This window comes from Emys orbicularis, chromosome 2, assembly GCF_028017835.1.
Source record: "Emys orbicularis isolate rEmyOrb1 chromosome 2, rEmyOrb1.hap1, whole genome shotgun sequence".
Taxonomy (NCBI): Eukaryota; Metazoa; Chordata; order Testudines; family Emydidae; genus Emys; species Emys orbicularis.
Genome location: NC_088684.1, coordinates 9,149,726 through 9,221,436, shown reverse-complemented (window position 1 = coordinate 9,221,436; position 71,711 = coordinate 9,149,726). Strand labels below are relative to the sequence as shown.

Here is a 71,711-nt window from a genome sequence, read left to right as displayed (position 1 = left end):
GAACAACCCCCGCCCTCCGCCGCGCTGCCGAAACCCGCCCCCCCTGCGGAGTGCCGCCAAGCGCCGTGCTACCGAACCCCTCCCCGCGGAGCACCGCACCACCGGAACCCACCCCCGCTGAGCGCCACGCCGCGCTGCCCTCCGCCACCCCAAGATTGGCCGCCCCTTACCAGGTGCCGCCCCAAGCACGTGCTTGGTTGGCTGGTGCCTGGAGCCGGCCCTGTAGCCTATCATCTAGTTTGGATCTGAGGAGACAAGAGGAGCCAGTCTAGAAGGAACCCTCCGGAAGCCTCTGTACCAGGTTTCCATAGCTGGTATGGGCATTTCAAATATCTGGTCATGCCTTTCAGCCTGTGCAACACCCTGGCAACCTTTCAGCACTTCATTAGTGATCTCTTCCAAAGCATGTCGGACCAACTTGTGGTCGTTTACCTTGATGAGATCTTCATTTTTTTCTGATGATCACGATCTTTGTGACCAACTTGGCACCGCATTTTAGAAAGACTCCGGCAAAAACACCTGTATGTGAAACTTGACAAACGCGAGTTCCACTGGGTCATGGTTGAATTCCTAGGATACATGGCCTCTCTGAAGGGATTAACTAGGGACCTGCGCAAGGTGGTGGGCATACTTGGCTGGAGGGCTCCAAAAGACATATGAGGGCTTCACCCATTTCTACCAGCATTTCATCAATGGATTTTTCTAGCCTGATCACCCCTCTGATGGAGTTCCAGTGAAAAGGAGCATGGTTTGTCTGGTCCTTGGATGCTCACAGTCTGCCTTTGATCAACTGAAGCAGGCATTCACCACAGTGCCCATCCTTATCTGCCCAGATCTCGCCAGACCACTTACAGTGGAAGCCAACGCATCAAACTTTGCCATATGTGTGGTGTTGTCCCCGATGGTCGGCTCCCGTAATCAGCTTTAACTCCCACTAAACTGACCCCTGGAAGAAAAGAATTATAACATCTGGGACAAGGAGTTATTAGCAATCAAAGCAGTGCTTGATAAGGTTACAATCCTGTCACCTCCTGGTGGGATCTCAGTTCCTAGTCTAGGTTCCCAGAGACCATAAAAACCTAAAGTAGCTCAGGAAGGCCAGGCACCTCAATCAACACTACTAGATCCACTAGTCTCTCTTTTATTCCCGATTTGACTTTGTTGTAACCCCTCAACTGGGGGCTAGAAATGGGAAAGTGGATGCCCTGTCCAGCAAAAAGGAGCACCTTGAACCTGATGAGGAACTTCCCTCCACAGTGCTTAAGGCGTCCAACTTTGTCAATGGGTCAAGTTGACAGCCATCTAATGTTGTCCATCATGCTGCCTCATGATTCCTTCAAGACCCAGATCTGCCAGACCCTGGAAAACACGGATGCTCCATCCAGTTCCAAATTCAGGCTGCAGGATGGCTTCATCTATCACAAGGATCTTATTTATGTTCCAGAGGGCCAGCCTAGACTCCCGGTTCTCCTCTGGGTTCTTTCCATTTTCCCCACATCTTTCTTAAAATGTGACACCCAGAATTGGACACAGCTGAGGTATCACCAGTGCTGGGTGGGACAATTACCTCCCGTGTCTTACATGGAAGAATTAGATAAGTTCATGGAGGACAGGTCCATCAATGGGTATTAACCAAGATAGTCACAGATGCAACACCATGCTCTAGGTGTCCCTGAAACTGACTACTGGGAGCTGGGACTGGATGACAGAGGATGGATCATTCGATAATTGCCCTGTTCTGTTCATTCCTTCTGAAGTATATGGCATTGGCCACTGTCAGAGACAGGATATTGGACTAGATGGACCATTGGTCTGATCCAGTATGGCCGTTCTGATGTTATTTGATTTTCCTTCCCAAGTGTAGTACCATCAATAACTACTCTGAGTACATTTTTTTCAACTAATTGTGCACCCATCTTACAGCAATTTCCTCTAGACCACACTTCCTTTTGTTTGCGTATGAGAATGCCACGTGGGACTGTGTCAAAGGGCTTACTAAAAATCAAGCTAGATCAACATGTGCCCTGCAATGGGTCTCCAGGTGTACTTTCTCCACTCCACAGTTCTGGAGGCATGTCTGTACTCCTTCCTTCTCATCCACGTTCCTTGGAGGGTGAGAGTGAGGGTGGGGTGGGAGGGGAAGACTGCCCGTATGGACATCCCTTAGTTTCTTCTCATCGGGCCTTACAGCAAGTTTCAGGAAGATTCCAACATGCAGACAATAACTTAACAGTTCTTTGCTGTCTGCCACCGAGACAAAGGACATAGAAAGGCAGGCTCGATCACCATAAAGGAGGGCTCAGTGGTAAAAAATGAGAGAGATGGAGGTGGGGTGGGGCCTTCTAGGCCAGGCCAAAAAGCACTGAACTGGGAGACCTGGATTCGATTCCTGCTTCTGCTACTGACCTGCAGTGTGATCTGGGCAAGTCGCTTCTCCTCTCTGGGCCTCTTTGTCCCTCCTCCCTTGTCTATTTGGGGTAGGGACTAATTTTTAATAAGTGTTTCTCCAGCACCTAGTAGGATGGGGCCCTGATCTCACCTGGGGCTCCTAAGGGTATGTCTACACAATGAGAAGTAGCGAATCTCAGAGCCCGAGTCAACAGACTTGGGTTACTGTGCTATGTAGACCTGGGTTACTGTGCTGTGTAGACCTGGGTTTCTGTGCTATGTAGACCTGGGTTACTGTGCTATGTAGACCTGGGTTACTGTGCTATGTAGACCTACATTCCCTCTAAGCTGTGCGGCCACACAGCTGCGCAGCAGCCTATTAAGCACAGCGTCGGCGCTCAGGGCTGTGGCGGGGAGAGGTACCCCTCCCGTGGTCCCAACCCAGCCCCGGCTCAGACCTGCCGCGGCCAGGGGAGAGGTGCCTCTCCTGTGGCCCCAACCCCGGAGCTGCCGTGGTAGGGAGAGGCGCCTCTCCCCACCCAGGCCAGGTGCTACTGCCGGGAGAGCGAGCTGAGGAGTCCTCTCTCCCCCGCCATAGCCCTGGGGCAGCCTGCATCCCAACCCCTCATCCCTGGCCCCACCCCAGAGCCCACACCCCCCACCCCTGTCCCCCAACCCCGTCCCAGCCCTGAGCCCCCTTCCCACACTCCAAACCCTTCAGCCCCACCCCCACCACATGCATTTTGTTGTGCGCACTAATATGGAGGTGATGTGTCACATATCACCTCCATATTGGTGCACATAACAAAATTCATTCCACACATGCATGGGACAAATGAGAGGGAACACTGATTTAGACTTCAGGCTCTGAAGCTCACCCTCTCCCTAGGCTTCAGAGCCAAAGCTCCAGCCCGAGGCAGGACTACCCAGCGATTTTTAAGGCAGTAGCCTGAGCCCTGTGAGCCTGAGTCCGTCGAGCCGGGTTCTGAGACTTGCTGCCGCGTAGACGTCCCCTAAGCACTCCCCCGCCCCAACACAAGCCGTGCCTAACGTAACGCAGAGCACGTGATCTGCAAAAGCACTACAGTGAACACTGAAGAAAAGTCCCACAACACAATGTACAAAACAGTGAACCCTTTATTTTTATTTTGCTGTTGTTGCCGGAGGCAAAACCCCCTTAATCCACTTTAGGAATTTCATAAAACTCAAAAAAGTGATTACTAAAAGGCATACGATTTTACACAAGACATAAGTAAACAGACTTTTCTTTTAAAAAAGGTTATAAAGTGTCAAGATCCTATACCTCATCTGCATATCCCAAGTGATGCTGTCTGGTATAAAAGCACTGGATATAATAATTTAGCTATGGCTCAGACCAAAAAAGTCGTTGGGCTTAATCTACATACTACTAAGATTGCCCACGGAGATTAAAAGGAAAACTATATGCATTTTTTTGTTGCAGAGAAAGAAACAGCCGGGAAATCAAGAGTTCTTTTGGGAGAATATTATCTAAAGTAAAGCAGAACACTTAAAAAAACCCCTAAGAATGTTGGTTATATGCTTGAAAATGTGATGCCCACTGTCCCATGGCCCCACACTGAGCAAAGACACCAGGCAAATTCTTGCCTCACCAGACAGTATCCATAACAAGACCAAAAGCTGAAGCTGCCTATGTAGCCAAGTGGTTAGAAGCAAATGGGATAGAAGAACTTGTAAACTGCAGTTTAAAAAAGGATCTTCCTTTTGCTTCCCTGTGTCAGTTTTGAAAAATAAAGCAACTTAACCCTCATTTTGTTTGGACAGACGAGACTCTGCCTCTTCCCAAATTGGCGAATGGTAATGACCCTGTTGCTGAAAGCTCCTTCAGCCCAAGTATGGTGGTGGTGGCTTTATCTCAAAACCCGTAATATAATTTACCAATAACACAATCTTTAAATAGGTAGAAATAAACCTCAGTTAAAAAGATGGCCATTTACACAGGTATTTCACACTCCTCACCATTGTCACCTTTCAGCATTTTCTATTTTTTTTTAAATCACAAAGCATTGAGAACAGAAGGGAAAACATGATCATTTTAAGCCAAAACATTGTAACACACACACAGGAAATGCCCTCCCCCCCATTAATATTTCCCACCCCCACTCAAGCTCAGTTAGACAATTCCTCTCCTTCATGAATTGCACAAAGGTTCTTCAGATGCTGGTCAGAGAGTGTCTGTTTATAGCGATCACGCCGAATGTCTGAAATACATGCTAGGGTTTGGCGCAGTGTCAGTGCGAGGAATTTAAATATTTACGAGAATTCATTTTAAAGGGAGGGGAAGAAGGATATTGTCTATGGTGCCTACAGCTCAGTTTGTGCCTTTTTTTTGGCTTCCTTATGATAGACAAAGGAGACATGAAATGTTTATTTCTCTTGCGGTTTGTTTTTTATTTGAAACATCCGGAATGTCAATCAGGTTTTGCCCTAGTTTTGCTGGGATGATCCAGAGAAGTGGATCAGGGATGGTCTTGATGCCCTGGCCACTTCAATTAAGGACAATTCTTTAACTAAGAGTTCTCTTCTTCCAAGCGTTTGTTGGGCGTTTGATATAAACAAGGGTTAGCAAAACCAAACATGAATACAAATCACTTCCACCATCCAGCAAGCCTCATTTCGTGGTGACGATGCCTCCAATATCTGAAACCTGCTTGCTTTCCGATTGTCTGGGAACCTCCCAGGAAGAAAGGGTGGACAAAGCAGGAAAAATCCCAACACCTCAGGCCTTTTCTATTGCCTTTTAAAATACTTTGTGGCCAAGCTGTTCAGAAATGGGTATCTCACGTCAGGCTCCTATGTCCAGAGTGAAAGCCCTCAGCACCCAGCGGCTCCCACTCAACACAGCGAGAGGATGGCTGCCCTGCCCTTCTGAAAAACCAGGCCCCTTTCATTTTAGCTGCCTAAAAATGGGCTTAGAAGCCTCACTTTAGACACCCACATTTGGAAATCTTGGACCACGAAGCACAAAAAGGCACAAAGCTGTTTTTTCCCCGTGCGCCTGCCGACATGCCGCATGCGCAAGAGGCAAGGCAACAACAGTCCAGCTTTGACTCAAGCCACTGAAATGATAAAGCAATGTCATGGGTGAGGAGAAATGGCAGGGGTGTGTGTGTGTGTGTGTGTATGTGTGTGTGTGTCTGTCTGTCTGTCTGTCTCTGGTTGGCTGTCATAAACTGCTAGCCAGAAATGGTGGCAAGTGTTAGAGATAAACAGGAAAATCTGAGCACTTTTTCTGCTTTATTTTGTTAGCTCCATCAAGACAATCCTAACCACAGCCTTTAAAACTGCATCTTTAAGCCTCCATCCCTTTTCTGTACACATATTCCCCGCCCCGCCCCCCCTCCCACCCCCAGCTCTGCTCCACTCAATCCTTTTACTTGCAAGTAACAACTGTGCAGGCGCAAAGATTTCCTCAGAGAGCTTCTGTTGGACTGACACTTCTTAACCAGCTGTGAGCCCGAGACACAAGAACCCTCCCCGCTCCCTGACCAAAACCATCGGTGTCTCGTACACAGAACTACACACTTAGCAAAAGGAGGTAACAAGTTCCGCCACAGGAGAGAGGTGTCCATCAAAAACCAATAACAGCAGCTAAGGGGGGCATGGTTTTGCAGTGACCTGGAAAACTGGACACCATTTTAACACACAGAGGCCTTCAGAGGGAGTTCACAATACCAATCTTCAAAGCAAAGCGGAGACAGCGGTCTCCTGTCCCCTCAGTTCTACATGCTCCATGACTTCAATGGAATTGATTCGGATTTATCCTGCGACTTGTCCCCATCCAAAGGAAGAGAACGCCCCCCGAGTTCAGATCACACCCACCGCGACAGACAAGAGCCACTTGTTTCAATCTCTGAACTCTTCGTGGGGGTGGTGGCGCAAAGGGGCTCTGAACCAGGCTGAGCTCTCACACTCCCCCCAAGGAACGTAGCAGATCTGAACCCGTGCCGCCAATCCACACTGAATGCCCTAAGCACTCATGACGATGCACATCCCTGCTCACCCTGGGCTGCAATGCCTTTATCCTGAGGATTAGGGTCAGGAGGGGAGGGCGAGAAAGGGACCTCACGGCAGCAGGGTGTCGATATAGAAACATTTCCACAAGTGCAAAGGAGCGCGAAGCATTGGCAGCACCCTCAATCCATCGTTGATCAGCCCTGGGCCTGGCCCCCATTTGGGAGGCTGAAAGCTCTGGGGGGCGGTATTCTCACAGGCCCGTCACGTGATGGAAAAGAGGATTTATCAGCAGGGTACACGGATTGTACTAGAGCAGCAACATGGCGGCAGCCCGCTGTGATCTGGGGGTGTATTGGGTCACTCCAGGCATTTTGGCCAAGAGGAACCGGGGCCATCAGCGTGGCTGGGCCGAGCACCCTCCCTCCGCTGTTGGACCAAAGCGGTGCTGATGCGGGTTACAGCAGCTGAACTCTGCAGCCCTCATGATACATCCACGATGATCTCTGTTCCTGTCCCAACCCTGCCAAGGGCTCCATGGGTAGGGCACGATCCTGCTGCCACTGACTGCAACAGCAGTTTGTGATTGACACCCTTCTCCTCCAGTCCCGTCCCCTCCAGTCCCCTATCTTGCTGTCTTCTTGCCCAGGTGAAACGTGCTAGTGAAGTGGACTGGAGGAGAAACGCAAAGGGAGTTCATGAGAGCTGGGTGGGCGTCCCACAGAGAGCAGGGGAAGGGCTGGATGGAGACGCATATACTCCTAGGACATGGTGCAGAAGTTAGGAGAACCTACAATCACTGTGCAAATCCACAAAAGATGCTGTCGCCACTGGGAATGCCTGCAAATAAACGCTACAGGAGTAAACCAGAGAGAAACGGAGCATCCAATCTGGATCAGTTAAACACCAAACTTAATCCCCTCCGGGCTACTGCTGCAGCAGGTCTGTCCCATCTCTAACCTCTCCGAGACTCAGCAACACACTACTCCCTCCTAGCCCGGGCGGATTTGTAGAGCACCTGCTAATGTCAGGTTAAACCAAGATGGGGATTTCTGTGCCTTGGACTCTGAAATCTTGGGAGAACCACCACGGATGTCGCCATGCGAATTTAAGGAGCTCCTTTGTGTGGAGACTGTATCCCCTAGCATGAAGGATACTGGCAGCAAATCAAAGACAGGGCTGGTGAGAGAGCTCCTTCTCTATGCTATCTAGACAGACAGTACCTCAGTGTCATCTCACTTCCATCTAAAGGCAGTGACCTTGTGGGAGATGCCTGCCAAGATCCGGAGGCGGATAAGAGACGAGCTGCTGGCACAGAAACACAGCGCTGCTCTGGGGCACTGCTCAGTGTGGTGCACACCTGACGTCATCATGGTCTCCCAGCAGTGCACAGTACCAGGAATAACGCTACTAACCAACCCCCTGGGCTTGGCCTCAGCGTGAGCATTCTGTGTTTGGGGTAGATGAGAGGCAGCACTAGAGACGGTTTCCGAATAAGTCACGCAGCATGGAGTCATTACACCTACACTGGTTCCTTTGCAGATGCCTGAAGAATCTATACAGCCTTCTTTACGAGATCAGAGGTGAAGCTGCAGGGCACAGATTTGCAGGAGTGGCTGGTGACTGTCTATTTTTAGGGGCCCAGAATTTGAGACTGGAAAGTCAAGGCCCCTTTAAGGCAGCTCAGGTTGGGCATCCCAAAAATGGAGGCACTCAAAATCAGCAGGCATTGTTGATCATCTGGGCCCATCCACGCAAATAGGTTCTGTCCTATGTCTCTGTTATTGACAAGGAGCAGATGAAATCAGCATTTGTAATTCCCATTCATGATCCCCATGGGATATTAACGGAAGATGCTACAACGACGAGTTACAATCACAAATGATGCCGAGGGGCCGAGTCCTTTCCATTCATGGCTTTGTGCTTGACCAGCACGGCGGGTGAGCAGGCTACATTTCCAATTCGGGATGCAATAAGCATGAACAACTTGGGTTGACTTCCCCGGAAGGAAGGTTTTGCACTGGGGTGTGGATCATCTCTCATCATTTCCGTGTGTTCTGCTCAGGAGGAGGGAAATTTATATTCTTCTTTCCCTTGGCGGGGACTTCCAGCCCCTGTTCCTCGACAGATGAGCTGCAGTGCCCTGCGGTGCTTGGAAATGGAGCGGATGAGAGAAGAAAGGCCGGAGGATTCGTGGAAGGCAAATATATTCCATTTTTCATCTGTTAATTCCTGCCCTTGCAAGAAGAAAACACATTTTTAAAAAGCATATTGTGGTGGGTGTTTAAATACGTCAGTTCTGCCACTGGACAGCCGCCCCATAAGCATGCCCAGCGGTGTTTATGATGTAATTGTCGCCATGTGTTTACACACACCCATGCTCCAGCCTGCCTGCATTAAGGATTTCACTTGGGGGAGGGTGTGTGCAGGGTCGATGGGTTGCTCTGGCGTGGAGCACGTCAAGGCAGACTCCAAAGCCGAAGCCAGGCCCTGACTCCGCCCAGGGCACGCGTGACCTTGCAGGCTGTTTTGCTTGGAGTTCTTCTGGCATCAGTGTCTCTTTCTAGACTGGAGGGCGCCATCTTTACTGCTGGCTGCAGTAGAGGTAGTGGGCTGGGCTGGGGAAGATGAATTGCTGAGCCCACCCACGCTTCGAATGCCCGACAAGGAGGCGCCTGCTTGCAGAGATCCTGAGCTGGGACCCAGCCGAGGTCAAAGCTGATAGCGCTGACAAACTGGGAAGCATACAGCAGTGCACAGGGCGGGGGCAGGGCAGTTCATCCATTTACCCCCAAGCCTGCCCCCAACATTAGAGGGGCCAGTGGAAGAGGCAGGACCTCTCCTCTCAGACGGACCCATGCAGAAGGGTGGAGCTGGCGCAGCACCGCTGAAGCCGCGCTCACACCGGGCCAGCACGTTCCATTCTCCACCGCACAGCGGGGAGGGCGGAAATCGGCCATCTTCCATGTCACATGGCCTTAAACAACAGGGAGCATCCGCGGGCAGTGCAAAGTATCCTTGGCAGTGCTTGGGCATGCTCAGATAGCGACTCAGGACAGCTGCGGGGTGGAGAACTCCCCATCGCTAGGTTCACTGGAGCCCCACAAGAGAGCGGGTGCAGCAGCGAGCCAGCGATCCTGTGGATGGTGTTCCTGCATCTCCCTCCCCCACAAATACTCCTTGCACTGCAGATTCATCTGCCACAAGGGAAGGTGGCTGCTCCCCCTCCGCCCCCCATTTTAAACAATCGCCAGTTCCTGGATATTGGGGGGCTGGCCGGCTCATGGCAGAACCTGGAACAGCCAGGGGACTGGGAAGGAGGGAAAACCCCTTCCATGGGGCTGCCTCTCTGAGAAGTGTCACTGAAATCCCTTTAGAGACCCCGCTCCCCAATCGACTGGGGGATAGGGAAGAGCAAGCCGGCAGTGGGCGATTTCTGAGTCTGGCTCCTTTCTGGGCTCGGAGAAATGCACAGCCACAGGGAGGAGCAATGGCATGGGTCGGCGAAGCAATGCGGGGCCCTATTCTCCCCGATACAGAAGGGAGCCATATAGAGAAAGGAAGATTCCCGGGGGTTTCCAAGCTGGTCTCCCTCCCCATGCCCACAGGGGAGCACTGCACTCCCCGAGCCCAGGGGCAGAAGCAAGTGGCATCTGTTTGGATGCGTCCATCTCGCCTGCCCCTTCCAAACAGAGCAGGCTGCCCAAATGGAATCTCCCCTTTCTTCAGGAGCAAGCTCCCCTCTGCACACGGGGTAGCAGAGCCCTTAGAAATGGACGCAGGATTTGGAGGAAGAGTTTCTTAATCCTTCCCCGCTACAGGACCTGCATGCAAGAGACTGGCCCTTCCTAGCCCCTCTCCAAACCTAGAACCCTGGTGGCTTTCACACAGATTAGCAGGGGAAGCTTCCTGGAGGACACCCCCATGTAGCCCTCCGCTAACACTCGATGGCCGCTCGGCGCTTTGCATCCATCCTCCCAGCCCCTCTCATCTCCTCTTTCGGGACACGGGGACACACACACACAAGTGATGTGATGTGCACAAGCCACAGGGGAAGTGTATGATGGAGCTGGGATTGTGGGCACTTGCCGTGTGCTCTGCCCGCCAGCCCTCGGCGGCAGCATCCGAGCAAAAAGCTGCCCTCGGCAGCACCCATTCTCATCATCAGACAAGCAACACATTAAACGTCGTCTTCCCATTTTGTAAAGCTTGTGCATTTAATAAAGAGGTCAGAGGTGACAGGACACACGTGGGCAGTGCTCTAGGGAAAGGACACATGGCTGACACCTGAAGTCCAAGAGGAGACCTGCCATTCGTTCTCTCCTCGATTCCTTAGAAAGGAGGAAGGGGTAAGACAGAATAGTAGCGCCCAATCCCCGGTCCCCCTACAAAGTTGGGCATCTCTGCCTAAGCAGAGTTCTCCTGGAGTCACCGCTTCGCCGGACTGTCCTCCTCCTGTAACCGAGGTGCTCCCCTCTCCTGGGTACTGCACTTATCCAGGCCATGTGTACCAAGGGAGAAGATCTCAGCCCTTTCCCCAACACACCAGGGGAGCCCAGGGTTACAGCTGCAGCCATCTGGAGAGAACCCAACATCAATGATATTTCCCCGAGGGCAGTGGTATCTAGCCCCAGCCACGGGTCATGGCCAAAGGTGGATGTCACTGCAGAGCACCGCGGAGGGCTGGCTACCTGAACGGGAAGCTGCTGCAGCAGACGCTGTGCCACGGGGAACATCAGACCCAGTCAGAAGGGAAAAGATGACAAATTTCAAGAGAAATATCACCACCCGCCCCCTGGTGCTCCCCCAGGGTTCACTTGGTGTAGGAAGCTGCTCAGTCTTCCAGCCAGCCAGCGGCTTTCAAGGTGAAACAAGCAGATCCTGGCTAGTTACACTAACACTGAGCCAGACAGGAAACTCCTATGATCCAAGAATGAGACTGAAACGTCACAAACTCCCAATTCCCTCGCACGCTTCGCCTCTGTGACAGCAAATTGTCTGGCTGCCCCTTCTCCCTCCGTCAGCCCCAGCACCAACCCAGTCCCGGAGTCTCTATTTGGAGGTTGTGAATATGCTCTGGGATGCATCTATCTAACACCTGGCTAGCGTCCACACGTAAGCCCCTTTCCTCCCAGCTAGAAGACCCTTTACTGGCCCTAGCAACGCGCTCCCCTTCCATTCCCACCCCCCCTCGCCCCAGTGTACAACCCACTCCCCCAAAAGAAGACCATTTGATTTCAGAAGGAGAAAAGGAACTCTAGGGCCAGGTTCTTTTCAGGCAAAGGAGAGAGGTAGCTGGGAGGGGGAAGAAAGCCCTTGAAATCTGAATGAACCGAGTTCTCTGTTGGAGAGTGACGTTCCCGCGGGACACACGGGGGATGTTCGGTGCAGGGCTGGAATTCAGTCAGGGAGCAGTGTATGTACAGCGCCGTCTCCTCTCTCAACAACACCCTGCCCCGAGTGACTGACTGGAGCCAACTCTACTGAAGCCCTTTAGGGAACTAAAACAAGCCCCTTGCCCTTGATCCTATGTGCCCCACTGGGACATGTAACATTGCTGCCCTAATGAAGAGCAGCACAGAGAGAAGGGAGGGGGAAGAATGTCCGTGACCAGTGGGGAAACCCAACCTCAGAGCACATCCTAACCCCCAATCCAGCGCAAACAGTGGAAGGGACTGCCCCAACACGTATTTGATACAGCGCCAGACTGTGGCTGTCACACGCCAGGCAGCAGGCAAATTCTCTGCAGCTTCCCCTCCCACAACCCATCCCCGGGGCAGCGCAGCCTGGACAGATCTCTTCCTGCAGTTGAGTTCAGTGCAAAGAATTCAGATCAACTCAAGCTCCGCCTGCAGCTGGGGAAAGGGTGAGGAGGGGGAAGGGAGATTTTGTGGGGTGGGAGGAATGAGGGGCTAATTCTTTGTCCATTAAAACCAGGAGTGAGATGCCTAACCATCTTCTCTCCTCGACCTTAGCTGGCCAGGGGTGCAGCGATTATTTAACGATAGAGTGCCCCATTTACAAGGAAAGGTCAGTGCCACTTTGTCCAAGCTCCCCGCAACTCCACCGTCCGCCCCTGCGCGCCCCTGTGTGTGTGTCTGTGCGTGTGTTTTGGCAAGAGGTTGCTGAGGTTACATGATGCAGCATTTGTTCTTGTGGTTGTGAGGGTCCTTGAATCGGAGTCTCTGCTTTGGCCGGTATTTTTCCAGGTACATTAGCTGCTTGCTGTTGATGGCTCCTCTGCGCTTCCTGGAACACAAAGAGAAAGCCATGAGTGCTCCCGGGCCGGGGAGCGTCCCAGAACCAGCCCTGCACCCCGGCACTCATCTCTCAGGGTCCACGCAGCAGAACCCCGGAAGACTAACAGGGCCCATGGCCAGCAAGTGGCTGTAGAGGCTCTGGGGGAAATATCAGGCACCTCACAGGCTGGGAGTTCAAAGCCAGAGAGGTCGCTGCTCAATTAGTGAAGCCAGAGGGCTAGTTCCTACAAGCTGCATTTCTCCCCTGTCCTCCCTCTCGCACTCAGCCATGCAGCAAATCCAGCTTTGACAGCAGGAGGCCTGTGTGTCTAACCCTGTTACCTGGGGAGTCAAGAAATACGGGATGGTGCAAACTCCTGCAGACTGATGTTAAGCAGAGGGAAATGTAGGCTGAACAGTGCCCTAGCATGGAGATCTATTAGGCTCTGGATTAGACTCTCCCAGGGAAATGGTGGGAACCTCTTGGCTCTGGGGCATTTAAAACTGGACTAATATCGATAACAGACTCTGGAGAACGTGCGGCTGGGCTGGCTCCGCTAACTGACTCTTCTATTCCTAGTCCCCGATTTACTCCTCCCATTTTGAATTGCTCTGTTTGTTCTACACACACAACGAAACCTTTCCAATGAAAATGGAGTGCGCCCGAAGGAGGAGCCTGAGCAGAAATAGCGGAGTGGGACTCATCATCTGGGGCAGGAACTGGGGATCAGACCATAGACAGAGATTGATGTACTTGGTATTCACGGAAAACCCTCCTGCAGTCATAGCTGGTGTCAGAAAAAGGGGAAAGAGAATAATCCCCATATTTGCAGTCCTAAATGGGAGCTGCAGGGCATGGCGCAGAATATATTATGAAGACTAGATTGGGATTGTAGAAGAATATAGAAACGGTGGCTAACAGCAAGTATCAGCTATGAGAAAGGATGTCTATTATAGCCTAGGCTGACTTATGACCAACAGAATGGTCAAGAGTTCTTCCAGTGGCGTTCCCAGCATCCAAGAACGCCAGAGATCTGTACAGCCCTCCCCACTGCCCCTTCCCCAGAACTGCAAACTGGCAAAATAGAAACCTCTGTCATAAAAAAAACCAACCAATCAACCAGTCACAGCACGTGCGAGTTTGGTCAACTTCTTACACACACACCGTGCATGTCACTCGCTGCTTTCTGCGCCTGCCTTCTGATTAAGATGATTGTTGGTCTAGAAATCAACTTTTCCACTCGTCTCCATCCTTCCTTCCTTCTTTTTAGCATTTAGTTATTTCACGGCCCAAGACCTCTGCAATCTTTGTTTCATTTCCCGAGTAGCTGTCAATGCAGCAGAGCTGAAGGCTCAGCTCTTTGCCTGGGGGATCCTAGCTCTGCTAATGAACTGCTCAGGACTCCAGAATGAAGTCGGCATTAATAGGTCACTAGGAGTTTAGCAGACTAATTATTCCCTGATTCCTCTGGCCCACAACCACCAACATAGCTGGGGAAACAGCAACTGATGATAAGCAGCAAAAAAAGTGGGCTGGGTCTGCTCAGCTCTGGCTACCGATTTACACACACCGACTCCCGACAGACAGCTAGACCCATGGAGCACAGGGCAGCCAGGGGGGAAAGCAAACAACCCTCTCTCTGGGCAGCCAACAGGTGCATGAGACTCGTTTTCTCCATCTCCTGTCAGTTCGGGGGAGGATAAAGCACGTATCTGAAGGTTATTTCACCCTGCTTCCACCCAACCGCCCAGAGGAGTTCACAAGTTCATGCTGTCCCGGCCCGGCTCTGAAACAGGACTTGCCCCTCTCGTAAGCACCAGCGATTTATTCCCGGGGCGCGCCAGCCCAGAGCAGTGAGAGCACCGTGTCACTCGGGATATTTTACGCTGTCCATTTGCTGCTTGGCACACGGTGGAGGGGTTTATTACAGGCCACTTACTGTCTGATGAATTGAATGGCGTCTTCATACTTCATCCCGCTCTCAATGAGAGCCAGGGCTACGAGAACAGGAGCTCTGGAAAGTGATGGAGAGAGGAGTCACTTCCTGCTTGAATTAAAGAAATGCCAGCAGCGATAAGAGCCTTTAACAAAAAAAAAACGCCCCCAAACTCATGGACTCTTTCCAAACCTACTGTAATCACATCAACAATCCCCCCACGCTAAACCCACAGCACCACGAACGCACACACAAAATCAACAGCGGCTCAGGTTATACAGCACACAGAGATCACACAGAAACAGACACTCTTGCATCCAGCTTCTCCTACAATAGGTTCCCAGAGCAAGCCCCAGCAGCACTGTTATAATGGCGTGTTCACTGCCATTTCCCACCATATAAACTCTGGTTTTCAGGCCTTGTCATTTGGCCAAAAAATTAACTCGAGATTGGAGGTCTGAGGCGCAGCGTAACCAAGGCTATAGAAACGATGCTCCTTTTAAAGCGAGGAGGATAAAATAAAGAGAGGACAGAGCTTACGGCTGTCTACTGCTCTCCCTATAAAACACAGCTTTGATTTCAGAGGAATTTGGCAAATGATTTGCAAGTAGATTAATAAAGGAAAAAAACAAACAAAAACCAAACCAGACCGAAGTGGACTAGATACTAAGTGTCTGAAAAGTGGCTTCTAGTTTTAACGGGGGGAGATTTTACAAGCCACATTTACATGACAGACCTTAATACAACCTACGTCGTTGTGACACTCCAGTATGTGAAGGATAGAGGATTCCAAGAGCATATTAAAAGCTGTTGCAGAGGACTGTGTGAGAACCTGCATTTGGATTCCTGCTTTGTTTCGGGGGGGGGGGGGGGGGGGGGGAGTTAAACCAAAAGAGAGATTAGTTCCCAGGCAGGACCAGGATCGAGAAGCCTTGCAAGGGAATGATAGATCACACCTCTAAATACAGGGAAGAGGTATAAAGTCACCACTCTTTTAGCTTGCCCAGGTCGCTGATTTATGTAGTGCCTGCCTTTCCTTCCCCAGGTACCTTAAAGGGCTTTAATAAGCAACAGAGTGAGCAAAAAGAACAGCTGTTATGCACTCTACCCGGTCAGACCATGGGGTGTTGGGCTGTGATCTTCAAAGCCACCTCACGGATTCAAATGCCCAATTCCCGTTAAAGCCAAGTGGGTGACATCTGGGAGCTGCCACCGTTGTATTTATTTAGCCACCCAAACTGAGAAGCCAGGCAGAGCCCATGGGTATGGTCAAGTCCCGCTGAGGGGAAGCCAAGCTCAAAGAGCCCAGCAGCAATGAGCGATCTCTCATCATGGTGATTCGTAGGCGAGCTCAGAAGAGTCCCACCCCTTTCCCCCATCTCCACTATCCAGTCTGCCCTCCCCCCCCCGTGCTTCAGCACAAGTTTAAATCCCACGGACTTCAATGGGATGTACCTCAGTGGTTTGCTGAATCAGGATCCCAATCTGCTTCAGCTAAGGACTGCTCATTAACACCCACACCCACCCTGCTCGGCCTGGCCACAGCTGCTTTAGGTAACTTGCTCCCTAGGGACGCTCTCTGGATCACACCTCCCCCCTTAAAGAGAGAGGCTGTCGAGTTGAAATCCAGGGTGTTTAAAAAAACGCTAAGGAATTAAGATCTCTTCCATTGTTGCGTGCAGTGTTGTAGCCGTGTTGGTCCCAGGATATTAGTGAGACAGGATGGGGGAGGTCAGATCTTTTATTGGCTCAACTTCTGTTGGGGAAAGAGACAAACTTTCAAGCTTGAGTCGTTCGAAGGTTCGTCTCTTTCCCCAACAGAAGTTGGTCCAATAAAAGATTTGACCTCCCCCATCTCGTCTCTCTAACCTGGCCTGGCTTCTCCTACCAGCGTCAGAACTTTTACAATCCCATTTTCTTGTTAAAAGATTCCCCCCCCCCCTTCCTGTGTGGCTGCATGGAAGACCCTTCCCCAAACAAGAAGGGGCCCCGACAATACAGAGGCCAAGGTGAGTCCCACTCTAAGCACAGCCTGACGACAGGAACAGCCCTGCCAACCGCACAAAGGAAGAGCTGGAAAGAGGGAGCATTTACCTTCCCTGCAGCTCAGAAGCTCCAGGGGACTTAGTAGTTACTTGCAACAGGAGACGTCTCCCTTTAACAAGATATTTAAATCTAGCTGTCCTTCCTCTGAGACCTACCTCCAGGGCAGCTCCTAGCTCCTTTCGAGCCCTCACTTACCGGCCCAGGCCAGCCACACAATGAACAGCCACACAGCAGCCAGGGTCTTCGCAGAATTTTGTTTTCAGCAAGTTGAGCCAGTCTTCCACTATTTTGCTAGGAGGAGGAGCGCCGTCATCAAAGGGCCAGTCCTAATGGAAGGGCAGGTGGGGGAAGGGGAGGGAGAGCGGTTAGCGATAGATACATAAAGTCAGAAGCTTACAAACCGACACTGGGAGAGGAAGGCACTTGAAGCTTCCCCCAATCTCCAATCTCCCCAGGGCTGTATTTCTAAAGCACAGCATCCTCTGTACAACAGAAGGAGCCCCATGATCTGGAGAACTGGGCTGTTCCCATCGGAGATGCTTCACCTCTCTCTGAGACTCGGTTTGCTCAGCTGTACGACGGACACATTGCTATGGATTACTACTAGACAGTGTGACCTAGTGGACAGAGCACAGGACTGGGACTCAGACGAATTGGGTTCTATTCCTAGCTCTGCCCCTGACCTGCTGGGTGACTTTGGGAGAGTCACCTCCGTGACTCAGTTTCCCCGTCTGTAAAACGGGGATAATGATACTGAGCTCCTTTGTAAAGTGCCTGGAGATCTACTCCAGAGAAGGGCTGGGTCAGAGCTAGCTATGATTATTTCTAGCCTCGCAGGGGTGGGACTGTGCGGCTCGTATTCACATGCTCGGAGATCCTTGGGTAAGCTGCTGTAAATGTTTAGCAGTAAAAGCCACACACAGCTAACAAGGAGGATCCCGAGTTTCTTAGTAAGTTAAGCCGTAAGGGAGCCTTCCCCGCCGGGGTAACTTTACAGCACTGACCGAAGAAGGTAACAGACGTTGCTTTCAAAGGTTCATTTCTAGGGTACGGCTCCATCTCCAAGTCTTATTGCTTTAGCTAGAGAGAGCGGCCAAGCTCCTGCCTCCATAAACTCGAAACATATGCGGGGTTTGGCAGATGTTGCAGTTCACATGTTTGAGCTCAGTGTGGGTGGGAACAGTAACTGCTGGCTCGGATGCTGCCAGCTACAGCCCCAGGGAATAGGAACTCGGAGGAAAACAGACTTCCTTCCCGAGCCAGAAAGTTACAACTTCCGAAAGGCCCCCCCCCAGCCCGACCACCGAAAGAGAGCCTACGAGCTGGCCTGTGTCCCGGAGACTGACACCCATCAAAGCGCAATTAAGCCACCAGTGAAAGGCCAGCCCTGCCCTCTTTGGGAAAAGGGTGTGTAAGGTAAAAAGGACAGTAAAGCTAAGAGGCTTCTAACCACAAGGGAGATGGATACAGATAGCGAAACCGCAATATTGCCTTGTTTGACTTGAAACAAGCACTCCCTGTCCCTACCCCCCACTGCCCGTTCCTGGCTAAACAAAGGAGTTGGCAGAGGGAATCTGCTTTGCAGGACTCCGTGGTGCAGATGCGCCGGGTTCTAGAATTAGCGTGGGCTTAAACATCCGGCGCGGACGCTGAAATAAAGAAGCCCAGTAGACAACACACAGGCCGCGAAGCAGAGGAGCAACGAAGCCACAGCCTCCCCATTCCACCACGCCCCAAGCAGCCACTAAGTGTAGCTGACAAGTAATTTACCGACACGTCAATAGACGGTGGACTTTGGGAGGTCAGGTTACAGTCAGGGGCCAAATGGCTACTGATTCCAGACATTCCAGACACTGATTTTGAGAGCCGAGAGCTCAACCCTCCCCGGAAGACAGGCCCCTCTAAGATGCCTAAAGTTTGGCCCTGAACATTGAGGCCAGCCAAAATCACGACTCCCCTTTGGAAATCTCATTCACGGGACATGGAATGGGCTGTCTATGTTGCCCAATAAGGCATCAGACTAGACGTAAGGTGTACACTGCTAACGGTGATGCCATCCATCATAGGAACAGCTTACCTAGGGACGTGATCTCAGTCTCTTGAAGTCTTTCTAAGGCCATGTCTACACGACCACTTTTGTAGGTATAACTTACGTCACTCAGGGGTGTGAAAAAAAAACACCCGAGTGACACACGTTACACCGACAGAGGCACCGGTGTGTGCACAGTGCTGTGTCGGTGGGAGAACTCTCTCCCTTCGGCACGGAGCAGCTACACGAGCGAGCTTACAGCGGTGCAGCTGCATCAGTACAACTGTGCCGCTGTAAGCTCTCTAGTGTAGACATGGCCTAAAAGAGCTGCTCTAGCTCAACCACAAGTTGTGGGCGTGGTGCAGGATGCACCGGGGTGGAGCGCTCCGGCCTTGCTTATGCCAGAGGTCAGACTCGGTCATCACAACGCTCCCTTCCTGGCTTTACCCTCTAGGAATCTATAAACAGACTCTGGCCCTGGGCACGTGCCTGCAACAGGCAGGATCTGGCGAGAGCCAAGACCAAGGGCTCACACCGCGCAGTTCAGGGGGACTGTGAGTCAGGTGACGCGCTGGAGAGGGGGACAGGGCAGACACGTGCCAGGGATGACCCTGACCCATATGAGGGTGGCCATGGTGTGTCGGGAAGGTAGGTGTGAATCACAGAATCATAGAATATCAGGGTTGGAAGGGACCTCAGGAGGTCATCTAGTCCAACCCCCTGCTCAAAGCAGGACCAATTCCCAACTAAATCATCCCAGCCAGGGCTTTGTCAAGCCGGGCCTTAAAAACCTCCAAGGAAGGAGATTCCACCACCTCCCTAGGTAATACATTCCAGTGCTTCACCACCCTCCAAGTGAAATAGATTTTCCTAATATCCAACCTAGACCTCCCCCACTGCAACTTGAGACCATTGCTCCTTGTTCTGTCATCTGCCACCACTGAGAACAGCCGAGCTCCATCCTCTTTGGAACCCCCCCTCAGGTAGTTGAAAGCAGCTATCAAATCCCCCCTCATTCTTCTCTTCTGGAGACTAAACAATCCCAGTTCCCTCAGCCTCTCCTCCTGGGCTGCACGTGAAAAAACCTTTGTGTTACACTCAAGCTAACCTGCTGCCTTCCCCACGCTGACCTCGACCCCATAAGGGCCAGACACACAGATTACGCCCGCCCCCCCCCGCAAGCGTTTGTATCACCCACAGCACTTACAGATACAGAGAAATGAGTTGGCTACAAGCAAACTATGCTACAACATCCTCCCATCCTGCCTCACCCGTCCCCAGCCTCAGCTGCCTGTTCTCTTGCAGCTCCCCTCCCACAACTGACATTGCATGGGTGAACTGTTAGAGTCGGCAGTGCTCCGCATGGACACAGCCGCACAGGATCAGAACTCTGGACCACAAGCTCTTTGGGCAGTGCCCACGCCTGGCTCAGGCCTCTATAGCCAATACCAGCAATAAGGCAAAGTACGGCCCAGGTTTTCCCTTTCATTCCTGGGTTTAAGGCATAATAATTAGCAAGCTACAGAGGTGAGAATTAGCATTACAGTTATTTGCCCAGCTTTAGCCTCTCAGGACACGCGCCGTTAAGCAGGGAGCCAAGAGCGGCAAAGCAGCGTGTTGGGCAGCAACGTAAGCTTATCATGCAATACGCCCAGGATCTGTATCCAATGGGTTCTGGGGAGAGCGCTTAGACAAACAGCTACTTATTAGACATACGTGGCATGGGAACGGGCTAATTTCCACTCTGAGTGGGCATCGTGGAAAGGGACCTGCTGTGCCAGGAAGTAGGGGGAGTTCCCGGCTGCCAAAAGGTGAGACCCACTTTTCCCACCTCACCCCTGGTGGGGTCCCCCCAAGAATCCTGACATGAGCTGCTAGGGTCCAGCTGGCCCAGGCAATAGCACAGAATGAGCAGTGCAGCGGGAGGAGGGATCGGAGGCCACAGGGCTGCGCTTTGGGGAAGGGAGTTGTGGAGCTGTAAGAGTGGGCTCTTCTGGTGACGGAGAAAGGCCTCCCTCCTTGGGGGTGGGCGGGAAGGGTCTGATGATTGACGGGACTCAGTGCGTTCTAAGCATTAACAGATCAAACTGCAACGTGCAGCCCCCACCCCGCCACCACATCCACACCCCTCTAACTATCCCCATCTGCACAGCACTCTCAACCCAGGCTCCTCCCGTCCGTCTTTACAATAGGGAATCACACACCTTGTCGCTGCTGTCAGCGAAGCTCACTGAACCTGGGGCTCCTTGCCTCCCTCCATCCTCCCTCACGAGCTCCCTGTGTGCCTCCCTCCCATCCCTCCCTATTTCAGGGCCTCCCTCCAACCCCCCCTTCCCATACCAGGACTCTGAGTGCCCCCCCCCATTCTCCCCACATCAGGGGCTCCTTTCAGTTCTTTCATATTCACCCAGATCAATAGGGTTCTGCCACTGGTGCCCACAACCTTCCCTGACATTTTGGAATTGACCAGTTGAAAGGTTATCGCATTGCAGGGGGACGGAGAGAGAAACGCTCTCCGCTTGTGAGCCAGGCGCCCTCAGTGCAGAATTACCTACCACGCTCAGTGATGGCTATTTCATCTCAAAGCAGATTAGGGAGATAATCCCAGCTGCTTCAGACGCCCCCCCCTTCCATGGCAGGAGCCCTTCTGCTCTGTTGCGTGGGCGGCGGCAGAACACAGAGCTAGACACTGGTCTGTATGCTTCCCTGTTAAAGCCTGCCAGGTCCTTCGCATTGACCCAAAATGCCCCTCACCCCACTGCTATGTGCATCCCACCCACTGGACCATGGATCCGAGGCTGCAGGCAACACTGTATGTAAAATACACAACCCCTGGGTCCTTGCCAGCTTTCCTCTCCTCCGCTGCTCGCTCGCTCGGCCTCAATTTCAGAGCATGGCAAGTCCTCCTGTATTCATCTGGATGGAATAAAGGCTCTGACTGGTCTGAGTCACACGAGCAGGGTTGATGCCCTGTGTGTGTGTGTATGTGTGTGTAAACTGCTCACCACATCATTTACAACTCCCCCTCCCCCCACTGTGGCAGACCATTTTCACCGCACACCCAAGTGTAACTGAATTAAAGCTTTAGGGGAGTCTAAACCCCACCATCAGCAGGAAGGATTAGAAGCACACCTCCCAAGAGATTTACAGAGCAGTTCTACTCTCCAAAGAGACGGGGTGGCTGAGAATCGCAGAAATGACTAGTGATTTTGGGGTGCCCAACTTCAGGCAACTTAAAGGGTTCATAAAGTGCCAACCCTCTGGCGATCAGGCCCCAATGAAGCATCTCAAGTCACGCACCCAAAACAAGCAGCCACTTTTGAAAAGGAGGATGGCCCAGGTTTCAACAAGGACAAAAGAGAAGGACGGTGGGGGTGCAGAGACGTGACTGTTGGCCTGTAGAACCTTGACTCCTGGATATGCACAGAGAAGAGAATCCAGTTTGATTTAGCAGTTGTGTAAACACAAGTTTGCATTGGTTTGATTGTATGAGTGCAAACCTACGTGGATGCTTCTTTCTGGTTCAGAGCAGCTTATTTTGGTCTAGCTGAAATCTGTTTCTAACTGACAAGCTAAAGTGAAATAAACCTAGTTTATCCCAAAGTCAGAGTGTCCACACAACCCTTTGCACTGATTTAAGTTTAGTAGGTTTAAAAGGGATCATACCTTTAGTTGAACTGATGAAACCCTGGCTATAGACAAGCCCTCAGAGTCCTGAATATGTTTGCAAGGCTGCTAGGTGTTTTGCTTGTAAATTATTCCCACACAATAAGTGGAGAAACTCCAGAATGTTGTTTTGCCGAGCCGTATTTCAAAGCAGAGTGGCGCTGAATCCATCAGGCCAAAAGCACAACAGGCTGGGGCATTTTATGAACCCAGCACTGTGTGTTCAAATAAAGCAATGTATGGCAGATTTCCTTAAACCATTTTGACTCTTAAAAGGAGCCTCTCTTTTAATTGAATGGGCCTCCAATAGTTAAAAACCCAGGCGGTGCTTCCAAACAAAAACTTGCCCACAAATGTTCAGACAGACTTTGTGACAGATTTTACTGCAGCCCAAACATTGGCGGAAGTCTGTTCTGCAGCGAACTTGACTCACAAAAGCCCTGACCTGAAAAGACTTACAGCCATGCATAGAACTTTGAACTCAATCAGCTGCTCACATGTTTAACTTAAAAGCACGTGCACTGATGGAGTTTAGCCCAGCTTTGTTCACTCTGCTATTTGCCACATACCCTTTGTCATTTTCTCCCCCCCTTTCTGAAGTATTTATTTCCTTCGCTCTTTTACCAACTCGTTTCACTCGTACTAAACTATTTTACATACTATCCACAGCTTGACATTTCTCTTTTCATTTGTTCATTCTATTTTGCTTTCATACCACTGCTTATTTTTTTCCTTTAGTCTTTTTCTTCATATTCAGTTGTATTCCTTCAATCTGATGGGTTCCCCCCCCCCCTTTACTAAAAGTTTCTAAATAAACTTTTCTTAAATTGTTGGGTTGGTTTTTGTTGGAGGCTGGGAGAACCCACACACACCAACAATTTTTCATGATAAGTTCTGTTTTCAACAACAGGCCAAGTTTCTTCAATATGTTCTAATCAGATCTTTCACTAGAGAGCTCCAGTATAAAGTCAAAGCCTATGGGAAGATGATGTGTTGACCTATATAAAATGAAATATACATGCCTCAGAGGGTCTATGTATAGTGTAAGAACTTCATCCTGGTGGACTGATCTACACGGAGGGGGATTGGTGACAAGTCTAGAGAGGCAACATGGTCCAGTGGTCAGTAAAATGGGCTGGAGTCAGGAGATTTGGAGTCTATTCCCAGCTCTACCAGTGACTTGCTGCATGACCCCAGGCAAGTCACTTCACCTCTTTCCCCTCCAGCCCTTGTCTACTGAGCCTGAAAGCTCTTTGGGGAAGGGACTGTATCTTGCACAATGGGGCTTTGATGTCGGGTGGGACCTCTAGGCGCTAGTGTAATACAAATAGAATGTAATATAGTGACTTCTGGGGTAATGGGGCACTAAGGGCTGTAATGTACAAAGAGCAGAGTACAGAAACATCACTCTGTGTGATGCAACATTGCAAATGCAAACGACATATGGTGCCGCGCAGAAAGAATGTACGTGGGCACTAACGCCCTGTGCTGAAGTCATCACTGGTATAAGATGATAAAAAACCCTTGAGGCTTTTTTGTTTGTTTAAATTAATGATGCAATTTCAACTACCCACTGGGCATTGCTGGAGAATTGGTGCTCTGTGCATTAGGGAATCCTGCTGCCTGAGTCATCCCATCTTTTGTGGAGGGTTGCTGTGCACTTTGAAAGCACTTTGCCTCCTCACCATGCCGAGGAAGCTGAAGTTCAGGGATGGATAGTGACCATGGTGCATAACTTATCAGGCTGTTAAGCCTAGAGTGATTTGGGGTTAGAACTAGTAAGTGTCAATCATACTCATTAGGCTTTAAAAAATTGGGAATAGTGGACTGAAAAGCACTTAGCCTCTTGCAGGAATTCTGTACATGTCCTCAATCTGTACAGCACATGGGAGCGTCCCATACCCCTGGGAATCATAGAATATCAGGGCTGGAAGAGACCTCAGGAGGTCATCTAGTCCAACCCCCTGCTCAAAGCAGGACCAATCCCCAACTATGATTCTAAGATTATTATTAACCCCGTGATGTGATTAGAACGTTGTGTGCGGCGCTCACAGGGGGCCCAAAAAGGCCTGAGATGTACTGGCACCTTCTATCTCGCTGGGGAAAGGTTCCCAACATTCCCTGCCACGTCTCTCCTCCAAAAGAGAATCAAAAGCAGCCTAAACTCCTCCTGCATGCATGTCGTGCAGAGCGTCACACGCGGGCGAGCTAGCAGAACAAAGATTTCTGCTCTTTCAGAGAGAAACCCAGCAATCTCAACACACGAAGAGGTTTGCATTGTGCAGCGCAGGGACTGGGTCTGACCAGCGCATTAGCCTCATTGCAGGGCCTAGTAATCACTGCATCCGAATCCTACCCAGAACCAAACCACACTGCAATTAAGCCGCTACAGATCAAGTCCATTAGTACTTACTGCAGTCACATCGCTTTCATCAGTTTTCTGAGACCGCTAAGACCACGGGACGCCCTCAGGCTCTACAGATTCAAACATGGGGCAATTCCATCTCCGTTTGAATGGCCAGTACCAATGCAACTCTCAGCCGAGCCACAACTGGACACGCTTGTTCAGTGACGTTAACATTTACATATTGCTCCAAGCAGTGACTGCATATGGAGGTGCTCAAAAGAGAAGAGGTTCACTTAACAGTGTGTGCGCACAAGGCCTGTGTGCACTGTGGTATGTGCATGTACACTCAACAAGCCCCATCCTTTGAGCACCCCCACCCAGAGGCACTGGGAGAGCACTCAGAAGCAGAACCCAGACAGGGGTGCCCAAGGGTCATTATGTGCCTATAACTCAGAAGCATGCAGATTGTGCACCCTAAAATAAAATAAATAAATAAATATAAATATATATATATATATGAGGCAAGTTACATTCAACACTGTCCTCTGCATTGTATAGGTCAGCTCTGCCTTCCACACCAGGGATGGTGGAATCTCTCTGTGGTGCAGACCAGTAACAGACAGGCTATAGCGGAGCAGAAATGGACTAAGTTAGAATGTATACGGTGGGGAACAGGGACCGAACGCTGTACAACATCCTCACTTAACACAGTTTGGATGGGGAAAAAGATCACCGCCAGTCCCAATGAAAGCGGGCAGCTGCCTCTTTCCCTAAGCCAGGCAGGTTGGGAGAGATGCCTGTGATAGCTGCTCAAGTGTTTAAAAGGGAAAGCTGCTGGGGGTACTGAAACCAAGAGGGTTTCATTGCCATTTAAAAGGATCCAATGCCCTTCCACTCACGCTCCCATGCTATTTATGCTGCCTTTTTATAGGCTGCTGATGGTGGCGTCAGCTTCCCATCCTGACCAGCTGGTTCTGCTCCCAGCTCCGTTGTAGGAATGCTCCCCAGGCAGTGCACGGGAGCATTGCTGAGTTCAGCCAGCCTATTATACATAGGTTAATGTGTAAAACACACAATTAAAAAAGCTGCTGCTGTTGTGAACTTTGTCTGCTATACCAGTGGGACCCAAGGAAGCCCAGGGTACGGGATTTATGATTTGGGGAATATATATATATATATATATATATATATACACACACACACACATATACACACCTCTACCCCGATATAACGCGACCCGATATAACACGAATTTGGATATAACGCGGTAAAGCAGCGCTCCAGGGGGGCGGGGCCGCGCACTCCGGTGGATCAAAGCAAGTTCAATATAACGCGGTTTCACCTATAACACGGTTTGATTTTTTGGCGCCCGAGGACAGCGTTATATCGGAGTAGAGGTGTATTTAAAAAGTGATAAATGATACCCAAAGATACCCCTTTCTCAGTCTCCCCAGCTCCTCCTGGTTTTACTTCTAAACCCCTCTTTTCCCCTCATTGGCCAGCCCTCAATTCTGGTTTAGAAGCTGACTGAGTGGCTGCTTCCACGCTCCGAGTAATACAGCTCACTGCTTATCGCCTCTGGACAACACACCGTACTCCTGAGATACACACTACCCCTGTCCTGGTCTCCACAGGCCAGCCAACAGGTCACCCACGGAGTTCTCATGCAGCCGTGATCCCCTCAGATACGCAAGTGCAACCTGTGAGGATCAGGAGTCCTGGCATGAGACACTCCAGTCACCTTGGATGAAGATGGAGTAGGACACGCCAAGACCTGTCATCTCGCCAGTCACATCTGTGTGCTACCAATAATGGCTCCTTGCCATCTGCTTTGTTTTAAATAAGCCAGGCATGCAGCCTTCACACTAGCCGCTAATACGGCTCTTGGATGTCAGTGTCACAGGTGGGGAACAACGTTCCCTCTCATTTTTTCCATTCACGTGCGGAATGAATTTTGTTATGTGCACCATATCGAGGTAATGTGCGGGATGTGCGCCACCAGTAGAAACAAAAAACCTAGATAGCATATATATTTTTAAAAAGTTACCATAGGGATGATTACTTCAGCCAGGACAGGTTAGGCATTTTAGAACTCACTACTCCAAGAATTAAATTTAAGCGTAGGAGAGAAATAAAAATTATGAAAGAATAAAATTACAGAGAATATAGGTGCATTGTAAGAAGTACCAAGATGTAACAACAACAATAATAATACAAGTATGTGTTGGGAGGTGAGTGTGAAAGACAGAGACAGTGAGAGAGTGTGTGTGAGAGAGAGAGACACACACACACGTGCTGCCCCTTTAGGCAGATCGGCTCTCACCAGTCTGAAGCCTGCTTGTTCAGACACAGCAGCAGGCGCCAGCAAGTTCCCTCTGTCCTGAGCCCTATCATGTCCCCTGCACCCTGCTCTGTGGAGATGGAGTACGGGGTGAGGGGGACACCCTGACATCAGCGCCACCCCTCCCCGCTCTGCACAGCAAGCAGGAGGTTCCCGGGAGCAGCATGGCAGTGGGGGGAGGGGCATCTGAAGCGCACCACTTGATAGACTACTGGGTGGCAGCGTAGTTTTGGGGGAACTTAGGTGAAGGACAGAACCCTTTGCATGTGCGCTCTCTCTCTTTTACACACTCTCTCTCTCTCTCTCTCTCTCTCACACACACACACACACACTCACTCTCTCTCTCTTTCTGCACCCAATGTGCATACATAACTCAGTGAGAGCTACCATTTGTTCTGGAGAGAGTACATCCTATTGCTCTTATTGTTTCAAGCACTCTACTGAGAAAGAGAATTTAATAGATGACCTGGCAAAGAGACCTGTAAGAACTCTGGCGTGTTACTCTCATGCCTGACCTCATCTTCAATTATTTATGATTAAAGACACAGCCTAGGCATTTAGAAGATCTATGGATGTTTTTTGCTGACTGACTGTCTTGAGTACTCTCTAGCCGCATCATGCAACTGCTGAGACAGCAAAAAAATAAAAGCACAATTTTCATACCCTCTGGATGAGATAATACTAGCGGGTAACATGAGCAGCTTAGCTTGTGTCACGCCCTGAGGAATGGAACCTTTAAAACCCTGGATGCTTTATGGCTCCCAGTGGAGGCCATATTAATACCATCCCCACTCAACTTGATTCTGCCTTCTTCCCTTTCCCAATTTTAAGTATGGGGATCCCTGGCAGCAATCTGCAGTCTGAATTGCGTTTATTTCAGTAGGACATTGGGCGTTCCCAATGGTGAGCTACAGGAGAGGCCAGATCTGCCAGGCATATCATCAATTCACAGTACAGAGGTGAACATCCGCATTTTAAGAAGTGGCCTCTACAACTGGGTACTCAGTTTCTGAGTGCTCAACGTGAGACACCTGTGGCTTGGATTCTCAGAGTGGCTGTTGATTGCTAAGGCCAAATGAAACCAATTGAAGTAGTGGGCGCTCAGCACCTTTAACCAAACCTACTTGCCAGTTTTCTCAGTCGGATTCCAAAACTGCCAGGACTGAGCCTGGCCGACTCTCAATCCCTTTGGGAATCCTCGCACACCGTCTGTGGGCATTGGGCCTGCCGTGAAGGCCCCTGGATCTAAGCAGGTACCAAACTGGATAGCTTGAACCATAATGACCTCAACTAGAAAAACAGGCTTGTAATACGAACCACGGATGGGGTTGATCCAAGCTCCCACCACCCTGCATAACAAGGCTGTTTCCCAAAATCCCGGATCTGAACACCCACAACATTTGGGGACTAAAAAGGACATGCAAACTTTGCATCTCAAATCCATATCTGGAGGGAAAAATAAATAAATAAAGCCACTATTTCATATGGCAGCCTTCGAATGCTGCATCCGAGACAAGCCCCAGAAAGTCAATAGGTCCCGAAGCCTCCCCTTTTACAGGGTTTTTCTTTTCCCTGTAATTAAGAGCAGTTAGATTTGCTTCCAAGAAAAATTCAAGGCTTTGTTTTTTCTGGAATTGTCCTCTTGTTAAAAACACCCCTTCTTCTCGGGCTGGTTTGGAAGCTTTAGTTACAACGCTCTCACTAAGGAGATGGAATTTTAGCTTTATTGGGTGAGAAAGGCTCAGCTGCCATTCCCACAGCTCAGACAGCTGCCAAAGCCGCACAACCGGGACATTACAGCTAAATTAAAAGCCGGGCTGGCTTTAAATGGCTCCACGATGCCCTAAAAAAAGAGCTAAATACACAAAGCCTAAATAAACTGTCCTCACTGTTACCTTGCTCACTTTGCTCATACAGAATGCACACATCCTCAAGGACGTCTTTTAAAGGGGGAGCTTGCTGATCCTTAAAGCGGTCTATGATCAGTGCCTGGTGAGGTCTGGATACAAAGCAGCAGTGCTCAGCTGCTCAAGAATCACACCTCGCTTCCATGCAGCTGGAGACAGGGACATTAAAAGTCTCTCTCCACATTCTAGCACATTCACTCCTTCTAGCAGGTTCCAGGGAGAGAGGGAGCGAAGTGCCTGGCTTTAGAAAGACGCAACAGGCGTCAGGATCTCAAGGTGGTTCTTTGACACTGAAAGAGAGGAGCTGAGGTTGATGCGAAGCAAGTTAGAGCTCACAGGGAAATCCAGGCTGCCTGACATTAGCACGCACCATCTGTGCAGCCTGTCTGCACAAGTCCCCCTCTCTGAGGGTTAAAGCCAGGGACGTTACAAATGGATAAGTGCACAAACAGCCCCTGAAGGCTTCCAGAGCTTCAGTTTCCTTCTCTTTGCACCTAGCATTAGACAGCCGAGAGAAAAGGCCTGCACTAGCGTCTCCCCCCGTTACACAGATTTCAGAATGGGACTGCACAGCCCAAAGGAAACAGAGGAAGCTGCCACAAGTTCTAGTTCTGATCGCTCCTGCTTTGGTTACTTCAATTAAACCTTTAGGGCTTGAAATCTCTCTAGAAATTGTACATTTCGTGGTCACAAGGAAAGTGGACTCTGGAGGTTCATAGCAGCATCTATACAGGGATTCAACTATTACAAAGGAACGTACATTTACTGGCATGCCAAGTGTATAAAATCCTGGAACCTAGCGCTGGTAAAGACTTGGGCAGTCTCCCTGTCAGGGCAGGATTGGTCCCTACTGCATCTCACATACCTTTGGGCCAGTCTAGTTTTCAATGTGCATTCCAAAGAATACATGAGGTTAGAAATCTAACCAGAGCGCTACACTCACGCATGCAGAGTTAAGCATTCAAGCAAGCTGGGGTCAGGCAATCTGAGCTCTCTTCCCCGCTCCAAGTACTGGCAGGGAGCTGTATTCCTCATTTCCCTCTGATGCATTGCGAGAGGATCACAGAGCCAGGTTCTACTGCATCAGTTTTGTGCAACTGATGAGAGGGAGCCTCGGGCAGAGATGAACTTTGGTCCCTCCTGTCTCCTGTGTTACTATGACTAAGGCCTGGTCGACACACAGAACTTGCACTGCTAAACAGGCACATATTTGTGTTTAGACAAGCACTGAGCACGAATAGGGGATTATCTGAGTGGAGCCTGGCATAATTAGCACCGAATCCGATGTAGTACTTTTCAACTTCAAAAAGCGTTAGGACCGCTTAACTAATTAATCCTCAGAACACCCACCCCTGGGAAGTAGAGAAGTATCCCGTGTTACAGATGGGAACACACACACAGAGACAAAGTGTCTTGCCTGAAGCCATCGAAAGCATCAAGAGTCTGGGAACTCAGAGGACCAATTCTGCACAAACAAACCTGTGTGAAAGTGGACTAACAGCATCAGAGTCTAGAAGGTTACTCCATAAGAACGGCCATACTGGGTCAGAGCAGTGGTCCATCTAGCCCAGTATCCTGTCTTCTGACAGTGGCCAGTGCCAGATGCTTCAGAAGGAATGAAGAGAACAGGGCAATTTAATGAGTGATCCATCCCCCGTCGTCCAGTCCCAGCTTTTGACACTCAGAGGTTTAGGGACACCCAGAGCATAGGATTGCGTCCCTGACCATCTTGAGTAATAGTAATTGATGGACCTATCCTCCATGAATTTAACTAATTCTCTTTTGAACCTAGTTATACTTTTGGCCTGCACAACATCCCCTGGCAATGAGTTCCACAGGTTAACTGTGCTTTGTGTAAAGAAGTACTTCCTTATGCTTGTTTTAAACCTCCTTCCCATTAATTTCATTAGTCTATCCCTGGTTTTTGTGTTATGTGAAAGGATAAATAACACTTTAGCATTCATGATTTTATAGACCTCTATGACATGCCCCCCGATTAGTTGTCTCTTTTTTAAGCTGAACAGTGCCAGTCTTTTTTAATCTCTCATATGGAAGCTGTTCCATACTCCTAATAATTTTTGTTCCCCTTCTCTGTAATTTTTTTTCAATTCCAATTATATCTTTTTTGAGATGGGGCGACCAGAACTGCACACGGTATTCAAAGTGTGGGTTTACCATGGATTTAAATAGTGGCATGATGAATTTTCTGTCTTTTATTATCTATCCCTTTCCTAATGGTTCCTAAAATTCTGTTAGCTTCTTTGACTGTTTGTTGTCCAGTCACCTAGTGTTGTGAGATCCCTTCGTAACTATTCACTGTCTGCTTTGGACTTAACTATCTTGAGTAGTTTTGTATTGTCTGCAAACTTTGCCACTTCACTGGATTACCCCTTTTTCCAGATCATTTATGAATATGCTGAACAACACTGGGCCCAGTACAGATCCTTGGGGGACCCTGCTATTTATCACTATCCATTCTGAAAATGGATCATTTATTCCTACCCATTATTTCCTATCTTTTAATCCGTCACTGATCCACGAGAGGACCTTCTCTCTTATCCAATGAGTACCTACTTTGCTTACAAGATTTTGGTGAGGGACTTTGTCAAAGGCTTTCTGAAGGTCCAAGTACACTATAGCCACTGGACCACCTTGTCCACATATTTGCTGACCCCCTCCAAGAATTCTAATAGATTAGTTAGACGTGATTTCCCTTTACAAAAGCCATGTTGACTTTCCCCAACCTATCGTGTTCATCGATGTATGATAATTCTGTTCTTTACTATAGTTTCAACCAACTTGCCTGGTAATGAAGTAAGGCTTCCCGGCCTGTAAGTGGAGCCTTTTTAAAAAATCTGCATTATATTTGCTATCCACTAATCATCTGGTACAGAGTCTGTTTTAAGCGATACGTTACGTACGACAGTTGTTAGTTCTGCAATTTCATATCTGAGTTCCTTCAGAACTCTTGGGTAAATACCATCTGGTCCTGGTGACTTATTTATCAATTTGTTCCAAAACCTCCTCTATTGTCACCTCAATCTGGGACAGTTCCTCAGATTTGTCACCTAAAAAGAACGGCTCAGGTGTGAGAATCAACCTCACATCCTCTGCAACAAAGACAGCTGCAAAGAATTCATTTAGCTTCTCCGCAGTGGCCTTGTGTTCCTTGAGTGCACCTTTAGCACCTCGATTGTCCAGTGGCCCCACTGATTGTTTGGCAGGCTTCTGCCTTCTGATGCGCTAATTTGCTGTTAGTTTTTGTGTCTTTTGCTAGTTACTCTTCAAATTATTTTTTGGCCTGCCTAATTATACTTTCATTTGACTGGCCAGAGTCTATGCTCCTTTCTATTTTCCTCAGTAGGATATGGCTTCCAATTTTTAAAAGATGTCTTTTTGTCTCCAACTGCCTCTTTGCTATGTTAAAAACATAAGAACGGCCGTACTGGGTCAGATCAATGGTCCATCTAGCCCAGGTTTCAGAGTAGCAGCCGTGTTAGTCTGTATCAGCAAAAAGAACAGGAGTACTTGTGGCACCTTAGAAACTAACAAATTTATTAGAGCATAAGCTTTCGTGGGCTACAACCCACTTCTTCGGATGCATATAGAGTGAAACATATATTGAGGAGATATATATACACACATACAGAGAGCATGAACAGGTGGGAGTTGTCTTACCAACTCTGAGAGGCCAATTAAGTAAGAGAAAAAAAAAACTTTTGAAGTGATAATCAAGATAGCTCAGTACAGACAGTTTGATAAGAAGCAAGTGTGAAAATACTTACAAGGGGAGATAGATTCAATGTTTGTAATGGCTCAGCCATTCCCAGTCTTTATTTAATCCTGAGTTGATTGTGTCTAGCCCAGTATGCTATCTTCCGACAGCGGCCAATGCCAGGTGCCCCAGAGGGAATGAACAGAACAGGGCAATTATCAAGTGATCCATCCCCTGTTGCCCTCTGAGCTTCTGGCAATGTTGTTTAGCCACGGTGGCATTTTTTGATCCTCTTACTGTTTTTTTTCTCTCTCTCTAATTTGGAGTATACATGGAGTTTGAGCCTCTATTATTGTGTTTTTCAGAAGTTCCTATGCAGCTTGCAGGGATTTCACTCTCGGGACTGTTCCTTTTAATTTCTGTTTAACCAGACTCTTCATTTTTGTGTGGTTCCCCTTTTTGAAGTGAAGTGCTACTGTGGTAGGTTTCTTTGCTATTTTCCCCCACACGAGGATGTTAAATTTAATTACATTATGGTCACTATTACCGAGCAGTTCAGCTATATTCACCTCTGGGCCAGGCTCCGTTAGCCACTTAGGACTAAATCAAGAATTGCCTCTCCGCTTGTGGGTTTTAGGACTAGCAGCCTCAAGCAGCAGTCATTAATGGTGTCTCGAAATTTTCTCTGCATCCCGTCCTGAAGTGACCTGTACCCAGTCAATATGGGATAGTTGAAATCACCCATTATTACCGAGTTTTCTGTTTTTGTAGCTCCTCTAATTTCCCTTAGTGTTTCACAATTACAGTCACCATCCTGGTGAAGTGGTCGTTAGTGTATTCCTACTGCTATACTCTTATTATCCAAGCGTGGAATTTCTATCCATAGAGAATCGATGGTTCTGTTTGATTCATTTAAGACTTTTACTGTATTTGACTCTATGCTTTCTTTCACATATAGTGCTACTCCCCCTCCCTCCAGCACAACCTACCTTGTAATTTCTATGTATTTTGTACACTGGTATTACCGTGTACCATTGATTATCCTCATTCTACCAAGTTTCTGTGATGCCTATTATATCACTATCCTCATTTAATACCAGGCATTAATCAGTGCGAGGGGATATCATGACATCATCTGGAAGGAGAATCATTTCCCTCCGCTCCAGCTTCATGTTCCTCCTCAAGACTTCCATCCTCCTCAACAACACAGAGGCTGTCAGACTGAGGATAGGACTGCTCTACTATGTCCTGGAAAGTCTCCTCTATGTACCTCCCGGTCTCCCTTACTTCCTCCAGTTCAGCCACTTTGGTCTCAAGAGCCCGTACTCAGTCTCCGAGGGCCATGAGCTGCTTGCACTGAATGCACACATACCCCACCTGCGCACAAGGCAGGTAACTGTACATGCTGCATTAATGCAATCAATTGGATAGCCCCCACTCTGCTGCTGGACTTCTGCCTGCATTATTTTTACCCTTGCAGGGATGTGCGTGTGCGTGCATTTTGGATCTATACTACCATAACAGGGGAGAGATTTCGGCCCCAGAGTTCCTGGCTTCCAGTCCTGTGCTCACTTCATCCATCTCTCAGAAGTGGTAACAACGTATCTATTACAGTGGTATGTACACACGCGCACATTAGGAGATACCAGGCAGCAGCTGATGATGAGACACTGGGTTTATTCCAGGAATAGTCAATAGGTGGACTGCAGGCCAAATCTGGACCGCCAGATGCTTTTGAACTGACCGTGATCTTTTTATTTACTTATCATCACTATTGTTGTTATTTTTGTATTATTTTCTCTGGAGTCTGGACCTTGACTATACCTTGACCAAGAAATTTGGACCTTGACAAAAAATAATTGGTTACCCCTGGTTTATTCCTTTCCCCTTTAAAGCAATCAGTATCTTTATAGCCTTTAGTCACAAAGCAACTGAATGCTCCTATCATTTTACCACTTCAAGGAAGCTATAATAGCCGCCGAACGGAAGCGTGAGCTCCAAAGGCAACTGCTGGTTGAGAAGTTATTGGAAGGGTCTGTGATGGCAACAAAGCAAATATTTACAAAATGAACATATGGGAGAGACGGGGACCAACAGGTACTGCCTAAGCTTGGGCATCAATGCCTTGGGTAGAGAAAGGGCTCCCAGCGAAGGGATCTGATCCAATCATTCCCATCACAGGGTACATACGTTAGCACTATTACTTCAGGCTGTGACTAGCCGTCTGGGCCCAATGCCTGGGTGTGGCCTGCCTCTTTCGGCCCCAAGTGGAAGCTGGGCTGCTCTGAACCCCAGCAGGGTTTGGCGTGGCCTTGGCTCTGCTGTGGTTTGTCGTTGGAAAGGGAGGATGTGGGCACTGTCTGGTAAAGCGGAGGTGGCGCTCGAGGAGACAGGGTGTACGGTTACTCCAGAGAAGTAAGGAGAACCGATCTAGCCCATCTCCCCTGCACTGTAAAAGGCTGGCTTCCGGAGGGCTGGCTGTGCCCAGATTCAAAAGCCTCCCGCAGCAGCTGGTGCTCACCCCCGAACTCTGGGAGAGAGACCGAAAGGGGCTACTAGAACGGGGACACTCTGGTCAGGATCAACAGCCCTGAAGAGGCTACGTACCATTACTGTGATGCCATCCTTCTCCAGGGGAGTCTTGTCGTAGGTCACTTCGCAGACCCGCACTACCGTTGTCGCGCCGTACTTCTTCAGATCCTGGGAAGGGAAGGGGAGACCCTTTACTTACAGACACATCTTCTCTATAGCAATTCTACCAGAGGGCAGACAGGCACATGGCCTCTGTTCTCACCCGTGCTATTTGTGTGGCTCTCCTTCCAGATATAGACTCAGCCCGGCACTGAAACCTGTGCCAGCACAAATCACATGCTGAGCGAGCTGGGCACATGCTTCAGTGCCTTGCTGAGTCAGGACCAGGAGGTGCATGGTGGCATGCGCTGGGAGAGGTTCAGGGCTGCAAGAAGTTCTTTTACCCTCTCCTTTCTCCACATTTACATTCATGATCCCCTTAATCCTCCCACCAGCCCCTCCAACATGGCTTCCCCTGACCCCTTTCCAGTGTTAGCCCTGAAAACAAAATCCTCCAACACATACAATTGCACCCGTTATGGCATAGCTTGAATGTGGTCGGAGCACAAGCCCATAAAGCAAAACGCCCCAGCAATTCTGGCAGAAACCAACTCACTGGGACCTTGGGCAAGTCAGCACCTCTGTGATGCTTTGGGGGTGCACTCAGACCAGTAAGGGGGTCTGTTAACACCTGCCCGGTAACCTCAGGTGCCCATACGCTGTTACTGAGCCCTGACACCAGCACCATGTCCACAGCATAAAGGTCTCCCCCGGCACTTTCATCACCCAGTTACTCCTCTGCAGGGTGACCCCAAAAGCCCTTCCAATTCTGAGTCTCCCCAAAGCTGTCTCCCTGCAGCATCCGGTCCCTCTTGCTGAACACTGTCAGAGGTAACACCAACTTCGATGCCTCCAAAGAGCCAGTCCATACAACAGCTTGATAGCTCAGCTGGGGTTAGACACGGCCCTTTAATACCCAGCACTGAGCTGGTTTGTGGTAAAATTTAAGTTTATTAACAAAGAACAGAGATTTGAGTGATTTCAAGCTCGCGTGAAAGAGATTCGAAAGGGCTACAACCAAAACCAAACCAGCACGCTTTCTAACGTCTACTCCTTAACTCTAGCCAGATATAGCTTCTTACTCACACCGAGTTGTTAGCATTCTCCAGCACGACTGGCTGTTCCAGCCAGGATCCACCCTCCCCTGCTATGAAATGGGGATCGTGCCACATGTCTGGCAGAGGTGTCGTGAAGATTCATTCACATTTGTACAATGAGGCGGAAGAGCTACGGAGGGGCTGTGTACTGGGATGGCAAAGCCTCCTTTTCCCTACGCAGGAAAATCTCTTTCTGAACATCGCTCCAGCAGGAACTTGGCAATGCGCGACCTTCCCGCGACTTCACTAGACGCTACGTTTCTCCACATAAAGATGCGTGTCGGCAATTGAAATGTTTGTCAGCTCTGCCAACAATTAGTCTAGCGTGGATTCAGCTCAGCTGATTAAGCTTTTTGTGGCAGGGCGGATTGTTCTGTTCTGTGTTTATACAGCACCGAGCAGAGTGGGGCTTTGGCATACTTGGGGTGACTGTAATGAGTGGCCGGGTAGTTCAGTGGTTAGAGCAGTGGACTGGGATTCAGGAAGCCTGGGTTCTATTTCCCACTCTGCTACTGACCTGTCTCATGACCCTGAGCAAGTTACTTCACTGCTCCGTGCCCATTTCAGCTCTTCTGGGCAGGGAGCATCCTTCGCTCTGCGTTTGTACAGCACCTAGCCCAATGGGGCCCTGATCTTACTGGGGATCTTTAGGCATTGCCGTAATAAAATTAATAATAGTTACTGGCATCTAACCCTGCTCAGAGCAAGGCTACATGACACTGTGGTCAAAGGGCCTGAGTCTCGCCTAAAGAGACTTGGACAAAAACCTTCATGTAAACAAGGTTTAAGAGGCAGACAAATGTTAAATCACAGGGCGTGAAGACAGAAAATCCGGTTGTAGGCAAGTGTGGGATTTTTTTTTAAGCTACAGCAAAAAAGGCTGGACACTTTCACTGCTCCTTCAAGTAGTAAACACAAGCAAGGACATTTATTTTGAATCCAAGGAGGTATCCAAAAGCCCATCTTGTTGCCCACGAAACCAATCAACATCCACGGACAACATAACCAATTCTAGGAAAATGAACGGCTCAAAACAGCACGTTGGCTACGGTCCCAAGTGCTCAACAGAGCAATACCAGAGAGAGAATTTTTAGCTCCACGCACAGATAAAGTGAGCGCTCTCTCATCTGTCCTCGGCTACAGTGTGTTTCCGTCTGGCTCTGCGTGACACATGGCTTTGCCCCAAGTGATTCCGGTATGACTGCGCACTGCAAACGCTTCACCAGTTTCCCCCCGGGAATGTTTGCAGCAGACAGGAGACAACTGGTCCAATTAACAGGGCCCTGGATAGGAAGTCGGACCCGGAATCTAATCTTGGCTCTGCCACTGACCTGCTGAGTGACCTTGGGCAAGTCCCTGTTTCCTCTCGCACTCTCTGTCTTGTCTATTTCGATGACAAACTCTCTGAAGCAAGGAATGTCTCTTGCTCTAAGTTTGTACAGTGCTAGCAAATTGGGGCCCTAATCTCAGGGTGGGGCACTAGGTGTATTATAGCAGCGTCTCGTTAACAATAATATAGTGAAGTATAAAATCTTGCAAGTTCCCTCCTTCCCCAATAAAACGCTCGCGGTGCATAAGAGCCGGGATCCAGACACACTGTAGAGGGGAGAGATGGAAGAGAAGAGCTACAGTACTAACTGGAGTGCAGACATGGGATTAACTGTCCCGCTGCACTTGGTTCTAGTGTGGCTTCAGCTGGAGTGCTGTGTCCAGTTCTGGGCACCACACTTGAGGAAAGATGTGGACAAACTGGAGAGAGTCCAGAAGCTAACAACAAAAATGATCAAAGGTTTAGAAACCTGACCTATGAGAAAAGGTTACAAAATTGGGCATGATTAGTCTAGCGAAAAGCCGACTGAGGGGGGCCCCGATAACAGTCTTCAGATACATTAAGGGCTGTTACAAAGAGGACGGTGATCAATTGCTCTTCATGTTCACTGAAGGTAGCCCCAGAAATAACGGGCTTAATCTGCAACAAGGGAGCTTTAGATTAGATAGTAGGAAAAACTTTCTAACTCTAAGGGTAGTTCAGCTCTGGAAGAGGCTTCCAAGGGAGATTGTGGAATCCCCATCATTGGAGGTTTCTAAGCACAGGCTGGACAAACGCCTGTCAGGGATGGTCTAGGTTTATTTGGTGCTGCCTCAGCGCAGGGGCCTGGACTTGATGACTTTGAGATCTCTTCCAGCCCTGTATTCTATGATTCGATGATCCATCCTGTCTTCTGCCAGTGCAGTTATTGCCTGTAGTATATTCCTCCAGTGCTCTGTCCAGTCCAATGTTTTAGTTGCTCCAGCAGTGGGGCTTCCACTGCATCCCTTGAGAAACATGCAGAAATATTTTGGTATAGATCGATGTATCATTGGGGGCGGGGGGAAAAAAAATCAGCCTCACTAGCATCTCAGAACACAAAAATGACCATCTAATAAGCACTATCCAGTGTGTTCGGCTTACTATCTATTATGCTTCTATGGTCTCCGTCACCCCAGGATCTGAGCATCTCGCAATTGTGAATGTATTTATCCTCACAGCATCCTTGTGAGGTAGGGCAGTGCTCTTATCTCCATTTGACAGGAACAGAGAGACTAAGTGACTTTCCCATGGTTACAGAGGATGTCTGTGGCAGAGCAGAGAAGTGAATCCAGGTGTCCCATGTCCTAGGCTTCCTTCCTAACCATTGGACCAAGCTTTGTCCCTTGCGCTGGAAAACTGTGTGACCACACTGTGAACATGCAATTACCCAATGTTAGGTGCTCAGAGGTCTGAGCAATTTTCTTCCCCGAATGGGGGCCAAAGTCAATGGTATTGTTTCTGTTTATATCAGGGCTGACTTTAGCCGTTAATGCTTTGCAGGTTCCTTACGATTATCACGAACAGTTTCACATCATCACTGTGTTTTCTAACACGCGCAGGTGACATCTCCGGTCATGTTTTATTGCACACCCTGAACAGGTGTTTAAAAAAAAATAAACCTGACAAACAAAGCTAGTCGCAGCTCAAGAGAGATGACAGCTGCATCAGATTTCAGTACAGTAAGCAGTTAGCCAGTACGCGCTCACACACTTTAAGGACACGTACAAATCCAATGGTGCCAGATGTGAAGCCACTGATTCTTATGAACGTCAGTGCAATACACTTTTTAAACCACTGCCAGCTTGAAATTAATTTTTTTAACCTACTCTTGGTGCAAGTAACACTGAAGATGACTATAAATAATGATTTCTTTATCCTTTGTGCGTCTGACAGCATTTTGTGTAGTTAGTTTTACTGCTTTCCTTATATTTCCAGTCAGCGGGTCTATTTCCTGTGCTGTTTGATGCTTGTCTTTCACACAGCAAGAGAGGAGAGAAAACCCTTTTAATGAAATAGAAAAAGTTAATTGTAAAACCGCAAAATCTGGGAGGGGGACTCTGCGTGCGAGTAAAATTTGAAGCTACTTTAAACTCTTTTTTGAAATGGACCTGATTTTAAAAGTTGACTGTGTCCCTTTAAGCCACACATGCATAACAGGAGCACTCGGTATTGTAAAAGTGGCTATTAATACTCAACTGTAGGCATCAGAGCCTATGCCGAACACAGTAATAAAAAAGAAAAGAGACTTGATCACAGTCTAAGTGTCTACATGGGGAACAAATATTTGATAATGGGCTCTTCAATCTAGCAATCAAAGGGATAACACGATCCCTGGAAGTTGAAGCCAAACACATTCAGACTGGAAACAAGTCGTACTGTTTTTTTGTTTTTTTTTTAAAACGGTGAGGGTATTTAGCCACTGGAATAACAAGTGTCATGGTGGATTCTCCCTCATTGACAATTTTTACATCGAAGTTGGATGTTTTTCTAAAAAACCTGCTCTAGAAATTATTTTGGAGACGGTCTAGGGCCTGTGCTATACAGGAGATCAGACTAGATCTTCACAGTGGTCCCTTCTGGCCTTAGATTCTACAAATCTATGAAAGTTGGGAGCCAGACTGCAAGCAACATGATGTGGAGGCTAAACTGCACACAATCCAACTGAACCCAAAATCGAACTGCATTTCAGTTTGTTGCTCTATGCCTAAAATAAACTGTGTCTAACCAGTAGTGCCCTTCTCATTTATGCAGGTGCAAGTCTTCAAAAGGAAGAATTTAGATTTGCTTTTACAACGCTGTGCAAAAAACCTCACTTCTGATGTGAGAGATTATCCTCTATAGGTTCCGGGTCCACCACTTGTTTCAGTTTCACTCACCAATGCAGTAAGGATTTTGCAAATTACATAGGTCACCTTCTTGACCAACCTGGGAGTACTGTTGCTATATCCCTCAAGCAATTTAGTTGGATGCTACAGGTAGTCAGAGACTTGGTCCACTTCCAGCATGGCTTATCACCTGGAGCTTGGATTGGCCTGGAACTTCGATCTGACAAAACCAGCTAATGTACACTTTATGGAAAATCATCTGAATTGCTTCTTGCCTGAATGTGGCAAATCTACTCTCATACCAGATGCTTCACAAAGTTATGAGCAAACAGCGAACCCTAGGGAAAGGTTTATGGTGCTCTCCCTCCTCCCACCATGTCTAAAATGTTCCTCTTCCTTCTCCCTCCCATACTCACAGTACCCGCCACCCTTCAAAATCTACATGGCTCACACCTGCTTTGGTGGGTCCTTTGCACATGTGAAAAGGAAGTCTCTAGTGTCAGCAGGTTTTTGCTTCTCAGGCTCTGAAGGGATTATTTTTTCTATCTGGGACAGTTTCTTCTTTGGCTTAAATGGGCGCACCAGCCATCTCCTGGGAAGAGCATCCTCAGAGCGTGTCTGTTTCCTAGTGCTTGACATACCAAACGGCAAGCCATTACAGCTGAGCATGCCAGCTCCAACTCATGCCTTTCCCAGGATGGTGCCAAGAAGCCTGAGAGGATGGTGAGAAGAGCGTGTCTAACGAGGTTTATTTTATGCCACAAACATGGCTTGTGATTAGCCTCCTTATTTCCAACCTGTTGCAAACCAGTTGTTCAACGCCCCCTGCTTCAAGTCACCTCTGCACGTGAAGAGTCCTGCGTACATGTCTCTTCACGCTGTGCTGAATTCTCAAAATTCTGTTTGTGCTGCTTCCCAGCTAGCACTGACTTAACACTGAGAGCTCATGCACAGTTGACACTAACTCACATCGAACCAGTAAATAAAATGCTCTGTGGACTGTGCAAAAGAAAGAACAGTAAGCTAGATCTTACACCATGTTTCATCTGCTCTATATGAATGCGCCACAGGTGGGCTGGTTTCGAATGGCAGATGAAGTCGGTTTGCATTTTAAATGCCTTGGGATCTTCTGGAATGGAAGATGCTGTATACATTTAAGGGGGGATATCATGTGTTCAATCAACAGAAGAACATGTGCATGTGAGCGAAATAAACTAGACTAGGCTCAGGTCTCCTTAGGAAAACTTAGCCTTTTGCATTTTGATGACCACAGAACTAAAACTCTCTCCTCGGTGGAAGAACGGGGAAGAACACGTGTGAAGCGGTGGATAATGCCAGACACACCACTTCTAATTTTACCACCCTGCAATTACTTAATTTGCCAGTGGGATCCAGAGCCCAGACAGTGAGCTCATGAAGATTGTTATCTGTGCAGCATCACCAAAGCATCTCTGTCGCCTTTAGTCTGCTAAGCCTAATGAGGAACAGGAGCTGCTGAGCTGTGGCTGTGAGAATGTAATTTATAAAATTCCACAACTGGTGGGGGTGGATGGGAGGGGGGGGGGGTGCGCGTCTGGACAGAGATGGGAGTTTACGCTGAATGCCATGGTGATCAAGTGCTGTAACGAAGCAGTTTCGCACTCTGACTCGAACAGCAATACAGTTTGCGCTCCAGAACGTCTCAGTTCTGCCTCCAATAGAAGGTGAGGTACAAGACCAATGAACAAAGGGAGAACACGGCAGTTGAGATGTGTCTTCAATTCTTCTGAGGGGCCAGGAGGCTAAGCATGAACAGAGTGGCTCACTGCGATCTGGAGATGTTAAACATCATGGATACCCAACTCTGAGATTTTGGCATGACAAGGGTGATTAGAGTTGGGTAACCGACTATCTCCCAACACCTCCCCCTTGTCCTCCTGCAGACACAGCCACAGAAATATTTACAGAACAACGTAGTCAACTAACTGCAGTCACGGAGAATACAAAGAGAAACTTGAAAGTGGGAGCCCGGGTACACTAGACTGAGACAGACTTTCTCTAACGTGATTCTTGGATGTATAAACAGGAGCTGTACTGATGCGACCCCTGCGGGAATACTGTGTCCAGTTCTGGTGCCCACAATTCAAGAATGATGTGGATAAATTGAAGAGGGTTCAAAGAAGAGCCACAAGAATAATGAAAGGACGGAAAACCTGTCTTATAGGACAGAGTCCAGGAGCTCAATCTATTTAGTTTAATGGAGAGAAGGATAAGGGGTGACTTGATCAGTCTGTAAGTCTCTACATGGGGAACATACATTTGATAAGAGAGCTCTTCAATCTAGCAGACAAAGGGATAACCATATTCCGTGGCTAGAAACTGAAGAAAGTCAGACTAGAAATAAGGCACACCTTTTTTTTTTTTTTTTAAACAATAAGGGCAATTAACCATTGGAACAAGATTTGGGATGGTGATGGATTCTCCATCACTGGCAATTTTAAAATCAAGGTTGAATGTCTTTCTAAAGGATCAGCTCTACAGTAAGTATTACAGGGAGGTCCTATGGCCCGTGTTATGCATGAGGTCCAAGTAGATGACCACACTGACCCCTTCTGGCTTTATAATCTATGAATCTGGTCAAAGGCAACCCACTGTATCTATCTGTGGCTAAGGGCCTTTGTCTGGAAAATGGGCCTCAGAGGATCAGAGACTCTCCAAACCGCTGTGAAGACGGTGCTGTGTATTATGCACACTGAGCAACCTAGTGGTGAGTACTCGCAACGGGGAAAGCAGCATCCAATTTCAGATCCAGATATTACGAGCTGTTTTCCTCCTCGGCATGGGTGTTGTGCAAACAAGGAGCTGGGTGACAGGGTGCCCTGCACTCAGAACTGTTCTGTCACTCCAAATGAGTTCCCAGGTACTTGTGGTGAAAGGCTCTGGACTGACACGCCTGCAAAGGAAGAGTGTCATGGCCTGTATTACAGCACCACCGCTAGGCCCCAAATGACCAGGGACCATTTGTGCTGGGAGCTGGACATATACGTAGGGGGAGGCTGGCAGAGATGCTTAGAAGGCTGAATGCCCAATTTCCTTTCATTTTAAATCTCAGTCATAGATCTGAGTTGTAGTATAGAGAGTCCCTGCCCCAAAGACACTACAATCCTAGCAGATAAGGCAGACCAAGGGTAAGAGGAGACGTGGCAGTGTTACTGGCCCCATTTTACAGGTAGGGAGTTAAGGCACAGAGAGATTAAATGACTTGCCCAGGGGCACTTAGGCAGTTTGTTGCGGAGCCAGGAACTGAACCGAGATCTCCTAAGTCCCAGTCAAGCGACAGGCTAGAGTTGAACTGGTATCCCTATGAGTTCAAACCTCTATATTCTATTACCAATTCCCCGAGCCACCCCCTCACCTTTCCTGCATTTCCTTCTTACCTCTATGAAGGTGCTGAGCGTGGCATTGGTAGGGTTGTGGGTAATCAGGAACCGCATGTTTTTGTAGCACACCTCCACAGGCGCAGGCCGATTCATACGGGCCATGGTGAAGTGAGGGTGGCAGGGGGAAATAAAGAAAGAAGGACGAGAAGTAAAAAAACAAACAAAAAAAAAAACCCCTGGAGGTTTTTTTTGGGGCGGGAAGTAATTTAAAAAACCCCCAACACAAATGTTGTGCAAATATTCCCAGCTCTTGGGAGTGTGTTAGATCCCCCAACACACACAAAAAGCCATGTGCTTGAAGCCAAATAATAATAATAAAAAATAATAATCTCCCTTTGTAGTGTCAGTTTCCTTTGGGTGTGCAATCCAGAGCCGCCGCCCTCCCTGCCTTCCGTGCCGTCCGGTTTCCTTGCTCTCTTCTCTAGAAAGGCCTCTGCATCGGGGAACCTCCTCACGTGCCGTTTCGCTCCGTCACGTTACCCCATCTGGATAGGTGGAGTACTTGGGAGCAGCGACGGGGGCCCGAAGCGGATCAGGCTGTGGCAGCAGCCAGCAGAAGTCCCTTGGCTGCAAGAGCCATGCACGGGAGATTTGAATGGTTAAACCCGAGGGCACGGACCCAGGGGCAGGCGAGCCGGCAGAGACCTTTCCTCAGTGGGCACAATGTTGTGCGTGGCAATACTCAAAGCTGCTCCCCGGCACCTCCATAAATCCACAGCCAGTCACCGGCAGAGAGAGCCTGGAAGGGAGAAACATACAGGATGAAATCACTTTGGGGTTGGGATCAAGTAAACAGAAAGCTATACCGGGCCATGTACTGCCAAAATTAGTAGGGGACGCAGCTGCTGCGTCTGAAGCCAAAGCCTTTTTCCACCCCAGCCCCGAGCAAAACACTTCAGGAATTGTCACACTAAGGGCCAGCTAAGGTGGACGTAATGAGATCAGATCAACTAACAGCAAACGCTCGCAATAGAAACCAGGCAGGCAAGTGGCCGGGCAGAGGGCTCCTTGCCAGGATGCCTGGGCTCTATTCCCAGTTCTGCCCTTAGCAGGTAACCTTGGGGAAATCACTCTGTCTATTCTCTGCCTCCGTTTAGCAATAGGCGTGCCATCGGCCCAGGTCTGACGGTGCTTTGAGGCTGAGCGACTGTGACGTGTGTTTGTCGGGTGAAAGGTGTTAGAGGAACACACAAGATGCACTAGTCACCCTGTACATCCTCTGCAAACCCCGCTCTCTCGCAATTGTGCCACGCAGAGAAACTCGTGAATGGCTCGTCTTCTGGGAAGGCCCATTTTCAAATATTGCTAGCCAGCTGCCCGTCCCGGTCATGGGTAGCTGAGCTCTAGCACGGCCCGTTGGGATACCCCACGGGACGGACAAGCACAGACTGAGCATCCACAGCGCTCAGCCAAGTAATTATCTGCTTGGAAAACATTCACCTGCTACTTGACCCACAGGAAGCAGCTCGACAACGAAGACACCCGTCCCTTCAAAGAAAGGCTCCTTCCCCTCCCCGAGCCTGACAGCGCGTGCCTGATGGCAGGTCTGGGAGGAGGGGGCTAAGAGTCCAAGGCCCAGCACTGGAAATGCTCTCCCCCTCCCGCCCAGCACCCAACACATGGATCTGCGAAGCCAGAGCTCAGCTCTCTGAACGGTGCTAGAAGCCCGACCGTGCTCTGGGAAAGGAGCAGGGTGGCGTTCTCCCCATGGTGCACAGGCCCACACAGGTGGGCAACTGCCTCTACACCACCTGGGGCTTCCTTACGACTGGCACACACCTCATTGCCACAACACACTGCAATTGGCTTTCACAGATGCAGATGGAACCACACCGTACCCTGCTGCTAACGGCACGTGGGAATCGAGCAGCAAGCTCTCCTAACCAGTTGGGATCTGGTCCGATGATGATCACAGCAAATCCTTACCCTGGTTGGATTGGCAGGGCGATGAGGGGGAGTGTCCACTGAGAGGGTGGAGCAGGTCACTGGAAAGGGGGCTTGCGTTCATCGGCTTAGAGTACGTCTTCACTACCCGCTGTATCGGCGGGTAGCAATCGATTTATCCGGGATCGATAGATCGCGTCTCGTTAAGACGCGATATATCAATCCCCGAACGCGCTCACCGTCGACTCCGGAACTCCACCAGAGCGAGCGGCGGTCGATCCCGCGCTGTCTGGACCCCAGGTAATTCGATCTAAGATACTTCGACTTCAGCTACGCTATTCGCATAGCTGAAGTTGCGTATCTTAGATCAATCTCCCCCCCCCCCTCCCTCAGTGTAGACCAGGCCTTAGCCTAGGACGGGAAGGGTGGTCAGCAGGTCACAGGTGGAAGTTAAACTGCCCGGCTTAGCTCTGATAAACTCACAGCAAGGCATTTCTAGCTGGCTCCATCTGAATGCAAAGGCTTCCTTAGGAGAGGCACTGGCGTCTGCACTCCAGAGCAAGCCATTTCTATTAAAAAACCCGAGACAGCTGCAGAGAAACCCAGCTGTCTGCTCTGGGGGGGGAAAGAGAGTGGATCCATCCCACGAGCCTTGGAAACGTGCAAGAACAACTTGCTACAACCGAGAAACTGTTACCGCATCCTCGGAGGTGGGAGGGCAGAGGCGGCACTGGGACCTTCGGGAAGGGTTGGGGGGGGTTAAGCCATCGGAGCATGGACTCAGGATTTCTTTAGCAGCTTCGCTCACCCGAACTGTCCCTGAGAAGAGAACAACCTGCTCTGCTGCGTAGCTTCCCCCGGCAGGAGCAGCAGCGCAGGAAGGCAGCGGTTAGGAAAGGTCTCCCTCGCCCTGGGACAATACCATTTCTCATGTGTATGATTTAAAGGGACAGCAACAAGGGTTACACATTTCATCCGCGCTGCTATTTCCCCATTAAATCCCCCTGCCAAATTTGAACACTTCCGTGCTCCAGCTTACCTCTGTCCCCACATGCTGTGCCAGGAGCCCCCTATGTCTGATCCACCCTGCAACAATCCATCCTTTACAGAGTCAATACTGGAGCAGGATTTGAACACGGGCTTGGGTATGCCAGGACAGTATCACATGGGTCCTTTTAAAAAGTTTAGAAGTAACAGCTGCTTAGTTCTTTCCATAGATCCCAAAGCACTTTATGAAGCGGCGTAAGGACTATCTGACAAACACACCAAGGTGCGGAAAGAATTGCCCCAGGGCCCAATATGTTGGGCTGGGAATGGAATTTAGGTCTCCTGGGTACCAGTCCAGGGCCCCGTCCCCTGCAGCATGCTGCCTCCTGAGCTGTGCTGTGATGTTCGCACACATTATCTAACCTGTGCTAAGTACACCAGACACTTCAAACATGTTAGCTAGCATGTGTTAACCAGTATGTGCTAACAGCACACCCTTCCCTCCTAGCCCGGACAGCCACAGGAACAATCCAGACTCGGGACTCAGCAAAGGACAGCAGAAGAACTTACCCCACTCCCTCTGCAGACACATCTAGTGCCCCATCACCATGGTATCTAGGCCCTGCCGCCACCGCCCCACAGATACAGTGCTGCACAATTGGCCATGGCCATTACGGCTGTATTGCTTGCCTGAGGCTTACGCCACAGGTCATGGTGAAAGCTCTGCGCCCTCCGGTCTCATCCAACACAGCAAGTTCTAATGTTGAGGCAGCCTGTGCATCCAGGGGAGAAAACCAACCTAGCAAGGAAAGATGTCAAGGATTCCAGCACAGGGAAAACACTGGGTCAGGGTTTCGAGTTCCTGGGGGAGGGAGGGGGAAAAGATCTCACAGGGTGGATAATCTTAAATCCAAAGAAAAGATCAGATTCTTTAGGCCAGCAGACTCCAGATGCATCACAAAAGGCCATTGCTCCCCCTATAAGAGAGGGAATGTGTGTGTATATATATCTCCTCAATATATGGTTCACTCTATATGCATCCGAAGAAGTGGGTTGTAGCCCACGAAAGCTTATGCTCTAATAAATTTGTTAGTCTCTAAGGTGCCACAAGTACTCCTGTTATTTTTGCGGATACAGACTAACACGGCTGCTACTCTGAAACCTATAAGAGAGGGAGACTCCTAAATTATACCTGCCTACCAAAGGGCATTTCAAGCCTGAAGTTTTCTTCTAACTAGGTACATATATGGCCCTAACACCCTAGTATCTGAGGCCTCAATCACTGAGGGGTTTTATCTTCACAACACGCCTGGGAGGGAGGAAGTAGCTCAACTTTACAGGGGGAAGGAAGGCAGAGAGGGTATGTCTACACAGCAAAACAAACAAACAAAAAAACCCCACCTCACGGCAGCAAGTCTCAGACTTGGGCTTGTGCAACTGGGCTAAAAAACAGCAGTGTTGACATTCCTGCTCGGGCTGGAGCTGGGCTCTGAAACCCGGTGAGGGGCTGGGTCTCAGAGCCTGGCCTCCAGACTGAGTGGGAACATCTACGGTGCTATTTTTAGCCCAACAGCTACAGCCCCATGAGCCCGAGTCAGTTGACCGGGATTCGGAGACTCACTGCTGTGAGGTTTGGGTTGTTTTGGTTTTTTTTTGCTGTGCAGACGTACCCAGAGAGACTCGGTGACTGACTTACCCTAAGTCACACAGGAAATATCTGTGCAGGGCCGGGAACTGAGCCCAGCTCGCACACCGAGTCCCCCTCCAGCTCTTCGTTACTGCCCTTATCCCCGTGTCACGGAGTGGGGGAAGTCAGGGCTCTGCACCCCTCTTTCTGCGATTTACCGTGACTTTTAGCCAGCCAGTAAAACAGAAGGTTTATTAGACGACCGGAACGCAGTCCCAAGCAGAGCTTGTAAGTACAACCAGGACCCCTTAGTTAAGTTCTTCTGAGGGGGGTTAGGGAGCTTAGACACCAGCTTTGGGGTTTTTTGCGTTTTACCACCCAGCCCAAAACTGAAAGCAAAATCCCCTCTAGCCGTCTCTCTCCCCCTTCCCCCAGCTCCTTTTCTCCCTTTGTCCAGTATTCCGGGCAAAGGTGTTACTTGGCACCACCCCCCTCCTGGCTTAGGTTACAAGCTCAGGTAACTCTTAAGTAAAATCATTCCCTGCTAGCCCATCCCCAATGCAGACAGTCCCAGTAAAACTAGACGACATTCCCAGGTCAATCCGCCCCACTCCCTACTGCGTCACACCCCACAATCGGGGTTTTCTTGTCCTTTGAGTAACTCAAACAAACACGCTCTGCGTGAACGAGCCGGCTGGGGGCGATTAGCGGCAGGTTCTGCCTGAGCCCTAGCCCTATTTTTAGGCAGCTCGACAGCATTTTCACAATCGCAGCCTCTGCAACTCCACTGAAAGCCACAAGGACCCCAGATATCCTGAAAAGCTAAGCGTCCGTTCTAACAAGCAAGATACTGAACCAAGGTGACCATCATAGAAAGAGAGGAAGGCGGCGGGACCCCGGATTCAATTCCTGCCTCTGCCACGTTCCTAGTGTGACTTTAGGTAAGTCAGTCCCTTAAACTCACTTCCCCCTCTGTACACTGGGGATACGAGCACCGGGACATTAGATAAACACATTAGCAACTGTGAGGCACTAATATAGAATATCAGGGTTGGAAGGGACCTCAGGAGGTCATCTAGTCCAGCCCCCTGCTCAAAGCAGGACCAATCCCCAGACAGATTTTTGTCCCAGATCCCTAAATGGCCCCCTCAAGGATTGAACTCACAACCCTGGGTTTAGCAGGCCAATGCTCAAACCACTATCTTGGGGCCCATATGAGTAACCAAGATAGAATGATAAATGGGCTGGTTGGTCCAGGTGAAATGTCTCCTTTCACAGCCCAAAAGCCTCATCAATTACAAGCAGCTAGCCGGGACTCCCGGGTATGAAACATGGCAGCGTTTCAGAAAGGAGCCGGACCGGTTACTGAGGCCCGCGCAGAAGTGGCTGGAACCAAAAGCTCAACAAAGGTAGATCACTCATCCCAGCCTTGCTGTCTCCAAGCTCCAGGAGCTGACAGTACCTCACTCCTGTCACTCAGCCAGGAAGGGGAGATTTGATAGGGTCTGCAGGTCCCCCCTGCTGGAGAGTCCTTTGCCAGATGGAGGGCGGCCCTGCCACGGAAGGGTTGGGGGCAGACAGAGCTGGGGCCAAGGAAAAAGGGGAGAAATGAAGGCTCTAACTGCGATGCACTGAATGCCCCTCTCTCTGCCCAAATTAAAGCAAACTAGAGGAAGGCCCTTTGCGACAGTGCTCACTCCCCTATGGATTCTCTCCTATTTGGGTCTGAGAAGGATCGTCATTAATAAATGCTACTTAATAAAAATAAGGGTCTTCCCTCCCTTCTACTTTGTTCTGCGTTTGCACAGCACTTAGCACAGTGGGCCCCTACATAATGCAGCAAGACAAATAAATAACAACACATTTCCTCCCAGCTGGACACACCATCTCCTAGTGGAAAGAGCACTGGGCTGTAGCTGGATATAAGTAGCACACTCCCTGGCTTCCTTTCCACCGGAAATACTGTATTCTGCTCCAAAACCAAACAAAACCAAGGCCAACTTAGTTGACTCTACGGAGGAAGGATGGCCCAGTGGCTAGGGTGCTAGCGTAGGACTTGGGAGACTCGGTTTAATTCCCTGCTCTGCCACAGACTCTGTGTGTGACCGTGGGCAAGTCACTAAGTCCCTCCGTGCCTCAGTTTCCTCATCTGTACAATGGGGATAACAGCACAGCCCCACCTCACACAGGGGCACGGTGAAGATCAATACATTAAAGATTGTGAGGTGCTCAGATAGTATGACAATGGAGGTCAGATAGATAACTTCACCTCACCTCATCCCCCAGCTTTGGCTGATTGACACCAGCTAGACAGAGCACTTTGGGCTGTAAAGAGCCACTTGTGTGTGTTTCCAGGGGATACTATAAAGCACAGAAGATCAAAATTGCACAATGTGCCTGCTGAGTGCCATGTATTATTTCTGCTTCAAGATCATCCAGGCACATTTAGGTTGTGGTTCAGGGGGCAGTTTGCAATTGGACAGCTAAGCAGCAGAGGGAGGGAAAGCAGTGGGGGAAAGAAAATAAACATAACCAAGAAGGAGGATTCATTTCAGCTGGCAGCTGATTTAGTAGGGCAGGTTTGCTGGGAAGCTGGTGTGTAACAGTCTGCTAACAAAAAGCTGGGGAGGAAGGAAGGCGAGAGTAATCTCTGCCTGGATTTACAGGATAGGCAGGAGATTAAAAACAACCAACATGCGATTTAAAGAGAGATGTCATTACGAAGTGTCAGCAGTGCGAGCAATGCGAGCCATGGCAGGAAAGCAGCTCACACTCACCCCTTATTTATGGCTTGGAAAGCTGGAAGTGACCACTTTCAAAAAGTGCAGTCAACAGCTGGTGCAGCGCCGTGTCCCTGCAAGGCTCATGGGCTAGAAAACTAATCACTGCTCAGTGCAGTCACCTACTGCCCGAGATAGAAGGGAAATGGTTAAAAGCCATTTTACCCACGTTACAAGGAGAACTCTGTGCTTATCTTCCCCCTTCTGCTGGGCAAATACAACACACACTCACTGACACACTGCCAAGACACCAGGAGCTGCCCTAAGTGCCACCTTAGGAATACAAACGTGGAACTGGTTCCTCCAAATGCAAGTACCATCTGCCACAATTAAAGCTGATCTGAGCCGGCCGTCACTGAGAAAAACCCTTCAGCATCAAGATATTTTGCTGTTAACCCTCTGTAACGAAACAGCTGAGATTAGGGACTTTATAGCCACGTCTGGCTATGTTTCCAAGCAACAGCATGCAATTTATTACACACACGCAGGGAACAAAAGAGTATCTGAAATGTCTATCCGTATCTTACCTTTAAGTTGCTAGTATCCAAGCAAACACAACACAGCAGGGTAGGAGAAACCACACGCGATTTCTGCCCTGAATAACTCACTCTGCTTGTAACCAGTCAGCCTGCCCTAAGCAGCCACATGACACGGACACCGCTCAATGGTTAATGTCAAGCAAATGCACCTCTAATACTCTTAGGTCAACTAAGCTTTGCCTCTCTCTCTTTTTTTTGGTTCTTCAGTCGGTGCCTGTTCCTGAAGCATGAAATCAGAGGCGCATTCCACTTAGAAGCCTCCTGAGGAGCTGGAAACCTATTAATAAAGCTATTAGTGCCGGCGAGGTAGACTGACAGCACAGAGAGCGTCCCTGTGTGCAAATAAGTAAACTGACAGCAGCAACGTGAAACATCCAGGCTGTAAGAAGGGGCGTGAGGAATATGCCAGAGACATACGTCAGCAATAGCCATCCTGGGGAAGGGAGAGTGCAAAGCAGTTATAACAAGCCTTTCCCTATTGAAGTATAGCTACGTGATGGATGCAGGCAGTTTCGGGAACCGGGTTTGATGAGAACTCCATAATCACTGCTGACATGTACAGCAGCTCCAGACACCCAGGTCTTGGGGTACATGATAAGGGGCAGCACACAACAGCTGCCCACCTGTATTGGAAAGCTGTAAAATCGATGGGGGAGGTCGGTCCATAGGGGTCTATCGAACAGTAATGGGAGAAGATTAAAGAAAAGAAAAATGGAGCTGAAATCCCTTCCCATGGGGAAATTTCTGGCTGTGGAGCAGTCTCCCAAGAGAACTGGTAAAAACCCCAGTGCTTCAGTGACCTCTTGAATCTGACTCATTTCAGAGAGACAGAATCTGGAGCATTTTTCAGGCAGCCTTTAGAGCAGCTCACTCCTGTGAGGGAGGATTTTCTTGTGCATTTCACAGTAAAACACATTGTTAAAGAACAGCCAGCTTCAATGGCCCCTCATTTAAGCCACTGCTGCTCAAGACCCTGAAACTAGACAGAGCCCTTGTGTATATTCCGCATGGAACAATTGTGGACAGTCAGGAGATTGTGAACGTGGGAGAAATGGAGGAGCTCCCTAATTTCTATGACTCGAGGATATCCAGCATGTGGTCTACAACCTGCCTGGCTGAAGGAGACGCTCCCCACCATCCCGGCTGGAGGCAGCCTCCCCATTTGATCACCCCACTCAGCCACTAGCAGACTCTTGTTTTGAAACTCACACCTTCCCCAGGTCACAGGCTGCTTAGCTCTGCGTGGCCGGAGACTCAAAATAGAACATAAGCACATAAGTAAACTGAATTGGGAGGCAGCTGAGCAGAGCAACATCTTTGTTTGGTTCTCTCTTGGTGTAGACGCAGCACAAAAAAGCAACTGGAACGGTCACAGCGCTTCACAGCACACCTGAGGGAGGAGGCTGCTATCAGAGGCGTAACCCACTCAGTGCCATCCTCTCTACCTTTTACACTACGCGAGAGACCATGCTAATGCCGCATTATCCAGCATCCCCTGTTATTCTTTCAATTTAGCGGATGCCTCTGAAGACTGCTGACAAACATCCATGAAGGGGTTAAAGATGGAGGGAGAGGGTGATGGGCTGTCCAACTGCGGGAAAGAAAGCTAAAAGTAATTCCTGTTGTCACTGGGAGCTACGTACCCATTATTATTAGAATTATGCAGCACCTGAAGACCCCAAGCAAGACGCGGGCCCCACTGCACTCTGCACTCTGTTAACACACATTAACAGCTCGTCTCCGCCTGCAGAGACGGACAAGATGAAGGGGGGGGGGAGGGAGAGAAAGGAAATACAATCATCCCCATTTTAAAGAGGGGGAACCCAAGCACAGAAAGATGAAGGGCCAGACTGTCAAGGCAGCTCCGCACATTGGGCAATGAACAGTTCTGGAAATCTGAGCTCTCTTGAAAAATCGGACAGTCAGCTCCCTCGAGTCCTAATCCCGTGCCTGAACCACAAGCCTATCCCTCCTCTCTTACCTAGGCTCTGTGGCGACTCAGTCAGGGCCAAGTTTTCCCATTAATGGGCCTGACCCCAGACCCCCAAATCCAAACGTAGGCCCCTAGTTTCAGCAACAGCCCTTTGAAAATTGCTGTGGCTCTCCACGGCAGGAAGTATCCTAGCAATGCTCCCCAACACCCCGCCCACGCGCCGGCCCAGCAAGTCTCAAGTGGACAGAAAAATAAACGGACATGGAGACACAGCAGATTTTCCTAAGAAGGCCACCACTTGTGAGCCCTCCCGCGATACTCACATAGCCACCTTCAGCAGGCGATCAAACCATCCACTTGGCGGAAGAGGACACATGGCGGCAACACTGAAATGGGCAGCAAGTATAAAGAGTGGGGGGGGGGGAAGGAGGGAGAGGACCAAATGGCAATGCTTTTTCACTCATTGTGCGAGGCAGTCCTTATCTGAGCTGGAGTTCTCGCAGATGGAGACATAATAGCAAAGCATCTTTGCTGATGAATAATAATTGGACAGATCCCCTCCCAAGGAGGAGAACCTCAGGGCAAGCGACCTCTGGGGTTTGTGGGTGTGCCCCACAGTTTGTCCAGTCTCCCCAGTGTAATGACACAACAGGAGGAGATCCTTGCCCTGCCCTGCAAACCCTCTGACGAGGCAAACCATCTTGATGTGGCGCAACATGGACCTCTAAAACTGTGTCATGTTTATGCAGCACTTGGCACGTTCAAGTCAGTGCACAAATAACAACTGATAACGCAGGGCACTGCTCCTATGAGATGGGGAAGGATTTACCCATCTGTGAAATGGGGATAACAGGCTGAGGTTAACTGACTAGCCAATTTCCACACAGCGAGTCAGAGGCAGTGCAGAGATTAGAACCCCCACCCTCAACTCCTGCCCCAGTCCAACGGTCCACATGGCTTCTCACCCCCACTCTCCACAGAACCTCAGTGGAAATTTGGTTCCCTGCCTGGGAAACTTACTTTGTGTGAATTCCTTTGCGCTAATGTAAGGCTGTTGGGGTTTTACCCTCTGAGGGCAGTACGTGGAAACCGGACAAGGCCAACCAGATACCACACTCTGTGAGAACTGTCAGCAGTCTGAAGCATTCCAGCACAATCGATGATCCCATGTCTGAACTTATCACTGTACAACATAAAGTTAGACTAGATGTGCAGGCTGTCCTCTTGCTCCCTGGAGATACCAGCCTGGGAGGAGCAGGAGGAGGTCTCTCCTTTGTCCAGCTAGTTTTCCAAATGCTAAGAGGGAAGTTTCCTAAACCGGCACAGAGGAACTGCATGTCTACAGAGGAACTGCATTCCTCGTTCATTGCTGATGCCTACACCAATCTGGGATGGGGAGGAACGAGAATCTGCAGGAGAGCAATGTAAAAGGGGAGCTAAGAACATACTCCATTTGTACTGGTGATCCCTCAAAGGGCACCCAGTAACTTACATTAAAAAAACCAAACCCATAACAAATCAGTGCGCCATGCGTCTTAACGAGAACTCTATCCCCTCTTACTACAAAGGATAGACTGGAAAGAAACGTTATGCCTTCAAGTTACAGTCTTGGCAATCTTCCCTCTAAAACGTCTAGGCCCCTGACAGGTTTCAGAACGACAATCTAGCCCATTCACCTCCAACAGATACCGGGGAGCGATGCTGCTGCAGAAACGCCGAGAACCCCTCAATAAATGTAGATGACTCAAGTCAGTCAGCTTGTCTGTGTGAAAGTCCTCACCCTGAGTAAATCAGCAGAGTTTTCCAGTGACCTCTAAGAGAGTCGCAGGTAGCTACTGCTTCCCATGTTACGGCCTGAGTCAGGAAGAGAAGCAGCTCACCTCACGTTTTCCCCAAAGAACCGCCACTATTGCACGGTGTGGTTCCCCACAGCATCCGCGGGGCTCAGTGAAGTTGAATTTCTAGGGAGAGGGTCCCCCTACTGCCTGAAGCCCCGAGCTTCGAGAGACGTCTTTCCCAGTCTCGCTGCAGCGAGCTCAGCGCCTGGAAATGCTTCTGAAATCTTACCCAAAGCGAGGACGCTAGCACGCCAGCCCTGGGTGTCAGGATGACAAACTCCTTCCTTGTGCGCAGGAAGTGAGGAGGTGGACACAGTGTCCTGCAGCCAAAGTGCTAAGTTCTTCTAGTCTCCTCCTTTTAAAACCTTCCCGGAGGAAGCGACCTGATGAGGAGCAGATCCCCACTGTCCTCTCGGGAAGTGAAGTAGCTGAGTATCACGTTTCCGAGGGCTATTAATAACCCGTCACATCACACAGGCTTGCCCAAATCGCCCCCGTCAGGATGCAGCAGCTCTGACGGGGTTGTTTTGAAAGGAGTATCCGGTGAAAGCCCCTCTGCACTTCAGATAAGCACTGAGGAACTTCTCTTTCACTGCAGACACCTGCTTTCTATATTTAAAACCCTGCATCTGTTGAGTATGTTCGGCTTGGCTGAAAACAAAGCTGTAAAAGGGTACAAAGGGGTTTTTTTGGGGGGTGGGCAGGGGAGTTCACATAGTGAGACAAAGCTGGACATTTCCATTAGCTCCCTGCTCCTAGAAAAAGGAGAGAAACATACAGGGCCTTTTTGTGGTCACTGAATCAGGGGGAAACAAAAAGCTAGCAGCTGGCCACCATGAAAAAGAATATTGACTATTAACGGGCAAGCAACTGTTATTAATGGCTGTTAAAATCATGAGTCTTCTTCCCATTAATAGACTGATTATTATTTGCAACATACTAGTGCCCAGACACCACAACTTTGTCAGAGCCGCTTTGTGCCAGGTGCTGTACATATGCATAGTCAGAGCTGGGCCCCTGCACCAGAGAGTTTACAGCTCAGATTTTTCAAAAGGAGTCGCAAGAGAGTTAAATGCTGAAATTTCAGGGAAATTCTACGGGATTTGGATCCTGACTCCCTCGGGCTCTGTTGAAATCCCAGCCTAGTATTTTATTTATGACAAAACAAGCGAGTGAAACAAGCAGGAAAAGAGGACAGGCCGGCAGAAATTGAGCATGTTTTTGCAGAGCTTAGGTGCATTTGCAAAGTTTGTAGGGGGGTGTGTGCGCGTGTGCCCACGTGTTAGTGTATGTGTTATTGGAAGTCGTAATCGCAGCTGACCACCTGCCTATCTATTATCAGCTGGCAGGATGCTGTAGGCAGCACAGTAGAAATGAGTCTTGAGGGATTTGAAGGAGGATCAGTGAGTGATCAAACTATTAACTGAGTCAAACCCAGATTTCAGTCACATTGAAAGCGACAGGGACAGCGTGAGCAGAACCATGTCCCCCACGCTGCACAGGTTCACTACAGAACTGCTAGTTGTACAATGGGAGCGTTTGGTGCTTTTTCCCTGCTTGACTATAAATAGAGTTTCTCGATATCCGAGCTCACTACAACCGTTCCAGCTGCTCTTTTTTTTTTACTAGGAGCTACAGGACAGCACATGCTTAGCATACATTCTCTCTGTGCTGGAACAGCTTCCGTGCACAACTAGAATGCACTACGTTTCAAAATAGGCGAAGGATGGTCTCATAGCTAAAGCACAGGACTGGGACTCAGTTCTACATGGGAACTGCCAGACTGGATCCACGGTCCAGCTAGTCCAGTATCTGCCTCTGACAGTGGCCAGCATCACATGCTGCAGAGGAAGGTGTAACCTCACATTAAGGCAGATGTGGGATAATCTGACCTTCACATTAGGTGGTCTCCTAATCTCTAATCGATAGAGATTGATTTAAACCCTGAAGCATGAGGTTTAATATCCCTTCCAAAACAGATGTTAGCATTATTTATAACAACTCTGGCTTCTGGGATCCAGGTCAATATCCAGGCCCTTTTTTAATCTTACTAAGCTTCTGGAATGAACAACATTCTGTGGCAGAGAGTTCCACCGTGTATTTCCTTTTTTTGGTTTTCAGTCTCCCCCATTTTAGTTTCACTGACCACCCCTTGTCCTTGTGTTCCCAGACGGAGAATGAAAGTTCCCAATTTACCTTCCCTACACTGCTCACTCTATATCAGGGGTCCCCAACGCGGTGCCCAGGGGCGCCATGGTGCCCGCCGGGGCATCCATGTGCGCCCGCCTACTGGCTGCCGGAAAAGCAGCTGCCGAAATGCCGCCGAGAAGCGGCAACGTCAAGAAGCGCTACCATCGAAATACCGCCGAATTTCAGCGGCATTTCAGCGGTAACGCCTCTTGATGACGCTGCTTCATGGTGGCAACGCCTCTTGACGTTGCCGCTTCACGAATTTCGGCGGCATTTCGGCGGTGACACCTCTTGACGTCATTGCTTCACGGTGGCATTTCGGCGGCTGCTTGTCCGGCGGCCATGGTCCTCAGCGGCTAGTCGTCCGGCGCCCGCCCCACGGAAAGGTTGGGGACCACTGCTCTATATCATTATGCTTCTTACTCATCTACTTTCTAAGATAAGCAATACCAATATTTTCCATCTCTTTTCGTATGAGAGCTTTTCCTTCCCCTCTGTCCTTTTCACCACCAATTCTCCATTCCTGCTTCTGCCACAAACTTTCTGGTCAAATTACTTCACTTCTGTCTGAGTTTTCTCATCTGTAAAATGGGGATAACATGGTCCTACTTAACAGGGAGGTGTCGAGGCTAAATTCATGTCTGGAATGCACTTTGAGGCTCTGGAATACAAGAACTATGGATTCTTAAAATGTATAGGTTGGCAGAAAAAGGTGGAGTAAATTACCAATAAGTGCTGATCTCTATGATTCACCAATATTTACAGTTACAAACTGGTTACGTGCCACACCTGTCAAGCATCAACACCCGACGGGAGCATCACTGAAGACCTGCGAGAGCACAGACATAATGGTATTCTATGAGTCCTTCACTGTTTTCATTCCACATCTCTTCACGTTGCGATCATCAATTTCTACAACTCTGGACTTTATCCGTTACAAAATCCAAAGACAGAAAGCGATAGAATTACAAGAGATACCTGCATAGCGACAGTCTGTGATTGGAAAGCTTCACTTGAGAGGATACTGCAGCATTGAAAACTACGTAGGGCTTTCCGCTGGGGATTTTACATCACTATAAATGGAGCCTCTCTATACATAGAAGCCAGGACTTGTGTCTGACCAAGGTTATAAAAAGATTCTGAGTTACACTAGTAAAGTGTAAATGAATACATATACCTGATAAGAATGAAAGCCACTACCACTAGCACAAACTAAAATGAGACGAGAATACTTCTCCCACCGCTACTTTCTCCCAGTCTCCACTGGTCTCTATGTCATGGTTTCATAACTGGGAAGGGAAACAGATATTTGCAAATGTAGCTGAATTTTTCCTCATGCTATACAATCCCAGGTAATGAGATTTACCGTACATTGGCTTGAAGTTTGAGACTTGATACTGTCAGGGTTGAATCTACTGACGTTTAAATGATGTTCACCCGTTTTAAAAGTATCTTTAATTTTTGCATATGCACCCAGAAACAGAAATGCTTAAAAAATTTAAAAATATTCAGCCATGAACTACTAGGATTCCCACCAGTATTTACACTAGCAATTCTTCCCAACTTTGGCAGGATGCACACAGACCATAAAAATCATGTCACTCAATTACCTTCCTTACAACCCACACAATTTATTCACTGAGGGCCACAGGTTTATTCAGCACTTTAAAGACACATGAAAAGACAAGGAGAAGCTCACAATCGAAACACACCAATCTCATTTCTGATAGTTTCAGAGGCTGCTACCACAACAACTTCTCAAGCTAGAAACAGTGTTAAATGTTTCACCCTCTGAAATGCTCAGTACACAGCTCTCAAGTGGCAAGCAATAAAATAACACTAGTGCCTCAAGAGATTTCAGCTTCTAAAGTTACACCAGAATTATAGCAGGGGAAGAAGGAAGTAAACCGAAAAAGAATGACACAAGTTATATCATCTGATATATCCCGACCTATCCATGTTCAAAGCACTTTGGCACACCAACCTCAATATTTCAGGACCACCAGTCTCTTCTAAAGAAAGGTCCTAAATGAGCAACCAGTAAGAAAAGACTGAAATCGTTGGCAGCTCTCTTCAAGCATTCCACTCCCAGCTCAATATGGCCAAGACGCAACTTGAACACCTAAATCATCAGAAGCTATTTTGCATTTTTATCCCAAGCATTAAGACCAGCCCACAGATTGAGAGAACAGAAACCTGCATTCCACAGATGAAACAATTTCTTCTTTTTAAGTATTGTGACAGACCCAGACCAGTGGGGTACAGGAGTCTGGTAGAGGGCAAATATACTGGTCACTGGATGAGTAGTTTTCTGGTCCCTGAGTGACCAGAGCAGGGGCTGGACTAGAGTAATCAGGAACCTGCTAGAACCAATTAAGACAGGCAGGATAATTAAGACACCTGGAGCCAATTAAGAAACTGCTAGAATCAATTAGGACAGGCTAGCTAATCAGGGCACCTGAGTTTAAAAAGGACCTCACTTCAGTTTGTGGTGTGCATGCGAGGAGCTGGGAGCAAGAGGCACTAGCAGCTGAGTGTGAGAAGACATACTGCTGGAAGAAAGGTCCTGTGGTGAGGATAAAGAAGGTGTTGGGAGGAGGCTATGGGGAAGTAGCCCAGGGAGTCTAGACAGCTGCAGTCCACAGGGCCCTGGGCTGCAACCCGGAGTAGAGGGCGGGCCCAGGTTCCCCCCAAACCTCCCAACTCCTGATCAGACACAGGAGGAATTGACCTGGACTGTGGCTTCTACCAGAGGGGAAGGTCTCAGAGCTGTTTCCCAACCCACATGGTGAATCTGTGAGGCGAGAAAATCCGCCAATAAGCGCAGGACCCACCAAGGTAGAGGAGGAACTTTGTCACAGTATCCACAGGGTCCAGCCCTTGCTCCGACAGAGCTGCCAGTTCGCAGTCTTTATTTACTCCCTCCAGAGAGTGCTTTCTGCAAAAAGATGATCCGTTTGTTGACCAAGTGTTAAGTAGCACGCTTCACATAAATCTCCCTATTTATTATCAAGGCTGCATGCACATTCATCAACTATTGCCGAGCACTTAGCAGCTGCTGCATTCCCCTTCAGTGTCACCACACTACTGGTGTTTATCCCTGGGCTTCACAAGGTGCTTTGACAGGCTTTTACATATGATCCACAACAGCTACTGTATATAAAACCAAGGCAACTCGGGGGGGTCTCTTCAGAGCAGTGTGGCCTGGTGGATGGAGCACTGGCCTGGGACTCAGGAGATCTGGGTTCTACTCCCAGCTCTGCCACTGGCCTGCTGGATGACCTTGGGTTCAGAATGTTACTCCTGTGCCTCAGTTTCTCCATCCATAAAATGGGGCTATGATACTGATGTCCTTTGTAGCACACTCTGAGATCTACTAGTGAGATGTCCTATATAAAGAGCTAAGTATTATTATTAGTTCTACTTCCAGGTTTGCCAATCACCATAGAAACTCAGGGTTGCTATGCTATAGAGGCATCTTGACCTATATCTGAAGTAATACTTGGCAATTGCAGAGCACCATCCCGTTAAGTACAAGCATTAGGACAGCATCTCTGAGAGGCAGATAACCTCTCCCCCTCCATGTAAAATGTGTTTAAGGCCCCGCTTTTTGAAGTGCTGAGCGCCTGCAGCTCCCTTTGAGCTCTGGGACTGCTGTGGGTACTCTGTAACTTTAAAAATCAAGCCAGTAGTTCAGACACCAACTTCAACAACCCCAGGCTGACATGTCTGGCCCAAGGCCATGCCTGAAGTTACATTTAGTCAATGGGAATGGCCAGGGATAGAAGGTAGGAGTTCTTCATGTTCTAGCCAGGCTAAGAGTGCATTTTCTTGTGCCAACTATAACTCCTGGCAACTTTTATTTTTTCTTTCATCTAAGCAAACTAATTCAGGTTTGGCCAACAGAAGCATGCGCTGGACATAGAGCAGTGGTGGGCAACCTGCGGCCCATCAGGGTAATCCACTGGCGGGCCGCGAGACAGTTTGTTTACACTGACCGTCCGCAGGCACGGCCGCCCGCAGCTCCTAGTGGCCGCGGTTCACCGTTCCCGGCCAATGGGAGCGGCGGCCAGCATGTCCCTGCGGACGCTCAATGTAAACAAACTATCTCACGGCCCGCCAGCGGGTTATCCTGATGGGCCGCATGCAGGCCGCAGGTTGCCCACCACTGACACAGAGGCTTCTTACCCACCTACAGGGTCAAGAGATTTCTTGGGCTCCCAAGTAGCTAACCCATGGCCCTCTTGCACTCCAAACACAGGCACTGCAATAATGACAAGACACTATCAGAGCTAAATAGCCATGCAAGCCCCGGCAGAGAAGCCCACATCCGCCCATGTGCTTCTGTCCCAGGCATTAGTTAAAACAGGGACAGAAGCAGCAAGTGGCTGACCGAGTTGGAAGCAAATTCAGAGTGTTTCACTCCAAAGCGGGTGCCCGGGGTAAGAATTCTTACAGGCTTGCAAAGAGATCCATAGACAACCTCAGGCAGTGCAAGAGTCCTGGGAAAAGCTGAGCCTCTGAGTGCAATGACTGCCAAATGCCAAAACAACCCCCTTCCATCCTGAAAATAGTCACCCAGAAGGTTTTCTCCAGGGAAAAGAGAATCTTCTCTTCCCAGTCACTGGCAGCGAGACTGTGAAGGAAATACAATTCCTTGTCAATCAGAACAGACCCATTCCCAGAATCTCACACCTGTATGGGAAGAATTAAGCACATTCACTATTTAAGGAGGTATTTCTATAAGCCAACCCACAAAGCCTGGCAACCTACTCATAACCTACTCCCTTAAAATAGCCCTGCTGGAGAGAGGTACAACACGACCAACTGGAGAGCTTAGAAAAGGGCGTCTCAGTGCATTATTGACATTTAAGTTGGTGGATCTCAGACTTGCCAGGTTCAGCAGACCCGTTCCATGGGGTAGCCAAGAATTCGACACGTAGACCATCTCATTTATCCCCATCTCATTCCTGCATCAGCACACAAAGTTAAGCCTGGTGGTGCCATGCTCGCCACTTCCCAGCAGAGCGGCATTTCTGACAGCTAATATTTCAGATATTGGACAGCGTCTCTGCTCCTTCCCCGCCCACTATGCACCCCCACCGGCCTGCCTGCAGCCAGAGAAGCCGCATACGAGATTTTTTTTTTTTTGCAGAAACAGATCTTTTAGGGTGACCAGATGTCGCTCAGCTTTTGGTTCATGCCAAGAACACAGGGCTCCAGATACGCGTGGTCGAAAAGAAGAGAGCCAAGAACCCGAAGAGCAAATGTTTCCCAAGAGAAACTCACTGGCATTCTCTCCGGCAAACTGTTTTCTTTGTTTTGTTTGCTTAAAGAAAAGAGGCTAAAGCGGAGGTCCTTTAAAGAGACAGGAAAACAAATCCTTCCCAGCAGCTGAAATACTGGGTATTATCAATATAGCAGTAAGAGACCCATTCAACACAGCAGAGCTGCCAGAATTACTATTTCTACCGATTAACTTGAAATTGATTCGAAAATGGAACCAGTTTGTTCCAGCACCTCCTTCTGACGCTGCCCATCTTTATTACCTGAAAAGAGTCGCTCACTCCTCAGCACCCTCAGTGGGGACAACTGATGCAAAGAAATATTTAGTTTCTTACGGTCTTTAATTGCTCCTTTAACGCCACCCTGCTGTGCCCGCTGATTATTTTGCAGGCTTCCAGCTTCTGATACATTTAGAGGATTTCTTGTTCTTTATTTGTAATGCCTTTGGCTATTTGCTCTTCACACTCCTTAATTTTGATCTTACACGGCATCTATCTCAGGGTACGTCTATACTTACCTCCGGGTTCGGTGGTAAGCAATCGATCTTCTGGGATCGATTTATCGTGTCTTGTCTAGACGCGATAAATTGATCCCGGAAGTGCTCGCCGTCGACACCGGCACTCCTGCTCCGCGAGAGGAGTACGCGGAGTTGACGGGGGAGCCTGCCTGCCGCGTGTGGACCCACGGTAAGTATCTTGTAGTTCAAACTAAGGTACTTCGACTTCAGCTACGTTATTCACGTAGCTGAAGTTGCGTATCTTAGTTCGAACTGGGGGGTTAGTGTGGACCAGCCCTTAGTCTAAGTTCTTTTCTATTGACTTCACCTGGGTTGGATTTCCACTTCTGAAGGAAAGCCATCTGGCTCCAACAACCTCTGAAATCTTGTCCTCTAACCCTACTCTATATTCCCCTCTTTATTTTGCTTCCTTTTCTGCATGCCCTGTGTGACTATTGGTGTGGGTATGAGGTCATACTATGCTAAACCCAAGGATTTTAATTGCCTCAGTGTGGATTTTTAGGTCCTTTAAGACCAGCTTCCCGTTTTAAAATCCTCCTTTTAAAAGTTCCATGTTCAGGGACCAGTTTCTAGGACCATCCTTCCTCAGAGGATGCTGGACTTCATTAGGTTGTGGTCCACATTAGTTACTTAGTGCTTCAAGAACTTCTTGAGCCAAGTGAGGTGTGTTTGTGACTTAGGACCCAGTTGAGAACTGGATGGTTTTGTATTTAAGGCACTACACAAAGACTCGAGATCTGGGTTTGATTCCTGGCTCTACCACATGCTCCCCGACTGCCTCTGGGCAAATCACTCACTCTCTGCGCCTCAGCTCCCAACTGTAAAATGCAATCATCTTTTCTTTCTTCCCCCTGAACCTCCACTCCCCTTCCTCTGTCTTGTCTATTTACAATGCAAGCTCTTTGGGACAGGGTTTGCCTCTTACTATGCATATGCACAAGTTGCTGATCTCACTAGGTTCTGATCTCACTTGGGGGCCTCTGGCTGCTGCAGTACAGAACTGTACACTTGATTACGGCACTCCTCCAAGATGCAGTCATTTAAGGTAGCATTGAGAAATCGCGTCTCTAAACCATGTCCTAGCGTGACCTACAACCAGCTTATATGCTGGCAACTGAAGCTCACTCGTTACTGCTTTAGGAGACCGAGTTGTTCTGATCTCCCTCCACAGTGCATACTCTCTATCCTCTTTCCCGATCTGGAGGCTGGTAGTATAACTCCAGGAGCACATCCACATTCCTACGACTTGCATTTTGAATCCCCCTCTTCACTCAGAAGTGTCTTCTCATTAGATTTGAGATTTACAGGTAGAGTCGGATGGAGGCAGCAAAACCCACAACAGCCTACATTCCTGTGAGAGCATTGGGAATCGTTTATTACCCCCAGTCCCGTCCTTCCTTTGGCAGATGCTGCAGCTTCCTGGCCAAGGACCTGAACAGCTTTACCCAGCCTCTGAGCAGTGCCCAGCGATCAACCTGAGAGCTGTCTGCTGAGCAAGGAAAGAGCAGCCACCTCCCTCCCCCACACCTGAAGGAGGAAGAGATTCTTACTAACCCCTTTAAATCACAAGAATGGGTTAGTAGCAACACAGAGGGCTAGCACCCTGTTTGGCTGCCAAGTTGTGTCTGGTTAGACACAACACAGAGGCTTAGCTCTGCTGGAGCATGAACGGCTGCTTGCTGGGAGCCTTGCTCCTGACGCTACTTAGCAACGGCTCCCAGTAGAGCAGGGGTCGGCAATCTTTGGCACGTGGCCTGCCAGGGTAAGCCCCCTGGCGGGCCGGCCCGGTTTGTTTACCTGCCGCATCTGCAGGTTCGGCCGATCGCGGCTCCCACTGGTCACGGTTCGCCGTCCCAGGCCAGAGGGGGCTGCAGGAAGCGGCGCGGGCCGAGGGATGTGCTGGCCGCCGCTTCCCACAGCCCCCATTGGCCTGGGACGACGAACCGCGACCAGTGGGAGCCGCGATCGGCCGAACCTGCGGATGCGGCAGGTAAACAAACCGGCCCGGCCCGCCAGGGGGCTTACCCTGGCAGGCCGCGTGCCAAAGGTTGCCGATCCCTGCAGCAGAGCTTTCTGCACTGCGGGCCACCTCCCTTTGCAGACTAGCTGGTGTCCCAGCAGTGTTCCTCTGCCACAGTCCAGAACAGGTGGAAGGTCGCAGCTTGGATCAGCGAACAGCCTTTTTCCTGGGCCCCTGAGCATGGTGCTGGCTTCCCTGAGTCACCTAATCACTCTCAAATGGCACGGCAGCCTTTTGCTTTAACTGCCAACGGCGCCCGCACTGCACACATTATCAAGGGGTTGTATGAATATCTCAGCCAGGGAGAGGGTTTAGCCCCATTTTACAGTCAGGAAGACGAAGGAAGAAGTTAATGCCCACGTTTCCAGAAGGAACCACTAATTCTGGGTATTCGACTTGAGAAACCATAGGCTTGGCTTTCAGACACGCTGGCACCTACCACTTCCACTGGAGTCCATGTAAGCTAGAGTTGCATAGCTGCTCTGAATGTCAGGCCTTAAGATCAGTGGTCCAAAAACTGTGGGGTGTGCCCCCCTAGGGGGGCATGGAGAAACATTCAGGGAGCATGCAGTGGGGCCCAGGCCACCCCCATGGTGGGTGGGGAGGGAGTGCCACGCATCCAGCCCCACTCTGCCCCCAGACCAGCACCGCCCCCAGCCTCACTCCTCCCCCAAGCCCACTTGGCCCCCAGTCCTGCTCTGCCTCCAGGCCCGGCCAGCCCCACAGTGGGTGGGGAGGAAGCACCACAAGTCCAGCCCTTCTCTGCCCCCAGACCAGCTCGTCCCCAAACCCCATTCAGCCCCCAGTCCTGCTCCGCCTTCCGGCCCAGCTCCGCCTCCTACCCCAGCTCCATTCCGCCCCCCAGACCCAGCTCTACTGCTGAGGAAGCATTGGCTGTGCAGTAAGGGGGAGTGTGTGTGTGGTGTCACTGATACGGGGGGAGGATGGGAGTGGAAAAGTTTGCGCATCACTGCCGTAGATTCTTGAAGCTGGGCACCAATGAGCACACAGCTTTTACAAACCTGGGCCTCACTGAAGGCCACACACTGAACCAGTGGCAGAGCCAGCCTCAGAACCAGGCTCAAGGCCTTCGATTTGCTTCTCACCACTCTCTCCATGTGCTAGGCACGTTATTACATCTGTTCCTTGTAGCACTCGCAGCACCTTGCGGCAGGAGATTGAGAGGGGGAGGGTGGCTTTAGAAAAGTCATCAGCGACCCCATGTTTTGCAACATAAATCCTGGGCACATTTGCTCAGGTGGGTCTTGGTCCATTTGCACTTGGAGACAAGTCAATCCCATTCAGATTAAAAGAATGATGTTTCTATGGGGCAAAGCAGGGACACGCTGTTCCCTTTCATTGTTCCTATGACCTTTGGTTTTAATGGGAAAAGGAGATTTAGAAAAAGCAAGGAGGAGAAGTAAGAAGGCAAAAGTTCATCCTAAGGCTCACACATTATTCAGCACTCAGCACACAACAGAAGTGGCTTTAGGTATTTTATTAAGGTTTCCTTTTGTGCAGTTCACCCCCCTGCACAGTCCCTAACAGGAAGTTTAAAAAAAACACATGTGCGATATAGGGCCCAGCAACCTTGACTGGTCAGAGGCATCTGAACTGGAATATGGAACGTGAGCACAGAGAACATGTGCAGCATAAACAGATTGCAGCAGGTTGCTCCCACAGCACTGGAGGGGGAGAGCGGCACAATACCGATAAGTTATATTAATATACTGCCTTGCATCCTGAAGGATCGCAGGCTGCTTCACACAATATATTGATGACGGACCTCAGGGGAGAGCATTCTTTGGGAACAGCGAGAAGGAGTAAACCTCTTTCGGGGCAGTGCTGTCATGTAAGGCGACACCAAGGGGTGCATTGTTGGAGCTGGGACCAGTGCCAGTGGAGTCTGCTGAATTTCACGCTGCTCCTTCTCCCCAGCCTGTGTGGGACCTGGTGGACTTCTCACGGGAGGCTTTGTGGTATCCGTTCTTATGGGAGCTCCTTCTTGGGCTTCTGCTTCAGTGTTTGGTGCAGCTCCTCCTGGTCTCTCGCAGATACTGGGAGTGCTGATGCCGGATGCAATTGTGATGTTGAGATCAGCTTTGGTTCCGCGGGAATCTGGGCTGATGCTGGCGCTGGATCTCCCTTGCGCTGTCTTCTTTGTGCCTGTCTCAGGCATTGCCTGTCTGCTCGATGACGCTGGCTTGTCCACTAGTAGGATTCAGGAATTTGACTCCTCGGGGTCTGATGAGACTTTCATGGACTATGCCGGAAGAGAGAATTTCAGCTTCCTGTCTCGTGAGGTGCAAGGTCTGGCCGAGAAGGACAAGCATTCCGAGCCTCTGCTCAGAACGTGAGATTCCCTCAGGGAGAAGAAATATCTGCTGTGTCCAGCCTTTAGGGGATTTAGTCCACTGCAGGAGGGCCAGAGCTTGCAGCCTGCAGGTTTAAAGTCTGCCATGTTAAGGAGCCCTGTACTGCGTGCGTGTCTGGAGGGTGGGGTCTGACTAGTAGAGCTCAGTCCCGGTGGGTCAGATTAGTTCACAGTGGTCAAATACTGGAGATGTGAAGACTCCATCCTGCAGACTTCGGCAGGGTTTGAAGAAGTTTAGCCTGAGCTAAGACCTAGTTGATTGGACATTTTTCAGGCTCCATGTCAAGGGAATTGAGGGAGGGTGGCAGCCGCCTCCTCTCTGCCTTTATGCCCTTGTACAGGAGCACGAGGCAGCACCAGACTCATATGCTTCCCCAAAGGTCACTGCTATTCAAAAACCCTCCGGGCTCCCGCGCAAGAGGTGCAGGCACACCTCCAGTGGGCTCCACACTGGTGCTTAAAAACCAGGGGGCCAGCTTGACTCTACCACCACCAGGCAACAGACTGCAACTTGCAGTACCAGGGAAAAGGAAGCGGATAACACACGTGCATTTTGCAACTGAAGGAGCTGGAAGTAATTCTTGCCTCACTAAGCCCATCTCTAGCTATTGAACAGTAATGTGACAGAGCTCATGAGCCATCGACATTTGTGAGAAGGCAGCTCTAATCTGTGCAAAAAAGAAATCCTGTCCACCCAGCATGCTCGGCAAAGAAATAACAGCCTACAGCCACCGGTCTGCTCATAGCCTTGACTGTACATCCATCCATCCTGCTGCCTGGTCCCATGCCATTTGCTGTTATCTTTAGCTTGCCACATAGCAGCACCTGGCCCCATCATTATGTGACATTCTTGTTATCCCACAGGAAAAAGAAAAAAAATCAACACAGCAGGAACTAAAAATGATACATCCCGTCACATCCCCAGGGCTGTCATTGGGAGCTAACAGTGCGCTGTAGTGTCTGAAAGTATCAGATTTTAAAAGAAAGCAAAAATATAAAGAAGCAAAGAGGGAAAAGAAAATTAAGAACAAAGCGTGAGGTTTTTGAGGGAGGAATATTGGTGATCAGCTGAGTCAGAATTCATGTCCAAACACAGCTGGTTGTATGCAAGAGCCTAAACCAGCATGGATGCAACAAGGAGATATGCTTAAGCATGAACTTTATACTGTTAATGTTGAGACTAGCCAATTGCCTTGTCCTACTTTAAATACTGTCTGAATAATTATTTGCAACTCACCAACCCTGGGCTGCAAAGATTGACAGTGTCATAAACGACACTTCAGCCATAACAGCTGCTGCCAGCAGGAGTTCTAAGAAATGTCGCTTGTAATTAAAAACATCATTTTGAAATACACTGCACAACTTCTACATGTGAAGTGAGGTTTTACCCACCGCGGGCGTGAGATGCCATGCAGAGCCGAATGGGCATGGCTTTCCTTCCAGCCTGGAAGGTCAGCCACAAGATCAGGCATGCACAAAAGGTGCCAGGTATTCTTAAAAGGGGTATGCAGAGAGTCCAGTCTTGTTTCAACTGCGTTAGCAACTTTCCTGGGCTTCTGGGAAATGCTATGTGAAACAACTGCATGGAACAGAGCTCTAGATTGCAATGCCCAAGGCACCACTCTGTTTTCACTTGGTTGTCTAATACCATGGCAGAGGTTTTCAAGAGCGACTAGTGATTTTGGATATCAGTTTTTGGATGCTCGATTAGAAACACTTTAAAGGGGCCCACTTTTCAGAGGGTAAAGTGCTCAGCACTTGCTGAAAATCAGGTCCCTTTCAAGGCATTTCAAACTGGGCCCATGAAAGTCGCTAGTCGCCTCCTGAATTCCAGTTCTGTGTTCTAACCCCTACCACACTGCCCCCCCCCCCAAAAGGAATGTTCAGCTAGGGTGACTAGACAGCAAATGTGAAAAATTGGGATGGGGTGGGGGGCAATAGGAGCCTATATAAGAAAAAGACCCCAAAATCAGGACTGTCCCTATAAAATCGGGACATCTGGTCACCCTATGTCCAGCCAACATGTTATTATTAGGAGGCAGAGCTGGAGCAGTATAATGTTTGGGACATTAAAACAGGAGTGATGCAAAAGGACTTCTTCCTTCTCTCCAATAAAACCCGAAGCCTCTGCCCATGTTTTAGCTGGTGCCAATTGAACTGCGGCCAAAGCAGCGTGAAGGTACAATAATGTGCTCCAAGCGCTCACGAAAGGCTCAAACACAGCTCTGCACAGCTTTCTGAAAAACGACAGTGCAGCATTTACAGGACTTGCATCACATCAGCTGCCTCAAAATTCTGTTAGAGAAACGAACAAGGTCTCACGAACTGCTGAGAACGAATACTCCGCAATGCGTTTCGGGAGCGGAGGTTCTCTAGGAACCTTTTACCACCGTCATCGGGTAGCAAATGTCAGACATGTGATCCCTATTCTATACACATTCAATATTTTTTATTGGCTTGGATCCATTGCTGCCAGTAATCTGGATTCGGTGGGAACTGATTGCATTTGAGAAAAACATACTAATTTCCCACAAGGTCTAATTTTCCGGGGAAGCATTTCAACTATTTTGGCAAATCCATGTTCTGGCAATTCAGTACTAGTCCATAAATTCTTAATGGGTTTTCAATCACCATTCATCCCGGCAATACAAGCTGCAATACCGATTACCATATTAAGCATGACAGAACAATGTAAAAAGGATTTTTCAAGCAATATTAATAACCTGTCAAGTGAATAAATCTCCTTCCCACTCAAGAGCTACAGGGGATCTGGATGCTGCAAAGGAACATGCAGTAAATAACCTTTCGGAGGAGGATAGCTTATCCCCAGCACACAGCCCTAGGTGTCTGTTGGCTTTCAGACTCTTGCACTGCACAGACCCAACTAGTTACTCAATCTGACAAGGCCCAAGCAAGGGAATCTAAAGGGAGGGCTCTACAGGGAGCTTTGTGTGGCCTAGCAGATAGAGAACCGGACTGGGAGGCAGGATTCTAGTCCCAGCTCTACCACTGACCTTGGGCAAGTCACTTAACCACCCTGTGCTTTGCATCCCCTCCTGCCCTTCCTCTACCTTGTCTATTTAGATTATAAGATGTTGGAGGAAGGGACAGTCTCTCACTACATACACATGCATAGTCTCTAGCATAATGAGGCCCGGACCTCAGGTGCCACCTCTAGACACTGCTCTAACATAAACCACAAAAGGAGAGCAATTGCTTTACAGCATAAGCAACCCTTCCTAGCACCTTAGTTTCATAGAATCATAGGACTGGAAGGGACCTTGAGAGGTCATCTAGTCCAGTCCCCTGCACTCAAGGCAGGACTAAGTACTAGCCAGACCATCCCTGACAGGTGTTTGTCCAACCTGCTCTTAAAAATCCCCAATGATGGAGATTCCACCGTCTCCATAGGCAATTTATTCCAGTGCTTAACCACTCTGACAGTCAGGAAGTTTTTCCTAATGTCCAACCTAAACCGCCCTTGTTGCAATTTAAGCCCATTGCTTCTTGTCCTATCCTCAGAGGTTAAGAAGAACAATTTTTCCTCCTCCTCCTTGTAACAACCTTCATGATTCACCATTATCCATAATAAAGATAAAAGAGCAACAGGGAGAGATCAGTGCCAGACGATTGTCCCGAGCACAGGGCAGGGAAGCAGGAATCACCGTGGAGCGAACTTTGGTTTGGGGCTGAGAGCCATGACTCTGTTCTTAAGCCACTTCCCTCTTCGGTGTTTCAGTTTCCCCATTAGTCAAATCGGGATAATGTTTACCCCACCTTTCTAACACGGTTGGAGATTTTAAGG

General features: G+C 49.2%; 1 protein-coding gene across 3 annotated transcripts; it reads right to left on the bottom strand.

Moving 5' to 3' along the window:
* Positions 1–12,512: 12,512 nt before the first annotated feature.
* On the bottom strand, positions 12,513–44,292 carry PTP4A3 (protein tyrosine phosphatase 4A3). 3 transcript variants are annotated; one of them, XM_065399284.1, is made up of 5 exons: positions 43,929–44,292; positions 35,216–35,308; positions 16,799–16,929; positions 14,561–14,635; positions 12,513–12,630 (listed from the first exon to the last, which is right to left on the bottom strand). In XM_065399284.1, the coding sequence occupies exons 1-5, from the start codon at positions 44,031–44,033 to the stop codon at positions 12,513–12,515; spliced, it is 522 nt and encodes a 173-aa protein (XP_065255356.1). In that variant the 5' UTR covers positions 44,034–44,292. The 3 variants fall into 3 exon arrangements, with proteins under 3 accessions (XP_065255356.1, XP_065255357.1, XP_065255358.1); XM_065399285.1 differs by lacking the exon at positions 14,561–14,635; XM_065399286.1 differs by lacking the exon at positions 35,216–35,308.
* Positions 44,293–71,711: the final 27,419 nt, after the last annotated feature.

Bases quoted from the DNA above. Each gene is read 5' to 3' on its own strand.
- PTP4A3 (XM_065399284.1), bottom strand. From the start codon at position 44,033: ATGGCCCGTATGAATCGGCCTGCGCCTGTGGAGGTGTGCTACAAAAAC. The intron at 14,636-16,798 runs GTAAGTGAGGGC...ATCACTTTCCAG, and splicing joins TGTGTGGCTGGCCTGGGCCG to AGCTCCTGTTCTCGTAGCCC. The intron at 12,631-14,560 runs GTAAGTGGCCTG...TTTGTGTTCCAG, and splicing joins GCCATTCAATTCATCAGACA to GAAGCGCAGAGGAGCCATCA.